Here is a 71,733-nt window from a genome sequence, read left to right on the forward strand (position 1 = left end):
TGACAATTATTAAATTATAACTTTTGCTTACCAGAAGCTGCAGCAGAAGGAAGGCACCAACGTTGCTTTTCTTTGGCGTGAGCCTCTCCCTGAAGCAGAGCTGTCTGCTGAGGACTTGCAGATATATATTTGGCATATCTTTGAGGGATTAAACAGTCTAAAATATCCACTGGGCTGCTGACTGCTTTGGCACGGTGTCTTGCCTGTTCAGATATGACTTTCAATTGTGCCTTTCGCTTGTGCTTTATTTTTGGGGGCTTAGTTTATTGCTTCCAGGCAAGTTTCTGACAGTTGTCTGTATCCCAGGCAGAAAACCTGGTGAAAAAGTCCTGAGATCTCAGCTGCTGCAGCATCAGCCTTGTAAGCTCTCAGGCATTTCTCCCTGGGAAAGGAAGGAGCAGGGTGCTTCTTGCCTCTCTGCACTCTGCTGGGAAATACCGGGGTTGCATCCTTCCTCCTCCTTCCTCTGCAGGGGTATTCAGCTCTTTTTTTCCCCACTGCCTCTTTGATGCGAGACTGACAGGCAATCTCCAGATACGGATCTCCACACGAGTGGGCTCAGCACCATCTTTGCCACCGTTTTTTGCTGCAGCTGAATTTCAGACTGAAAATGTTGGCAGCAGCTGTGACGATGCTGAGGACGGGTACTGGGGAGTTTCTCAGGCGTGTTCTGTACATGGGCCCTGAGGTGCTGAGCAGGAGATAAATGAGCAGCCCTGCCAGGTGACAAGGGCCTTAGCACAAGGGGTCGAAGGGTGTTTGTTGGTATCCTCGAAGATTTTTTGAAGATTTGGAGCAGATTTTTAAATGTAGGGCTCTAGCTAGGAGACCCACTCTTCTGCTGAGGGCTCGCTCATCCCTGGGAGCAATCCCACCTCTCCCAAGCACGTAAAAATAGAGAAGGAAATACAACTGGCCAAAGGCCACAGGTATACATACAATTGGGGTGAAAACTATTAGTGGGAATTCTGAAAAGCCTGTTAAAAGGAGATTTTAAGGATGATTTATTTTTTTTTTAAGTTATTCACAATCTTATCTGGAGCTCAAAAGAAAACGGCCAGCTTTCCAGTTTTGAAGTTTTTGACTACAAACCTCATCAAAAATGTATTGAGGAAAATATTTCAACATCTTTTCAGCAATCCCCCAGCAGGTCTCGCTGTGAATGCTGAAGGCTCATTTTAAAATTGGTTTCTGTAAACAAAGCAACGCGCATCTCTGAAATTCATTTTCGCTGCATATTTTCTGTGTTCAGGAGCAGTTCCCTCCCACAGCTGCTCACAGAAAGCAAACCACACGGGGTTAAGAGCCCGGCCTCAACAAATTTGCTTTAAAAAAAATAAATGCAAGGGAGTGTTTTAAAAATGGACGGTGCCTTTCAGCACGCAGGAAGAGGTTTGACTGTTGAACTCAGGTATTCGTAGTTAACAGAAACTGAAATTTGTTCAAGCAGCGAGGCTTTAAGGGGCACAGAAACCCTGAAACTCCGAGGCTGGTAAGGGAAGAAGCCAGTGGTTTGCAATTAACAGCCAGGTCAACCAGAGGCAGCTGGCAGGGGAGGGCTGTGCTCCTTTGGACATGCGATGCCCTCAGCTGGGCAGGAGGGTGGTGGGAGAGGTGCAGGCTGCTCCAGGGAGGTGCTGCCAGGAGGATGGGGGTACTGGGGGATTACAGGAGGGAGGGGATGAAAGTCATGATGAAATGTCTTTCTTTGTTGTTGTTGTTTTTAGTTATTCCTTTTAAATAAACGTTTGTATTTAATTTCTTCCTTTTCTCCTTAGTGGGCGTTAGGTCATTCTGGTCCATCAGAGAGTAGCTGCTGACACGGACACTCGGAACTAGCAGGCAATGCGAAGTTACTTTTGGGGCACGTGAATGTTTCTGGTTGTCCCCCTGTAATGGTCGTACAGCTCCGCAGCAGCTCCCTGTAGCGTGCTGGGCTTCTCCTGTGTCTTTCAGCCAGCAGGTTGGAGCTGTGCTGCCCTAGCCCAGCAGATTCCTGTTCTTACAGTCTGCTCCTCATCCTTCTGTGGCTCTTCCATCTTCTCCTTTCAGGGCATGTGAGCTCTCTCTGCTGTAAGCAGGGCTTCAGGTCTGTGCACACAGTGGGTTTCCTCACCTCTACCCCTTTGGGAACAGCATACTACTTATTTTTATATATATGTATATATATATATATATAATGTTTTTTTGTTTTTGTTTTTGTTTTTTAATCTTCTGGGTGTCTCTAATGCTTATAATGACAGTGCATCATGTATTAGTCTTGTTCAAGCCAAGTTCATTTTGGGGGATGCCAGGGGAGCCCTTGCTTGGGGATGAGGAAATCCTCCTTCCTCCAGCTCTTTAAAGCCTCTTCAGCTCTTTTTGCTGGAACTCTTCCCTGATCTGTTATTATAAATGAGATGTTCCTTGGAGCTACGGCAAGTGAGTTGTAGCAGTAGTAAGGGTAAATTAAATTTCCTGTGGTTCCATCTCAAACAATTCATAATCTGGGCTATTTGAGAGCCATTCAAAGGTCCTAAGCCGTAACCATATTTATTACTTCCATTTTGTTTACACCAGCTGAGGAATTCAACTTTTTGTACTGCCTGTTCTGTATTAGTGTAAGGGAATAGACTGCTGTGACTGGAACAATATTTGTGTTGCAATTTGCCTTCAGAAAACAGTTTCGAATAGCAAATGTATTGAAAATGGGAAGCAGGAAGAAAAACCATGTGCTTACATTTCAATTCATAAATATGTATTTTGTGGAACGGGGGCAAATTGGAAAAACTACGTGGGCTGAATGTGGGAAGCCTGTAAGATTACATGGGGTCAGAGGTGAGAGGGCTTCTCGTCAGATGTATTTTGTTTCATGGCCATTACAGAAGCTGCACTAATGTTGTCATCCCTAGGTGCTGACTTCCACTGTGTGCCTAGACAACGTGGTCAGAGCTTGTAAGTACTTCAACAGCAACAGGGGAGGCAAGCTGGTGAAACTACCTCGTGGCTTAGAGAAGCCTCAGGGACAGGATCTGCACGAGGGGGCACATTGCTTGTGGGATCAGGTAGAAATGAGTGAGTTTGGGTGGGGAGAGTGATGAAGAGGGGAATTAGCTGGCTTCATACACATCCCTGTGTGGGAGAAGAAAGGAGCACAGTGGTGAGGTATTGCAAAGCTTCAGTTCAAGATAGGCCTGAAGAAGTTTATAATCCAGTGAGGTCTTGTCCATCAAAAGTACCTCGGTGCACAGTTGTTGTTGTGTCCTGTGTTACCTAGTGAGTTTTGAATTTGTTACTCAGCACTGAGGCTTCCTTGGGTACTTCCCTTAGTTCGAACCAATTTTCAGAATTGATTTCAAGGTTTCAAAAATATCCTAAACTTTAAAGAAAAATTGTAAAGGGTGACTAAGGCTAGATTACAGCCTGACTGTCAGCCAAAACTGCTGTACAATGCCTCTAGTCCTAAGTTGCATGGATGTGCAGAGGTCCTCTTTCCATCTCCTTCCAGTGTTGCTGCCCTCTGTCTGCTTAATTTTTCTGCACTGTTTTTCTGCTTTGATTTATTTCTCACTTGTGCTGCCTGTATCAAGAGAATCACGATTCTGCCTTAATCTCTTTGACCTCCTACCTGCATGTTTCCTTTTTCCTGATACCCTTTCTGGCACACAGCTGATTCAGATTTCCAGAAGGCTCCCCCACCTGGAGAGTGGTGCTTTACTCTTGGCTACCAAGGTCTCCTATCACTTGGTACCCTTTAACACTGTCCATCAAATCACCACTCACCTTTTCAGTGACCAGGCCATTACCACTGTCTCTCTCTCCCCTTCAAGCCCTTCCTTCCTCTGACACCAATTCTGCAGCTCGACTCCCCTTGTGATACCTGCTTACATATTCCTAAAAACTTCTTACACTGATGCTGCATCACGCAACTCTCCTACTCTCTCTCTGGTGTACAAGGACAGTCTGGACACATACTCATCACCTTGCACGAGGGTGACAATACTGAAAGGTTCTCAACTCCAGCCAAACCCCTCAGTTTGTTCTTCTCATACCTGCCTTCATCTCACTGAGCTCAAGGCCAACGAATATGAAGACAGTTCTTAATGTCCCTTCCAGGCCTTTTTTTCCTCTCTCCACTGGACAGCTTCCCCATCCTACCTATTGCTCAGCCTTGTAAGCTGGGTGTCATTGATTCTCATCTGTTTCTTGGTCTACATCCAGGTTTCCTGATAACCCTGCTGCCAGCTGAGGAGGTTCAGGTGACTTTCAAGTGACTTCTGAAGCAAGAATGTATGTTGTCAGCCTTCTCACAAGGGGAAGGTGATATTAACAACTGCGGGGACACATCCCTCCCAGGCAGGAAGCTGCAATGTGCGCTCATTTTGTTGGGTCTGGGTGCTGCAGGATGAGCAGCAAGCTGTGGGAACTCAGAATTCATGAGAGGCAAATGTTGGGCCTCACAACTTGGAGGAGAAAGTCATCTCTGAATGCTTTCATAGGGACCTGCATGTGTTTGGCACCATGCTTGCCTTAGGTTGACGAATGTTGGCTTTCATGGGGAATATATCTTGGTGCTTACTTGGTCTTGGTGACCACCCTGGCTAAAGAACAAACTGCCTCGGAGAGACCGTGAAGCAAATGCCAACGCTTCCTTGTGGAAAATTGTGGAGTGGGGAATAAATATGGATTGTGGGTTTTACCCTTCTCTTTCTGTGGAATCTGACTTACTCTTCTCTTCTGTTGTAGCCAAACTGTGGGGTATCTCCCTTCCTACGTAGGAGGCCAAAACATAATGAATGGGTGCTTCCAGGCTTTGCCTTACTACTGGAGCAGTTGGATGCAGCTGCTAAGTTTGAGGACCAAGAGGATGTTCAGCCAACACTGACTGTAACCCTGCTGTGAATAGGAGTTATACAGGCTCAAGAAACTTACACCTGTGCTGACTTGTGGTGTCCCAAATTGTGTGAGCTTGTCTAAGGCCAGACTGAATCAAACCCTTCTGACACTTCTGTACTTGGTTAGATGTGGTTATCTGAGGACAGCAGAGCTAAAGCACTGATAAATATTGATGTTCAAACTATTGCAAAATACATGGCTCTTGCTAAACTTGGTCTCTTTTCCCCTCTTTTTATAATGGCAGGCTGCCAGAGATGTTGCCCGTGTTCTTCAGTGTGTGCATCTGGTTTTTGCTCAGCACGCTCCCGGCTGTCACTAACCCATTACAGACCTGTTGTGTCTGTGGCAAAGAGCTTTCTATGGCTTCCTATGTGACTTGGGACTCAGGAATACCTGTGTGGTATGGATTTGGGGTTAGTGTTGCTTTTTTGTTTGTTTTTAACCAAAAGCACATGTTTAGTGGCTGGCTTCTATTGAGAGTCTGAGAGCGTAGCTCAGCCTTAGACCCTTGCTACCCTCACCTTCCATCTCAGCGCAGCCGGCTGCTCTAACAGAAGCTGGCATCCAGGTTTTTCTCCTGGCACAGCATTGCTTGTTCAGTGAGGCTGCAGTAGCATTAAAAAGAAAAGATGCAAGAGCCCAGCCGCTGGCTGCTGGCCTTAGGCTACCTGAAGCAGTTGGCTGTTCATGCAGAAATGCTTTCTGAGCACTGGAATTCCTTAATGGTGCTTTGACGTCTAACACCCAATCAAGTCAGCGTTAGATGCTTATTATACTCTGTTCTCTGAAAATGCCACGAGGTAGTTATGTGGTTGTTTACATGCTGAAAAATAAACATCACTGCCTTTTCCTCCTGGAAACGAGTACAGGAACAGCAGGGAAGGCTCTGATATGTAATAGTGACACCATTTATTGTTTGATACCGTCAGCGGACGGCATTGTGGCTGCTCAGATCGTCCACTCTTACTGTTGAGACAGACTCTGAAAGCCCAAAACGATAACACAGCCTTGTATAATCTGCAAAAAGCCCTAACCAAACCAGTATAGAAAACAATTGGGGGTGAGAATAGAAAATCTTGGGTCAGGGAGTCCGATGTAATGTCCCTCGGGTATGTTTGGAGCTGCGGAGGGGAGAGCCCTGTGCGGCTCTGTCTGAATGAGGAAAAGCTGCTGCTCCATGTCTCGGGAGGGACAGCAGGCAGCTCCGGCCCCATCGCTGCAAAGTGACATAAGGCAAGCAGTGCCTTGGGCAGGGAAGCCCTCTGTTACTGAGGGCTTAAAATAGTTGTAAATCACAGAAGTATAAATGTTGACTCAAACCCCCTTCCTGTGCAGATCATGGTGTTTGCACAAAGCGAGCTGTCTCCAGCTGCGTGCAGCTGGGTGGCTCACCTCAGGCTGCGTGCAGTGCCACTTCTCTCCCTCTTCCATTATTCGGGTGCTGTGCTGCTGCAGGAAGCCAGCCCCACACTGGGGTGGCTGAGAGGAGCAGCAAGAACCCCTTGCCATGGCTGTGCTGATACATTCTGCTTTACCTGGGATGCTTGTTTCTAGTGATGCAGTTTTCTGTCGTCTTAATATATGAACCCCTCTTTCAAAATAAATGAACAGATGACTTCACCTGTGCACATCTTTTGTTCGCACAGGGTGCTGGCTTCTTACAATTATAAAGGCTATAACACCTACAGACCAATACTGAAGGCAAAACAAGCACAGCTCGTTCTTACAGTGCCATATTGATGCACAAATGTGGTTGCTGTTGGTGTATAAGGACCACGTGATGTTTTTGCATCCAGTTCACTGAGATTTTTGTTGCATGAATTCCTGCTCCTTTAAATGTTTAGCTTGTAGTTGGTCTTTAAACATTTAAGTAGTTCATGTCAGCAGTCCAAGGGGGTACTAATGACTCTGCTCCCAACTGTAGGTTGTAATCAGCACACCAAGGTCAGCCAGAAGGCCTGGGTTCACCACATCCTGGGATGTATGGAAAATCATCTGGGCAGGGAGGCTGGATGGCTTCTAACAGGTTGGTCTCCTGGGGAGTGCACCGTTGGACGCAAATGTGTGTAAGGACACACACAAATGTCTCTTCCATTTTGTGTGTGTGTGCCTGGCGTTATTCATTATTTGGAAATATGTGGCATAACATTGTATTATGCACAGGAAAACTGAGCAGATGGATGCTGACTGCCCTGTTCTTCACATAGAGGTCTATCCAGGACTGCTTCACTGCCAGACCTGGATATCTTGATGGCACAATGCACTCACAGGGACGTGTCTCCAGGCACCTCTGTGCTGTACACATGTGGTATGTAGCATGACTGGGAGAGTCCCTAAAAGTGCTTCCCCAAGCTGGAGCCATCCTATCTGCCTCGGGCCACAAGCACACAAATACTTGTGCAGGGATGGAGTGGCTGCCTGCTGTGTAGAACAGTAACACAGGTGAAAGGAGCACAAGTATTTCTACTCCTCCATTGTGCTGCCTACAGTGGAAGCACAAGTTCCCCCCTTTTTGGGGGGGGACAACGTGTGAAGATTGTGTGAGACTTTGCAGCCTATTCTGCCTGAAAAAGCTCATGGATGAGGCTGATAAGGATTTGTTGTGGGAGCTGAAAATGGCTGTTGGGAGAAAAAAAAAAAAAAGCTCTGAGAGGGAGGGGACCTTTTCAGAGGCTACCTGCCAGCAAACCAAACTTCTACATCGTGATCTGAACTATGGCCCCTTCTGCTGACCAGGCTAGCTTGTTCCCTTCGCACTGACTTTCCCTTCCATTTGCCTACAGTTACCCTAATGGACACAGGCTGAGTTACCAAGTGAGGAGTGTCTGCAGTACGTGTGCAGTGGAGAGCTGAGCAGCTGGCTCTGAGAGTGGAGAACTCTGCTGATTAACCTCCACAGCATAGCTCTGCCAGAAAGAGTTTTACCTTGTAGGATGAACTAGGAGTTTCTGACAGTCCTGCTTGATTTATTTTGATGGCTATTGTTTAGTGAATTGACCCCACGCCTCTCCTTTGAGAGATGGGTTTTTATTTATAACTGTTTATGGGCATCCTGCTCCTTGCCTGCACTGCCTTCTGCACCCAGCTTGAACACTTATTTTTGTTACTTGCAGTCATCTGCAGCCAAGAAGAAGTTTTATGCTGACAGGCAGAGATGATATGCTGATGTTAAGAATTCCAAGACAGCTGATACGTTGAAATGGTATCTCACTTGCCTTCAAAGTCTGTCTTCGCACTGGACTATTAAAATGCTAAACATATAGGGAAATTTTCTGAAAGTAAGCAACTTGTCATAAACTAATCATACACAACTGTGTTCATTCAAATGTTACGTTCAGTAGTGGTATTTGAAAATACAAATAGTACCTCACTAGACGTATCTCCTTGCTTTGTGTTTGTCTTGGGTCTGAATTCTACATTTGGATGTGCGGTTAGGGTTGAAATGGGTTTGCTGCATGTGGTGTCGTGCAAGCAGTGGTGTTTTCAAGGTGACTGCACAGTCTTTCCCCAGCGAAGTTCCACCAAAAGCACTTCTGCTCTTCTTGTACCTAGACAAACTCGTGGAAATGCTGTATTGCACACCAACAAGGGCAAAAATCTATCCTTATTACAAATAATACAACCAGAAGGGAAGAACACCTTCTGAAGCTCAGATTCCAGAGATTTGAAGTTTAAAAATCAGTAAAATTGAAAACAAATCTTCAAAAGTAGCTGTTTTCTGGAGCCAGATGGCTCTTGAGGCCATCTCAGCATATTTTATCTCAGCATAAAAATAAATTTTAAAAATGCATGCTCTCAAACCAGATGCTGATCACATTCACAGTGTTTGTCTAGGCCAGTGGCTTTCTTTCCTGGGGAACGTGAACATCACTACACTGGATGATCAAGGAGTGCACTGCATTGCTAGAAAACTCTGTACTATGTGCAGATAGTAATTAGCTGAGGTCCTGAAACACAAGGGAATTTATCCCTTATGCATTAGCTAACGAGACTCTTCTCACAATCTATGTAAATATTTTTTTAAGCTTCCAAGGATAATTGGGCAGAGGGTTCCATAGGATATTTACACACTATACAGTGTTATTTAATGTGTGCTGCTTTCCCGTTTTTTCAGTGTTCTGACTGTTCTTGTACCCTACAAAAGAATAGGTTTCAGTTCAGTTCTCCACGTTCTTTGCTGCTTCAGATATCCTTTATAGCATTCCCTCCCACTTCTTAGCTAAATGTTTCCAGTATTTTCAGCCTCTGCCTACCCAAAGCTCATCTGTTATTACCTTTTTGAAGCTCCAAATCAAGCTCACTTCTGTGCTCTCAACTATCTTGCAGATACACTGAACGGAATTCAAGAGATGCTGCATCCTTCAGCAGAACCTGTGCTATTTCATCCTGGTCATAACACAAATCTTGACGTTATATGCTTCCTACAACAACATTTCAGAACCTCTACACTAAATTACAGCAGCCTGGCCAGATCATTTTTTTAAGATGCTAACTTTTCCCCACCCATAGATCTCAATGGCAGGACATCATCTCAAATGACTTACCTCACTTGAGAGGGCAAGGGTTGACTTGGATTGGTTTTGTATGTAGTTCTTAATACAGGAACCTGCCTTAACAAAATTCCTGAATGTTTTTCAATGTGTAGGCCAGTTTGAAAATATCCTATTATCCTGATAACAGCTTTGCAACAGTGCAGTTGGGTAATACAACCTCAGTGAGTGAGGGAAGAGGTATGTGTATGAGACAGAACATTAAGGCAGTATAGTCAGCAGCAGTAGTCTGGGCTATTAACTGCTTTAACTCCTGTACTTTCTCTTGACTTTGCAGACGACCAAGAACATGTCTGAAATCTGAAATACCATATTCCTATCCTTATATTTTAATGCCCTTTCAGTGGGAAGGGTAACCTTTATAACTGTCTATGAAAAAGTTTTATCTTGGGGTGAAAAATAGCCTCATAAAGCAATCCCCTTAAAAAGAACGTGTCACAAGTTGCTGTTCCATAAAATACACTGAGCTCCAGTGCTTAGAATAATGAGGATAAACCTTTTCCAGTACTAAGCTCTTAACAAAAGCCCGCATAAGCAGTATAATTTGCAGAGAAAAACTTGCTATACATTTTATCATAACTGAGATGCATTTACTAAGCACCACATGATTCCTTTCTTACAAAGGTGTAGCCTTCTTTGATCTTTGTCCCCTCAAAATACGTGTAGAAGTAGCTTCCTGTAGCTGATACGCTTATTCCGTAACTGTTCTCTTAAAGGGGGTCAGGAAGGCTTCTGAGTTGCCAGCAAGAGTAGAGCGCTCCCGGAGCAATTCTTGCTTTCTTACCAGCTCCTTTGTTGTGGCTTCAGGGGTCCAAACCTAGAAAATAAAGGTAGTTGTAGTTACTTTGGGCAGGGCTTCTGCAATAAGAAAAGACTTGGCTAAACCAAGCTATGCTTTAGCCCTCCTTTCTGTCCTGAGATGTAGAACAAAACCAGTGCAGCTTCCCTGCAGGTACCACATCATCTTGTATATACAAGCAGAGCACTCCTGTCACTTCTAATCTGTAATATGCTGAGGGCTCAGCTCAGGGCTAATGGCAGGGAAGAAGACCCAAAGCTTTTTATTTAGAATGACTGATTCAGGCCCAAGATCCTCTGAGTGGAAAACAGTAATTAACCATAGAGTCACTGGCAGCATAGGCTTATTTCCCTGAGACCACTGCAGAAACAAGCTCAAATCAGAGTTAGGGAAATGGTAAATTCTAAACAAACAAAACTTCTTGGTCAGCAATGGTATTTGTTTCATATATAATAAAAATCTCCATGATCCTCTTTCATTTTCTCAATTATTCGTGAGCATTAACAGGTCCCTAATACAAAAGTGATACTTTAATTATTTTAACTCCAGGAGTTAAGTGTTTATTGTGCTGTGATTCATTTCACTCAGTGTCACTGACATAAGAAATCAGGTAATAAGTGATTGAGAAGGTGAGTTAGAAGTTGGTGCTGGTCCCTTAAACAAGGACTCCTATCCTTTAAGTGTTCTGTGTGAATATTAAAATTCATACCATGAACATGGTTGCATTTGTATTTAACGTGGTCTACTTTCATCCTAGTTTTAAAACTGGTAAGAGCTCAGTTTCTGTGATTTGTTATAATACATGTGGACATACATATCACCTTTTAGGTTTATTGTTGTTTTGTGGCAATCTTTACTCTATGTCATATCACCTATTAGTTAGTTAAATTGTGAAGCCCTTTCATTGGTTTGTTGTTGTTTTGGACCTACAGTAAGGCCTGCTCACAAAGGGGAAAAAAAAAATCATAAGTAGCTAGAAAACAGAATTGATCCAGGATTGAATCATGTTGGAAGCACCAACTTTTCAAGAGATCTTTCTCTCTGAAAGAAGCCATTCCTATGTTCCTGACTTTCAGTAACTGAAGGAGAAAGCAAACAAGATCTAATACAAACCAACTGGAATCAACTGTGAACCCTTCTACAACTTCTTTGCTGAAACTGTGAAGCCATTGTCTTTTTTTCCAACTAAATTTTGTTGGGATGCCAAGTTTTCTAATCAGCTGTTCAGAAATGTACAATGTGAGAGATGTCAGCTTCTGAAGACATGACTGGAATGAAGCCCTGGCTCTGAGCTGCACGTCATGCAAAATGCTGGGTGCTTTGCTAATGCACTTTGACTCTGGGCCAGACTCCTTCTAGTATAATTGGTCCAGTTTTCACTAATTAAATGACCAAACTCTTCATACTGACCTGCAAAGAATGTGATCTGTCTACCTTTAACATAAAACTGTAGTTAAGGTTTGCTACTGTACGTACTTTTCTGGGTTCGAATGCGATATCTTCTTTCTTAGTAGCACCACTGGTTATCAGAGAGTTCAGATAAATAACACTGTCCGTAAGGGAATGTGCTGCCTTTTCAAGATCAGGTTTTTCTATAACTGCCAGAGATACCTGTGAAAGCTAAAAGAGAAGTGGTTAATCCATTGCACACATGTTGCATTTAGAAACAAAGCATACATCCTCTGATACTTGTTTTACCATCCATTCACTGTGTGTGTGTGTGTTTCTGAATCTGTTCAGGATGTGTTTTTCTTAAAGCTTTTTTTATATATCAGAAATCTGTGAGGGGAGCACTTTAAAAGGTAGGGGATGACTCTCCTTCTTGGACATTAGAACATTAACTGCTCTTCAAGACTCACTAGACTATCACCTAGTGCCACGGGTGTTTCCATCCTGTGGCAGATGATGAGTAAGTGTCAGAAGTTGTCATCCTCCCTTCTGTGAAAACCCTATGCTACCCCCGAGAAACTTAAAACATGTTCAAAAGGCAGAAATCAGCATGTGGCTACTGTAACACGTTGGCTATGACATCCAGGGTGGGACTGATGATGGAGACTGCCAGCAACGCAAATATAATTGCGTTTTCTCTCTAAATAGCACCCCAGGTCTGATTAGCAATTAACACTGGTAAATCAGGAAGACTTCATCCACCACAATAAGGTAATCAGAATATGGTCACTGAGGCTGATGTCTGCGTGGGTGGTGGGAAAATAGTAAGGTACTCAAGGCTCCAGGAGGGTGCAGAAAATGCATTGGCAAGTACAGCAGCCAAATGCGTCGGTGTGGGCTTTAAGAAATAGGACTCTTCTCGACGGTGGAAGAAGGATACGAGACAAATGGGAAAATCAGAAGTCAGCAAGCCTGATATCAACTCAGTATGTTCAATTTAGAAGAGGAAAAAGATGCTTCTACTGACTTGAAGGGCCTTGAATTGGTCATACCCTTTGAAGAAACATGTGCTTCCTTTGAGAAACTGCAGTTGGCAGTTTTCAGTATTCGGACATCATAGTTAGGTGATCATTAGCTTTAGGGGGAAGGAAAGGAGGAAAGATTTTACATTCCTTGTCAGTGGTAAAGGATACAATTCTGCAGTGGGATTAGAGAAGGCACAAAATCCATAGAAATTACCAAATTACTGTTTTGAACAATGAACAAGTAGTAGTACTGGCAAAAACAAGCCCTGCTTCTGAGAATACTTTAACTTCCTGCTTTATACAGACTGATGGCAACTAAAGAAATAAACACTACTAATAAATCAGTCCTTTCTCCCCATTTCTCATACCTCTTCTTTCACAGCTTGCATCTCTGCAGGTGTCACTGTAGAAGGTGGCCTTGGCTTTGCAACTTTTTCTTTCTCTGCTCCTTTTTTTTCCGATACCATAAGCAAATTGTCCAGTTTATTTTGAAGCAGATCGATTATTCTAGAATCTGCAAATACCTTAGCAATATCAAGAGCGTTCTTTCCTGTATTTGAAAATAAATACCTGTTTAAGCCATGAAAATAAATCTTGGCACTTGTTGTAACTGGATAATGACACTACAGTCAACAGAACTTAATTAGGCATCTAATTTATTAGCCATTCAGTGTGCCAGTAGCCTGCCTGATGTTGGTGTGAGGGCTGGCAGTCAGCAGCACTGCTTGCAGAAATAAAGGCTTGCAGAAACGAGCCCTGAAACAAGATATTGAAGGAATTGTTGGAAGTGGTTGCTTTGCTTTTAATGTCCTGACGTTTGCATCTTAATATACCGGTCCTGCAGGTTGTCACTTAGATCTTTGAGAGGTGAGAGCATTTAGCACTTGGGATTGGCTAGCATACTACAGGGTTTGGAATTCAGACAAAGTTCTTGTTGGTACCTGCCCCTGCCAGTGGTTGCTCTGTGGCTGGCAGAGTCAAAGGAAAGCCCTGTGGTCTAAGTGGGGCTGAACCCCTTCAGAGCATAATAAAGGGGGAAACTCTTCTAAATCTTATGAGATGAGGCCTTAAAGTAATGGTGAGATCAAACTGCCACCATCAGTTATACAGAATTTCCCAGGATAATAGAAATGCAGAGTACGCAGTGCTTCTACAAGCAGGGTTTCACCTTCTAGGCATTTTGGGAAGGGAAGTCTTATTACGTAGCAACATTGTTTCCTACATTACAGCAAGGGCCAAAAAAGCAATCTTAACTGTTTAAATTGCTCTTAAAATAGAGACAATAATAGTCATTGAAAGGTCTGCTGTGAGGAGGCAACCCTTCAGTATCAGTTCAGACTTGTGTTTCTGTTAAGCCGCTTTTATCTCAGGGACAAGTATTTACAGGCTAAGCAGCAAGAATTTCTTTATTTAACTAGTGTTGTCTGTGCGTGCAAAATTACAGGCAGTTGAAATGTGCGGCAGAGTGCACACTGGCCAAAACTAAAATCTACTTTTCCATTCAATAATACTAATAACTGCCTAGATTTTTTTTTCATTAAAGCCGCTTTCATCTCCAAATGTATCAGGTGAGGAGTAACAGCTATCAGGGATGTTTTCAGCCACAGTCTTGGGGTGGGAGGTTGTACTTATTAATCATGTCATTATGTAACTTCATTTTATAGACATATAAAAAGTAGGAAAGCTGACTAGTTAGAATAGTGATTCCATACTGTAGAAAACTAGTTGAACTTAACTTTACCTTTATCATAATCCTGATAGCAGTCATAAATTCAGAATACTTCTCAAAACATTCCAATAACTTATTTTTCTTATAAAACTTGTATGCACTTAAGCAGTCCCTGTGGGGAGACACTGATATTTACCATTGCTGTTTGTTGTTTGGATGTCAGCACCTGCATTGATTAAAAAATGTACCATATCCAATCTACAGATCTCAATGGCTCTCATTAGTGGGGTTGCACTGCCTATTGCAGGTGCATCCACTGCTCCTCCAGCCTTCACTATCAGCTCAGCAATCTCTAGGTGTCCATTATAGCAAGCGTGGTGGAGGGGAGTCCACATGAAATTGTCTGTTGCGTTCACGTCGGCCCTGCAAAAGAGTAAGAGGGGTTGTGGCAGATGATGCCAGACACGAAATACAGTAACTTCTACGGCTCTAAGTACAATCAATGACAACTGCATGATAGTGGCATATTCAGTGTAAATAAGTATTTTCATATTGCTAACGCTACTTTGAAACTGTTTTAGAATGTGATACGTAGCTTGTCATATTCATTGTGTGTGCCTGGGTGGTGGTCATGGTCCTCTCGAAGATGACACAGGGTCCTCCTCCCCAGGGAAGTTTTCACACATACAGACAAAAATAAGCTTTGGGGCAACTTAGTCTTTCTGTAAAATGCTCGTAGTGTTTGTGCTCCAGCTTCCCTGAGGATGGCCAAAGGCAGGTTAAAGAATCCAAAAAAGAAAACTTCTGGGCCAAGAACACGTGCTCCAAAATACATGGCAAAATTGCTTCCTGCACTATTTAAAAATGAGTTAGAGAAGATCTATTACAGAAAAGCCGAGGATTTAAAACTTTTTCAGCTACCATGTCACTGGTCTAGATCCTTCTGCCTCCCAGGTTGGTAATGGCATGTTCTGGAGGCTGCAAGGGCAGGTTTTGGGGTGATATTTGCAGTGTGCTGCCTTCAGAAGAATCTCGGGAAAAGCATTACAGCAGCTGGCTGCCTTGGGAGCTTTTCAGCCAGGGGCATGGAAAGGTGAGGCTTGGGGAACAAGAGCCACTAGTGTTAAAAAAAAAAAAAAAAAAAACACTTTGTAGTGTTAAAAGGGAAGAAATATGGTTCCTCATGTCTTTGAACAAAGCATGGTCTGTGACCATACCTGGATCTGTTGTCTCCCTCGTGTGCCATGTGTGGGTTCAGAAGGGGTCAAAACTGAGGGAATCCCCTAAAACTCCTGCACACTCAATTACTTTCCATTGTGTTTAGGACAGCCTACAGGTCCTGAACTGCATTAGGGACAGTCCCATTTACTCAAGGGACAAAGAGCTGATGTCTGCCTGAAAGACATGGAAGGAGGTAGAGGGAAGAAAAGCTAAGAAGCAAGCTGCTTGCCCAGAGAGCTTTTTTGCTTATCTGATCAGGTGGTTAATATTTAACTGTGGATCAAAAGAACTGACTAATCTATTCATCTCTTCTTGCTTAAAATTTTAATCTGTTTCAGAATTCTGCCTTTGCTGAGATCATATAGCAGAAAATTCCCCAGATCTAACGGTTTTATCTTTGTTATCTTGCAGTTGCTTAGCTATTATGACTTACTTGTAGGCAGATGTCATTTCCTCTATATTTCTCATTTAAAATGCAGGGTTACACTTACTCTACTTTCTCTCCCTACCCACTCCCCATGCCTGGACTGATCCTCTTTCTGTCCCTGACTCTCTTTTGTTAACTTCACTCTATGGGAAACAAACTGATTGAAGGGAACAGGAAAGACACAGTGCTGGCATAAAATTCAACATTTTCTTTGGATCAAACACGGGTGAATTTGCCTTATTTCTGAGTCTTTCTGGAACAAGGTAGAAAGTAGGCACCACTGATTTATGCTTAAACCTCAGCATTTTTTATAGCTCTAGATAAGTATTTCATTTGCCATTTGGTATGCATTTATAATACTGAAATGGCCATATTGTAAAAAGTATTTAAATTCCCATGCCAAAATGAAAGTGTTTGAAAGTCCACAATGTTGAAAGATGCAAAGCTAAAACCATACTGAAAACTTTCCTTTCTGATTTCAATCAATTTAAAATATCAAAACTAGAATTTTTTATTAACTATTATTGCATTTATAGGTCTAAATACGATGAGATGTGACTACTGCACTGTCTAGTGAGATCTGATGAAAGCAGTGGAGATAAATTTGCTAGATTAATTTGATAACTCTTGTATCTTTATCTTTGGAAGACCTGAATTTACACACTTACACAGCTTTACATATGCTGCAGGAACGTCAGTGTAATTACCAGGGTGCATAAATTTGTACATGCTGTTAAGTCTCTGCAGGATCTCGAGCAATGGCTGGAGACACTTATCCTTAGAAATGAACATTAAAATAAATTCTAGCAACAGGTAGAGAACATAGCTAACGTAAATATTGTCTCTGTAAAATGTTCTCTTAAGCAGTTATCTGAATGTAGGACTGTGGCAGTTTGATCATAAAAAAAAAAAAAGAAGAGATTATGCTATTACATAAATATGACTGATTTTTTCTTAAAATGCTTTCATTTTTAAGCTGTTATGAAGGTTTTTCACAGGTGTATCTGTAGGCTACAAAACTGCTGAAGCACTTCTGAAGAGGGGAACAGACTAAATAGCAACGTGCACTTCTGGAGTAAATCCTGCTGCCTCAGCCTGCTGAGGCTGCAGAGGAAAGTGATTCTTGGTAGAGCTGATTCTCTTAAAACATTTGCATGCAAAAGCTCTGGCATGTGGAACAGGGAAGTCTGAGACTTCCTTGATGATTCATCTAAAAGTATCTCAATGATTTCAGGCTAGCCACTTAAGTCAGATTTCCAAAAAATCATTCATGTAATTTTGAAAGTTATTTTGAAGATGCACTCCTTGAGACATGGATATAAACTAGCCACAGCTCCAATAGACTACATGTAGGTGCTCTGCATCTAAGTGAAATGTCAGTAGCTCAGACACCAACAATTTCAGATCTGGGAAACTTGCCTTTAGATGTTTTTGTTTCCTCATTACTAAAATGTAAAAAATAATAAACTAAACCACTGTAACTCAGCATCTTACGGAATTATTATGCTAAATAGCATGCATACAAAAACTATAGTCTGTTGCATCCAAATGTTTATTGGAAATTTATGCTCCCAGAATAGCAATTAAAGAAAATCTTTGGAATGATCTTACCCCTTTTCCAGAAGATACTGCACGAAGTCTATGTTCCCACTTGCGCATGCAGTCATCAAAGGTGTTTTGTAATACTTATCTTTTATGTCTACTGGCACACCCTCCTCAAATGCTTTCTCTAGAGACAGAATGTCTCCTGCCCTGACAAGGAAGTTAATGTTCATGTACATTTTCCTTGGTTCATCTATATACCAGGCACGGTCGTCGTGCACGGGGTGGGCAGATGGGTGGTCTCGGTTAAAGCGGTAGCTATCGGCAGTGTTCTGAACAGCCTCAATCATGTATACAGGGAAGCCGTCTTCCCTAAGTGGACACGCACTCTTTGGAATAATGCAAATTGGCACGGGGACAGCAATGCCTCTTTTGCCTCTTCGTTTCTTCCCTTTCTTTCCTTTCTTCCCTTTGGGTCCATAAGATGTTATAAGATAGTTTTTCTGCAAGTATTTAGAGCCTTTAAAAAATTCTTCAGTGTTGATTCCTTCAGGGTCAGCTCTTTCATGCGCTTCAGCAATAGTTTGTATTTGCTCAGTGTCCACAAAGGCACACTGCTTCTGAATAACTGCTATGAAATCATCCTTAGCTACTGTTCCATCTCCTTGGTCAACGGCCTCAAATGCCTTCCGGAGGGCATCCTGGTGCTCTAAGGACCAGTCGTACAGCCTCAGTGCCCACTGGGGGTTCTTCTCCTTAGCTTCAGACTTAGACTTTTTTTTAAAGTTATTTTCAATTTTGCGCAATTCGGTTACTGCTGCTTTAAAACCGCCTTCCTTGGCAACTGCTCTTGGAGTCTTTGCCAACAGGTTTGTCCACGTAGGATCGCAGCCTGACAATATAGACACACTTTCACTGATAGTGCAATGGAATTAATAAATGGCAATTACTTAACGTAAGAGTCTTGTAATATGTGTGTAGCTAATTAGCACAGGTCTACAATTTTATAAAGTCTTAACTATAAATAACAATAGTCAATGCAACCGCATCAGTGATCCCAACCTGGAAAGCTAGGCACACAGCCACATTTGTTTTCCAAAGGGAGATTCACCAGGCAACCCATACTCTACTCCATCTACTCATGAATATGTATGGGAAGGGAGAAGTTCAGTGAAAATTTTACATTTTTACTTAAAATAGCAACCAAGTTTAAGAAGAAACCAACTAAGATTAAGATGTTACTCACTCTTCTGTAGCCCAACATTGTGATTTGGTAATGGACTGTAAGCTAAATATTTGGACCACAAGAACATAACGTAGGATTGTACATGGTCCTACGGAAAGACAATTGGAAGTGGTATGATCATTTGAGTAACTTAGAAAATCATCACAGCTTATTTGGAGTATGTTTTAATACCCACGGGTGCTAAGTTTTCCCCATGACTACAGTGAGATCAGGTTGTTAAAATGATCAGTGAAACAAAACCACTTAATGCTGTCCAGTTCTAAGTTACACAAACCCGTGTTGTTCCTGTTGATTTTCTTGAGAAATGTTTTATTTCATCATAGCCACGCTAGTAGAAGTGAACAGCAATAGCCTATGTTAGGTACTTCTTAATGAGAATCGCACTTGTCACATGATACCCCAGAGAGACAATTCCTTCGGAGATGCCCGAGTGATGTCAGTCTTTCCTCTAACACAGAAAAATAATATATACAATAGTCATGAAGTAACTTCTTAATGTACCTCGTTGTCCTATAAACTTGCAGCAATTTGCAAATCCTCCCTCTGCAGCATAATGAAGTGGTGTGTTACCGTTCATAGCGATCAGGCCCAAGTCTCCATTATAAGCTGAAATAATCCTCAGGATCTAGAAAAGCAAAAACATGACCACCAAAAGTCATCTGTGTTTCTTAGGAGGGGGGAACTGTGAGACTGATTTACAAATGAAATGCAGTATCGTATATTCCTGGTTTACATAGTGAACTTCTCTCCCTTGCCCAGCTGATCAATGCACACATGACACTCATGTTTTCTATAGTACGTGCCTACTTTACTCAGGAATTAGAAACCTCCTTCAGTTGTAGATACCAAGAACAACCTTCACTATTGCAGGCCTGCCATCTTCAAGACCTATGTGTAATCATTGTGTGCATAATAAAAATTGCATAATTTAATAAAGACAGTAGTTGGGAAGATACAGGGAAGAAATAGCCTCCCTGCAGCTATTTGTATCTGCCTTTCCTACAATGGGAAGGTTTCATCCATGTTACACAACTGTGACGTGCTACATGTTGGGGGAAACAAGCTCTCCAGAGGACCTATTCACACCAGACAGCCACAGTAGCACACACACTCTGGGGTACCTTGGCAAAAAAGCTCTGCAATTATGAGAGAGATTCTGTCACTTCTGGCTTCCCTTTGATACTCAAAAAGAAGTGGCTTTTAACTACTAATTACTGTGCTTTGATCAGCTGAGATACTGGACTCCAAATAGATAAATAAATAATGGCCTGGCTTTGCAGCAAGCTGTTCAACACCACAAATGATGATACCTCAAAAAAGCCTCCTTTGGCTGCAAAATGTGCAGCACTGTGTCTTTCATTGTCAAATAGGTTAACGTCGACTCCTCTCTCAAGCATACCACGCACCAGCTCAAGAACACCTTCTCGTGCTGCTTCCATTAAGGCTGTGCGACCCGTAGCCTGCAAGGTAGCAAGAAAACAATTCAGAATGTGCATTGTGTGCTAATTCAGGTTGAAAGAGTCCAACATGATCTGATTGCTGCAGGGCAGCATAAAATGAAGGCTTCTTTTAGGTGTTATTGAAAAAAGTAGACATGTCTAATACTTTCAACAGCATTTGTATGAAAACTTTAGGAATCTAGTCTTAATGCTTCTAAATCATGAGTAGTCAAATCATAGTGACTCAACTATGTTAGTAACCTGAGTCACCTGAACAGCCACACAAAAATCAATTCCCTATTTGAGGAAATACTTTTTTTTTTTTTTCTTTCTGGGTGCATGCTCTTGTGTATAAAGATTTAACACAAAATACCAATTATATCTTGAAAGAGCATAAGTAACTGTGACTTTGGTAGATTCGGTGACTGTCTCAAGAATAAAGCACCTCTCAGCTCAGGGATAGCGTCCTATTAACCTAATGGCCCACACCAACTCTTAAAATCTCTTACCTGCTGCTATACAGAGGGGCAGAGATAAAGGAAGGGCAGGAAGCAGACAATGAGCTGTGGATTTCGTTGTACCGAACCATGATTTGTTCCCTGATATCTTTCTTTGGGCCTAGCAAAACATTCCCATTATGTTGCCAGGTATGTGTCTACAGTATTAGACCCAAGATGCAGGTTTCTCATCCTATTGCAGGCATGCAGAGTGCAGAAGGTGGGAATGTGCCTCAGAGGATGTGATAAAGATGTCCAAATATTGGTAGTGTAAAATGTTTTGGTATAGCTACAAATTAGGAAGGATGCTGCAAATGCTAGGACAAAAGCAAAAGCCAGGAGTAGCTCTAAGGGAAAGCCTGATAATCTTGAAGGTCTTTTCCAACCTAAATGATTTAATGACTCTATGGCTTGATCAGTAGCACAGGGCTTCATGTCCTTAATGCCATTGATAAATTTAGCAAGTAAACAAATACACGACTAAGATGTACAAAAGGGAGAAAAGAGTTTCTTATGTCTCGTCACTACCTTGATCCCCATTCATGTTTCTTCTGTTCGACTCACCTTTTTAGTATTACTTCAACCCTGAAAACCTTGGGGCACATCCAGCTGAAGCACAGTGAACTAGAACTCTTAGGAGTTGGCACACTTATCCCTCGTTTTTTAAATATTTGCACTCTAACCTACAAAAATCTGACTCAGGATACATGATTCAATCAGAAGACTTAAATCTCTGTTCCTGCAAAAAAAATGTTGATAAAGAAGGGAATAGATATCCCCACAGAGTAATGAAATTGCCACTGTTGTGCAATTTTAATGTGAGGATTTATGGTTATACATTCCAGTCAGGTGACCATTCGTTACTCCTGTATACACATTCTTAGTTACCAAAATATTCATACTGGGTCTCTTGAATCGGGATTTGCTCCTCTTTCCAAGAAATTCAGACATATTTCTTTAATATCATGAGCTTGCTCACAGGCTTGTAGAAATATAGGCTTCCCATCAGTAGTACAGTTGTTAAGATCCGCACCATAATCCAGGGCAATTTGAGTGCAGTGATAATGCCGTCGTGTAGGTAAAATGCAGTAAAACAAAACACCTGCAAAGAAAAACAGCAAGGATTATGGTGTAATGGTAAATGATAAGAAAGGTTATTTATGCTATAAACTTCACAGATGAATGGACAGAGACTCCTTCATCAGAGGCCCATTAAATTCTCTCCCATATAGAAATGTAAAAAGGATTTCTAGTTTAGGACCTCTGAACTCAGGGAGTTTACCAGAATTGAGTATGTGGCTGCTCATGGGAGAACACATTGGAGGGATCTATGATTTAAAGGCCTGGATTGTTCAGGGAGAATAATTTTCATTTTTACCAAAGGCCAATAGCTTCTGTTGAGCTTTAAGCATTACCCTCCACTGTGGTTCCTCTCTTCAGAGTGAGCATGCCATACATAGCAAGCACGTAACGCAGTAAGGAGCCATTTTGTGCTATTTCTGGTCTGATCGGGTTCCTTTTTACTTACCTTTCCCTTCATTATCAACAACAGTCATGTCTGCTTTAGCTTTTACTAGTAAGTCCAGAACCAAGTCATAGCCTAGCTCGGCTGCCCTCATTGCTGGAGTACGTCCCATTTTGTCCTGGACATCTGGATGAGCTCCCAGCTGTAGCAAGAAGCTGCACATGTCGGTGTCATTCTTAGAGCAGGCCAAAGAGAGGGCGCTGTACCCGTCTGTAGGCTCTGTGAAGTTAATGAGGTTGGGGAAGCCGTGCTGGACCAGCTTTTCTATTTGCTTCTTGTCTTTCTGGTGGACACACTGGAGAAGTTTGTAGATCTGTAAGTCTTGAAGTCTGTCATCTACTGGTAGCATACCTGAGTAAGAAAAAATGGCTTCATCTAAGGAAGGAATTTCTGCACTGGGAGAGAGGAAAACACGTAAACACAGAGATGAGATTACTCTGGCATGCCAGGAAGAACAGGTATCAACCTATGTTCAAGGCATGCAATTATCTACTTACCTACTTAAACTTGACAGAGCACAGAGCTTTAAGTGAATTTCTCTCACTTAGTGTATATGGTACATATAGAGACTACATAAACACAGGAAGCACCTTGCAAATTGCTCTTTCCAGTAATCAAACTGTTCAGAAGAAATCCCTTCCAAGGTGAAACTTAAGGTAAGGAACTGTAAGCTAACTGCTTCCCATTCAAGGAACTGCAATAATCTATAATTACTTGGAGGCCCAAGTTGAGGCTGGTCACCTGCCATTTTAGTACGTGAGAAAAAAAATCACATGTCCCAGTTACGAGTTTTGCTAAAGCATAAAATAGATGCTAGGATCACTTCATCAATACCGGAGCATCTTCCTTTGTTAGTAACTAATGCATGAACTTCCAGCTGGGCTGTGTGCATAAAAGGGTAAATTGCGTTTCTCTGTGGTAAATCCCTCGGGGAAAAAAGGTGCAGGCAGTGAGATGCTGACATGGGAAAAGATTCCTCCAGGTAATGCAACAAATACTTGTAGAGGAAAGTGTGCTGCAGGATACCAGCTTTGCATTTTCCTCGGTTATGGTTATTTTTTAGACTTTTTATCCTCTGTTAGCTGGTCTTGTGGCTGCAGGGACAAGCAAGGGTCAAGGCCATTTCTGGAGCTTGCTATCAGCTTCAAGCAAGCCCTGGATCAACCTGTGCTTCAAAAACAACACTTATAGGGCAGACAACAAAAAATGTGGAAGAACAGGTCCCCTTAGGGATTTATTTTATTTTATTTTATTTTATTTTATTTTATTTTATTTTATTTTATTTTATTTTATTTTATTTTATTTTATTTTATTTTATTATCCATATAGGCTGTAAATTGTACCACTTAGCAATCTTCCTGGCTACTATTGAGTGTTTTGTGGCTGTCTGAGAAGAGGTGAGTTGTAGGAATGATTCAGAAGGATGCATAATTTCAACAGATTTTTTGAGTCACCACCTCCCTTTCTGGAAAGGAAATCTGAAATAAAACTGCAGGAAAAATAGAGTGAATAAAGGCTAACCATACTGGGAACAGGTGAAAGTACTTTTTGTACCACAGGTATGCCATGTCAGTTGTTGTTTCTGTAACTACTGCCTTTCATTTCTTTTGAAATCAGAACTCTCATTCTGAACACATACAAAATATATTCTTACAACACATGATTAAATCATTAAGCATCAATAACTCAAATCTGTCACCTAAATCCTTACTACGTTGTGTTTCTTGTACGTTGTCCTGTAAAAGGGAATAAATGCTGATTTTTTTTAATTATATTTTTCTGGTAGGGGTTACAACAATAGTAGCACTCAGTCCTAATGTTTAGAGTTCAGAAATAAGGCTACTTCTGGGTAAAGCCCTGGGAGGAAGGAAAACAGAGTACCCTGCGGAGTCTAGCTTTTAGAGCCTGAGACATTAGAAGTCATTTCTGAGCAAAGCTTCTGGACAAGGACCTTTGTCCTGGGTTCTGGTGAAGCGGTGTGACCTCTGCAGCGAGGAACAGCACAAAGGTACTACAGGGAAGGCTCTTACACTGTTTATGACTCTGAAGCTCAGAAAGAAAAATCTTTTTAATAATGCTTAGGTGGAGCTGACAAGCTTAAACTGTTCTCTTGTACTCTTGCTCTCTATTCCGCACCACCCTGTAGCTGTAACAAACTTGGTTTCACTTCCAAAATGGGCCCTTTCTTCCCACTGCATCTGCGTGCACACAGAGAGCCCAGGCTCCCGTTCCTTAGGTGCTGTTTAAATGATCAAAGCACTGCCTGATCCCTTCTGGTCAGCCTGCCCAGAGTGAGCCCATTCCACAGCCCATGGGCCTCCCCCCTGAAGGAGGGCTGGGCATGATCGCAGCTCTGCCCCATCCTTTCTGAAATGCTTCTGCTCTGCCTCTGCCCTAGCCAGCACCGCAGGCTGCAGAGCAGCAGGGGCATGCACCTCGCTGCCTTTGGGGCTGTGGCCCCCAAAAAAGCTGCAGGGCTCGTCTGCAGCCTGGCTTACTGCTGCTGAGACCGCCCGCAGGGTGCCAGCCGCATGCTCCTGCAGCCAGCCCAGTCTGCAGTGCTCCAAGGAAATCAATACTCACCTATTGACACTGTCTGAGGAACTGACAAGATCTTGTGTTTGAGGATTTTTCCTGTATTTCTCAGCGCTTTCTGCACAAACACCTGGATTTTGCACAGCATTTTTTCAGGAACTTATTTAAGATCAAAACTTGTCTTATTTTTCCCTTCTTTCTCCCCCATGAAGCTGCAAACACTGAAAAAACAATGTTCTCCCTGCAAGTAGGTTAGTAAAGCTAAGAGCACAAGAGCGCTATCATAATTGATAACATTTTTTTAGTAACATCCAATGAAGGTTTAAATGAATGTAATATTCAGTGCATACAGCTTTGGATTCATTTTATGGATTATCCTTGAGATTCGTAACAGTACCTGAGCCACATCTAGCACAACCATCACACTCAGCATCTGAAGTATCCAGAACAAGCACATCCTAGGATGCCATTCTGCAGCGGGCAAGGTGACACACTTGGAAAGCAAGTCTGAAACTGAAGCACATCTCGCATGCTTCAGCAATTACTAGCTGCAAGTAAACACCTGCCATCACTGGTGTTGTTGCTGTCAGTGTCCCCAGCAGTGACACAGCAGAGGGACACAGGAACAGCAGCAGTGTCAAGAGGCAATCGAAGAATCACCAGCACTGATGGAAAACAGACGTGCTGCATGTGGTAAACACCACAAAATATGGTTGAAAAACAACAAGCCATGCATCATTCATGCAATATCCCTGTATATATGTCCAATAAGCATTTGAACTATGTGACTAGGTATTATTTTTGCTCCCCAAAACCTTTGCCTCGTTCATGATATGGGACTCACAGCACAATTTCCACTTATTCCACGCTTTCCCTTTTGCTCACAAGGCAATGTATTATCCCAATGTTAGTCCCAGTGCAGCATGATCAGTTGTTCCTGTTGGTTTTGAGATGCTTATCCTGGTAATATTTTAGTACTTCACACACAGCAACAAAATTATTTCTGTAAACATAAGTGAAATTATTTTTGACATAATGGTGAAGTATGTTGTTATCTCAGTTTACCCACCAGTGAAATCCCCTAGCAAGTTTAAAGTCTGCTTCAGAGCATTAAGAACCAACAATTTACATGAAAACAAACATAACAATTTAGCTGTGATGGTTAGTATTTCTTTATAGTATTTCTTCAAAGGGATTGGGTCCTGTTTTATTAGAAATTTCCACAGTAACAGAACTAAAATAAGACAGGTGGGATAGAAGCTTATACCCAGAGTCAGGTAAAACTGCAAGCAAGTGAAACAGCCTTTTATAATGAAAATGTAACTACAGCATCCTGGGATTTTCATTAAATAAATGCTGCCAATTGTGTGCATTTCATAGGGTTTATATCACTTAACCCGTAGGACCTTTTAACAGAAAACAAAGGATTGTTGTCACAGCTTTGAGACAGTCATACTCTGGGGAGCACTTCATGAAGCTATAATCATAAATCCTGGGCTTGTAACATCTGTGGAGCAGCAACTTTATCTGTTGACAAACATCAACAGGATCGCCGCTTTCATCCTGCCAGCTTCTGTTATTGTTTTGGTTGAAAGCATGAACTCTTTCCAATTCTGATGAACCCTTTTCCCAGTATACCTACTATTAGGAAGGGCATTTTAATCAGGCTGGTTTCTCACAAAGCTTTCCAGGCAGTGGCCACGCTGCATTGGTAGGGAGGGTCTGCTGGCCAGCACTCTCACTCGCTTTCTGTCAAAGCCTGGTGCCCGGCCGCTGCTGGAAGCACTTGTGACTCCTTTTTTTTGGTTTGCAACATTTTTCAGTTTCAACATTTCAAGTAGAAAGCATCCCTTTAATTATCACTATTCACAAAGCAGTAAACAAAATTTTCATGTCTTTTATCGTTAGTGAGAGAAAATAGCTTGGAACTTTCTAAATTTGGCCCATTCGCATGCTGGCCATAGAGATAAGCCGGAACCCTCTGTGCTGGTACAAAAGAAACTGATACGGTAACGCTGCCACGTTATATTTCTAGCTTTGTACAGATAATTACTCTGGATTTTTGGCTGTGGCTAACGTTTAACAGGAACAATGTAACAAAATCCTCCTCAGACTGAATCATGGCATAATGAATAGCCTGTAATGCCATGTTTATTCTTCTAAGACGTGCATTTTGTTTTCAGCTTGCCATGCCAGTGTCCGTCTGGGAGTGACTGGAGCCGCAGCCAGGAGGGCGAGGAGCTGCAGGGCACCGCCGAGAGGAGAGGTGAGGGGCAGAGGTGGCACCGGGCAGCCTGCCTCAGAAATCACCTTTTGGTTACAAAACCCAGCAACCCTCCCCGGGGCCCTGCAGCAGCCGCATGTCTCCCCTCACAGCACCGGGCCTGTCGCACCCGCCTGGCCCCTCGGGGGCACTCACCTGCGGCCGCTGCCACCGACCCCAACCTGCCTCAGGGTGCCGTGCCCGCCATTATGCCCAGACAGCCGCGCTGCCCTTGGCAACGGCGACACGACGGGCGTCGGAGGCTGGACTTGGCCGTTGGCCACCAGCCCTTGGCAGTGGAGAGGCCGTGAGGCGGCGAGGTGAAGAAGGGGGGCTCGCCCCACGCCTGCAGGGCCTGGCTTTAGGATCAGGGGCCAGGGGCTGCGAGGGCAATGCCAGCCCTCCTGCATGGGGTCTCTCAGTGGGATGTGACAGCCTCTGGTGGTTTTCCGGCTTGTTTTCTTGCAAAACCTCCTCGCCCTCCCGTGAGAGGCAGTGCAATGTAGTAGTGTCAGTCCTGACGCTTACGCTCAAGATCCATGGGTAAACCAACTTTATAGCTATTTGCAGGGGGCTGTGTGGTAGTGTAACATAAATTAAACATGTTGGGCTTGAATCAAAGCGTAATTGCTCATAGACCTGACTGGGAGGATAAACCTATTTATCAACAGGAAAAATGTCAGTGCCAACAGTCAGGGAAAAATGCTCAATGCTGTTTAAGTGAGTTGAAGGAGAAGCCCTCCTAAAAAACAAATACCACTACCACTGGGACTTCCAAAGCTGTCTGGACTTCTTTTCTGTCGTCTGTCATGGCTAATTTCAGCCTCTAAGTGCCAGTAGCCAATTGGCCCTTAATACTGTTGTTGGGCTCAGCAATTGCATAGCTAGCCAGGACAGGCTGTTGAATTATTTGCAAAACACCTGTAGTATTAGGAGGTCTGAGGTCAAGTCATTTTTTGACATGCAGTATGTTTCACCAGGGAAGTGGTGTTGTGCAGCTGGATGCATGTCCAACAGAGCAGAAGGGTGGGCGATTGAAGGCACCAGCGTGAGTGGTGAATCACAGCAAGAAATACAGATAGATATTAACATAAAGCATTTCATTATTTTCCCTGCAAGAAGTGCCAATTATACAGAACCTACTTCATGGTAGCACACAACCTTGTGTCCTGAATGTGGGCAGTCACAGAGGTGCTCTGCTGGCTTCATTGTTACCTGAATGAAAGCAGTCTATGGAGCTCATGGCACACAGGTTTTACCCACCATGCCAGCACCTAATAGTGAGATAATCAGTAGTAAATTATCTCCTAACCACATCTGCTCCGAAGAACGTTTTTTACTGAAAAGTTTATGTTTTCGCCTTGTATTACTCACCCATAAACATTAACCTCAATTGGTCCTACAATATACATACCTCATCACGATGGGTAAAGCCTCCATTAATGACATGCTCACTTTAAAGCTCCAAAGTGGACTAATTACAAATAAAAATATTACACTGCTTAACAGCTGATCCAAAGTGTTTGAAAGCTAAAGGCTGTGAAGTTTGGTTTGGTGCTAGCAGAAGGTGCCAGACTGACAGCACCACACAGCCCCTGTACAGAACAAGTGCAGTAATATAGCTGCCATCCTTAGTACAACTTGCTGTCTTTGTGTTGTGATGGTTTTTACTTGACAATGTGGAAGCACAAGGGTGCCACAAACGTCCCACAGCTGATATCTGGAGGGAGGCTGTGCACTCTAAGGGCTCTTGTGCTGCTTGGCACTGGAGAATCCTGCTGACATCAGTCAAAGCTGGGCTAGGCGGTAGCCTGACGTTAGCTGGAAGCTGTTTTGGGAGCTGGATGGTTTATACTTAAGCCTTTTACAGCACAAGTAATTATTACTGTTACTCATCTCTCTGGATTCTGATGCTACTGCAAAATGTCTGCTGTATGGTGCATTACACCCAAATCTCCTCACTCAGATTTGCCAGTGTGAAAGAATGACACAAGCTTACAAATCTGTCTAGTGCTGAAGGTCATCTGGACTGTTACAGCCAGCTGCCAGTTACACTGAAGGAGCATAAAAACCAACCAGGGTAGTAAATCAGGGTGTTAGTGCTGCTAGGTGTCAGAAAAACTCCCTGCACAGCCCATCGCGCTGCAGCAGGGTGCAGTGCAGCCACTACTGCTCAGAGGATGCCTGTGTGACTGGTGCAGATGTGGGTGGATGCAGCGACAGTGACAGATCTGCTACCCACTGAGGCAGCCTGCAGCCTGCTCTGGGGAGTTGTCACTGGGGCCCTTCTGAAACCGCACCCCTCAAGTTAGGGGAAAAGCCTCGTTCTGGAAGGAACAGTGAACTTCTGGGGGTGGTTATCACCTATGCTTTTCCTAAAACACTGTAACTTGCTTATTTTGGATGTTGTAAATGCAGGCTTCTTGTATGTGTCTGTACTTTAACTTGACTTGAGGTAAAGGGTGACTGGGTAAGCAGGAGGCATTCCTCACCCATCGGCGTGGCAAGGTAACAAAGGGGCAGTCCAGCAGTTTCCCACTTCCCAGCAAGTGCTTCCTGCATGGGCCAGGAGGAGGACTGGGATCCTAGAGCCAGGTGAGCTTTCCAGTGACAAATAGATGGGCAGGAGTTTGGGTGAAGAATGGGCAGCTGTGGAGATCCTCAGAGTTTGTCACAAACTTGGCATTATTAGCAATGTTTATTCACTAGAAGCTTCCTTTACTAACCCTGTGAATTCTGTGCTCTGTGAGACCTGCAAAAGAGGAGTTCTGCACCCCTTTCGTCAACGTTGCTTCTGAGGGTCTCTCTCCTATTAAGCCCAGGGACTCTGAAATCATTCTCTCTGTTGTTTTTTTTAGGTTTACTTGTCTAATGCTATGCCTTGGAGCCCGTGTAATGCAGTGGGAGGGCTCCAGATGACTTTCAGTGGGAGTGCATCAGGCCTGTTAATAAGTGAAGCTCTGACTCTCTCTTGATTAGTTCTTTATCTTCAAATCATAATATTAAAAATCTGAGGGGGAAGACGAAAGATAATCTTTTTGTCGCTGTTTTTCAGTTAGCTTTCACACTGGCAGGTTAGGCAGCAATGAAAATACAAACTGCCTTCATCTGTCCCATCTGTTCTCATCCAGCCTGTCCCTGTACCCCGCGTGAGGCACTACGCACTGCATGTTCTTAGTTTTCAAGACCGAGGAATAAATGTTCTGGAGTGTTGCTCATCTGATGTTACAGGAGGCTAATGAAATATTGATCAGATGCTTCACCACATACGCAGCCAATAAAGGAGGATTTGTCAGTTGGAAGTACTTCATCCCATCCGTATCTGGGAGGCTGCTCTCCTGAAGGTGCAGGCTCTCGGCAGCACTGAGGTATTGCTGCAGCTTTTAGAAACGCAGATAGAGGGGAGAGCACGTAATGGAAAGCAGCAGCATCTCCGAGGCAGAGAGGGGGGAGTTGTGTGTTTCCTGGGGAAACATCTGGTTTTCAGAGCTGCTTGTTGAGTTCAGTGCTGCTTACTGTAAGGAAGGGTAATCTGCACAAAGAATGTCTAAGAGCATGAAACGCCCTGGTCCCAAGCAATGTAAGGCTGCTGAAATCCCTGAGGTCAAACAGGGGGAATTCCTATACAAGAAATCAGTTGGTTCAGTTGGAATAAGCCTCATTCCTGTTCCCTTGCTTGGCCTTGCTCAGTTGTGGTTAAATGAGGAGAGCGAAAGATAATCATCTGATAATCTTGCTGTTGACAGGCAGGGGAATGGGTGGGAGCCCTGGCTTGTCCTTTTACTAAAGTCAGCTGCAGGGATGGGTCCAGCACTTGGGAAGAGAAATAAATGTTTCACAGCCTAGAAAAGGTCAGCAAGGTGGCTGTTCCACCACCAAGTGCTGGCTGGAGAGGACCAGGAATCATCAGTCTGTTTGCTCATTGTCCCCATGCTCCTGAGTCAGATGTCCAAATTGCCCACCATGAGAGAGAGAAAAACTTTTCTCAGTAATTAATTGCATCCATTAGGAAAGACATCCCAGGTGTAGCATGTGATTTCTGGTTCAGCCCCCCCCCCCCCCCCAAATTACTATACTAGAGCCTTTGGTTTGATGTGGGAGACCTGGCACAAGGGAAGCTAATGCTTCATGCTGCTGCCCTGTATCTACCACTGTCACCATAGCTGATCCCAGTTATTCTGGGATCTTCGCTCCTGTAATTCTTGGATTTTGTGCCATGCCACAAACAAGTCAAATTTAAAACTATTTATGTGTAAACCAGAAATCTTTTCCACAGCAGGTAGAAGGAGACTGCTAATGAAGCCAGCGTGCTCAATTACTGTCGTATGTCACTGAAGTTTTCCTGTTCACATGAACAGATACTTTTTCCATCAGATCTTAACCCCTATAGTAGTATTAAAAAACAGAACTCCAGGCTTAGTATGTTCTTCTTAAGCTACAGGTAGCTGCTGCATTCTGGTTCTTGTCACCCTGCTGTTTAGCCCTCTGACTACGTTTTAGGTTAGTATGTTGATTTATCCAGACATTAGATAAATAGATAGAGTTTATTTAGGATTGAATATTCAGTTGTAAATAGAACGTGCTACTTATTTTTCAAAGTCCATCACACATGGGCCTTGTTACAGATTTATCCCTAACACCTGAATAAGCACTGAACTGCAATTAGCCAAGCTACTGTTTCATTGCTAAGAATAAGACTCTGTTACGCATTTAACACTAACTTTCTAAAGTCACTTAGCTACATTGAAAGTGTTTCAAGGTCTGTTGCTCATTCCCCATTTTTCCATCAGCCTCTTCCTATCACTGCTAATAAATTACTATTTAGGCTCCTACACGTAAGATGCTTTCATCTCTGCCATACTGATCTCAGGTATGCAGTTTCCCTGTAGGATATGCTCCATTTTGCCTCTGTCACATCTCTAACACAGTAATTTGGTATTGTATTAGGAAAAGCCACATTAAATTTTCTAGGCAATACCTAAAATAGCATAAGTGGCCCTGTTCTTTTTCCAAAAGAGAAATACAGTTACTAGACAACTGTGTGAATTTTAGTTGAGGCCCTACATGTTCTTCTGTACGAACAAGTGACAGTTCTGAGCAGGGAGACCCTCCAAAGTTTGTGTCAGTCGGTGTCGTAACGTGATTTCTGGGGGCATTACGTGGAGCCATGGCTTTCGCAGTTAAAAACATTTCCTAGCCTGAGTCACTAAATGATACCAATGCTGGCTATTTCAGCTTGACTTTACTCAGTGCATAAGACAGAAAAAAATCCATCACAGCAGTTGGAAATAAAGCACATACAAGCACCAGTGCTTTTTCCTTTAGCCTTGCTACCATGTAACGTGCCTTGGGTGCAGGAGACATTAAAGCATCAACTATAGCATCTACAACTTCATTGCCATTAGGGCTTCCTCCGCTGACAATGCTGTTGAAAAAGTTTGCCCGCTCTTGAACGTACTCCTTGTTGTAAGCTGCCTTTTCCTCTGCGCTGAGTTCATTCCAAATCTCTTCGGCACTGACTGGTGGCTGAATTTGGGTAGAGCGTGCATAGTTTCCTGGCTGAATAATAGAGACCTACAAGCAAAATGGAAAACTTACCAAAATGCAATCGGTCATTCTGAATTCAACTCAATACCATAAACAGTAAAACAGATCAAAAGCTTTCTGCAAACAGATTTCTTCCAGAAAATGCTGCTTTGTGGAAATTTTAACCTTGAAAACTTCACTGAAATCAAATAAATTCCCGTGAAGCATTTACAGTTGCAGAGGTGCTTTATTCTGGCTTCCTCATTTCACTCTGGTATTCTTGTTTTGACTACTCGGCACACCTTCACAGAATGCCCGAGTGCATCGCTGATTTGTATGGCACGCTTAGCAGTGTAAATGTTGTGACAATACTGAGGCAAAGCATTTCAGTGTGACTTTGATGTTTCCAAGGTGGAATACTTTGAATTTTTTACTTGGTGGCAAATCTTGCAATTGGCAAATTTTTGCCCCTGTTTGGAACAAAAGGGGATGTCAAAGAAACTTAGCAACTTTTGGGGAAAGAAGTGCCGTTTTCCCCAAGTGGGTGTAATTAAAAGGAAATAGGTATAGTTAATACAACGGGTACAAAGAGGGCCAAAGGCCCCACTCCAGTGAAGTCATTAGCAAATTTCCACAGATTTCTGTGCATGTAGACTTAAATCCAAAGTGCACAAAGCCTTTGCTGCTCAGCCTGTTTCCTTTGCATGTATTATTCTGCTGTTCTGCTGACTTCCAGGGAATTTCAGAGCAGGCTTGGCACTCACAGTGTGCACGCTTTTCCTGGAATACCTCAGCTAGCTGCTGGCTTGTTAAAACTGCTTGCGGATGTGCAAACAAAGCAAAGAATCTCCGTGGCATTTAACTGACCCGATTCCTAGAGACTATAACACAGTGGGAAGAAGAACGGTGCTGAGCCGTGTAAGAGACTTGGGGATCCGACAGACATTCTTTGGAAATCTGTGTTAATTTCAAACCTTGATGCCCTCACTCTGCCTTCCAGCCCATCTACCAGAGGCTGGGGCACCATCGCCGATACGTGCCGGGGCCACATGCAGACAGCAGGAGGGGTGCAGCACACAGCGGGGAACACCTGAGAGTGCCTCAGGCAGGCTGGCCATGGGGCATCTTGCAGAGCCCTCACTTTAGGTGCTCTTTTCAGCAGTGTTCTGTATTTACCAAGCTAATCCCAATAGAAAACTTCCCACATTCACTTTAAAGAAAGGCTTTGAATACTTTTTGGAGTTGTCTAGAAGAGATTACGCTTTTTTTTTTTTTTTTTTTTTTTTTTCCCTGATTTTCTGTAGGGTTTTGCTAGTGAAAAACACGCTTTGTTTCCTGTAGGCAGCCAGCTTGCCTGGCCAGAGTTCAGTGGGACAGAGCCATGGCTCCATCTGTCCCTTGCCACCCCTGGGCCACCACCTCCTGGCAGGAAGATGGGAGCAGCAGGGCAGGGGAAGGGAGCAAAGTGAAGAGGAAGCGTGTGTTCTGCAGGCTCTCTGCAGGGTAGGTCCCGCAGCAAAGGCCAGCCAGTGTCTTGCACACTGTGAGAAACAGAAAAATAACTTTCATAGATATTCTGGAAATGTTTGTCAGTCTGAGCTACCATATTGTGTGCTGGGGTTATTCTGGGGGTGGGAACGGTAAAAATCCTAAAACACCACAGTAGTTAACCTGTTAAACTAAGCTCTTCCATCCATTTGAGATTATCCTCAGCTAATCGATTCAAATCCTCATCGTGCTGTGTGGTATTAGGATGTGTGAAATCACTTGCGTTTTATATCATGTTATATTTATCCAAGAGGGGCACTTAATAGAGGCATAGCAGCAATTCCTTCCAACACAAAGCTTACGAACACTGCTCTAAGTCTGTGCATGTAAAAAGTACACCAATGTAAACCCTCCAGGGAGGGCTTTCAGTGTTTCAGAAGTGTTTCAGCAGTGGAGTGATTCCAAGGAAAAAGCCTAGTGAAGCTACTTAGTGATCTAAGCTTCAGGTTTGACTATCAGTGTTTCTTAGGTAGAGCACTAAGAGCACTCTTACAGCCTCTTAGGTGAAGAGAATAAAAAATTACTGTGCATGAATACTGCCTCTTGCAGCATAGCTGTTCCCAGAAAAAAAAAAAAAAAAAAAAAAAAAAAAAAAAGAAAAAAAAAAGAAAAAAAAAAAAGAGCTTTTAAGCACTGATGTGAGAAAAAAGAGAGAGAGAAAAAAAAAACTTAAGGTAGGTGACAAGCCTTCCTTCTTGCTGAACGGTGCTCACACCTGGGCTCTGTGTTCCTGCAGCTACTCGGGAAAAGTTTCAGTTGTTTCATATTATTACAGGCTCTTCACAGAGTATGGCACGGCTCAGGCAGGCCTGTCTCAGAAAGTTTTTCCACTATAGAGGATGTGGAGAAAAGGCAGAAGTTGCAAAGTTGTCACAGAGATGGTCTTCCCTCCACCTAAATTTCCACCCCCCCTCCATTGTTCAGTATTGGTAGAAGCTACTTGCTTCCTTCCCACAAAACAATGCATTTCAGCTCTGGAGGAAGATTCAGGAGTGAAACTTGTCTCTTTCTCATACAAAAACCAACGTTTGAAACAGCAGGAGGTGTCACCGAACAGCTGCTTACTGCATCACTCACCTGAACACCAAACTTCTTCATTTCCAGTCTTAAGGCATCACAAAATTTTTCAATAGCTGCCTTGGTCATAGAATAAATGCCATTTCCCAAAGCAAAATAGGCAATAATGCTGGACATGAAGACAATACGTCCTGGAAAGAAAACAGTGCAAATAAGTTTTCACTCTCAGTCTTTCAAACAGAATTGATGTACTGCAGTCTTCTGAACTGCTAGCAATGTGGTATTCAGCATGTTGCTATTTTACTGTGCAAGATGCCAAAGCTGGGCTGTGTAAATGTGCAGTCCCAGCAAAACAGTTCACTCAGCTCTGTAAAGCCGAGAAATTCATGCAAAAAAACTTCCTTCCATCTAGTGACAGATGCTGGACTAGACAAAGCATAACACATTCCCAACGTGCTGCTTATTCCTTCTGAGCCAATTGACTCAGATGACAGAAGATGAAAGAGATGGAAGCAAAGCATTCCTTTAAAAACTTTACACTGAAAAATAGTAATAAAAGACTAGTAATAGGAGAAGAACTGCAGAGGAGAGAAGCAGATGATTTTCCTTTTGGTGGCTACATGCCTGTGAACACCATTTTTTCTGTGCTAATGATGTCTCTGCGCTGAGTCCTGGCTTACAGCTGGGCATATAAAGTCCAGATCAGATTGCGCAGCGATAAGCTTCACCAGAGAAGGGTGACTTGACAAAGTGTGTGCAGCCTTACCCTGCCATGCTGTGACTTCCCTTTGTATCTCGTGCCAAGCGCCTGCATGCGTTAAGCAGCAGAGATTTTTGATTTGAGGCATTGGGCTACGGTCTGTTCCCATTGTTTACTTGTCATTTTCCATCAGTCATACCACAGAGTAAGAGATGTGTGAATGTGGTGTATATATTTATATCTAATACGTACAAATACTGGAGGTGAGAGAGAGCGTCCTGGTAGCTGACCACTGCGAAAACGCAGCGCCATTCCTACCGCTGCCACAGATGCAGAAAACGTCTGGGTTCCAGACCTAACCAAATGGTGTGGGGCTACCAAAAGGGTGTGGTTGGAGTGCAGTGAAATCTGTCATTCTGAATTAGGTTCCCTGCCTTCCTACGCAGCATCTGGGCTACGTCTTGTATGCGACGGTGGGAGAGGGACGACCAGCTCGCTGATCGAGGTGCTGCATCAGCTGGCCTCGCCATCTGGGAAGGCTATGGGGGATGGTGCTCCTCTCCGAGTTAGATGTGTGGTCCTAGGCTGGAGGGAAATACCCCTGTACGAGTACCAATAACCCTGAAGCTTTTCTTGAACAGTCGCCCATCCTGAAACGGCAGCCAGCCACTTCCACAGGGACACGGCCGCTGGGTAAGAGGCAGTAGGATGACCGCTGCCTCCTTTTCCCACTCGCTAAGCAACGTGGGGCGTGTACCCAGGAGGTGGGATGCATCATTTAACTTCTCTCTTTACCTCAGGTAACTGAAACCTGGCTTTCCCAGGAGAATGCTAGGAGTTATCAAAGAGTTTTCGGGCATCACAGAGTTCTAGCATTTAGTAGGACATCACAGAAAGAAAGTGATATCTTCTCACGTAATAGCCACATAATACGTCTGCTGTTTCCCATTGGGGACATTCTTTTACAAAAACACATTCAGCTTGCAGTATTTAAAGGCTTCTTTTTTCTTGCATCAAAATATCAGCCAAAGGTAACCAAGCAGGAAGAAGCAAGGTAGTGAAAACGAGGATCCTTTCATCTTACCAGTGTCGTGTGTGTCAGTGACCTCTGGGGACTCCAGACGAGAGCTAGCCCCTACCAGGCTCGATGCCGTGCACGCACAGTGGAACAAATCCTTGCCTTAAAGAGCTTACAACTTAAACAGACAAGCTAAGCAAAAGGGGGAGAAAGGAAAAGGGTATCTTCGTTTCCCAGATACAGGGGGGGACAAGTAAGGAACAAACTGCAAAGCAATTGAGGCATGCTGCAGTGCTGCAGAGAGCTATTTGAACCATTTCTGATGAGGAGAAAGGGCAAAGCACATGCGTATAGAGCTTCATGCAAGCACATTTATCCCATTTGCTACCCATGTGTCTCTGTATGGCACTGGTTCACATACTTGGAGTTTCCTGCCCTAGGCCATAGGATCTTGCTAGGCCTGGAATTGGCAGCAGGATGGCTCTAGTTTACCTCTGTAGGATCATCCTTCGTCTTCTAATTGCCACACAGTAAAACAGTGAGGCCTAAATAAAAAAGTTAAACAGGAGTTTATTGGATCTTTTTTTTTTTCCTGATTGGCAGTGCTTACAGAGCCTTGCCTGAGCTTCACAACCTGCTGTAAGCATTTCTTTTTCTCTCTGTTTTGAGTCAAATACTGAGATAATTCCTTGTTGGCAGATAGTGGGGGTTTTATATATCGCAAAGCCAGAATCTTTAAGGGTTATTTTCTCCTTATGACTTTACCCTCTTTTCAGGATCAAGTTGCTCTTTCAGGCCACGCAGAAGGAAGCTGTCATTTCAGTTCAACGAGAGACAATTAAGGCTTCTTTTATAGGTGCTACATTACCCTGATTATAGTAAGCTAATTATTCTACAACTCTAAATAACAGTGGATTAGCATTACCCTTGTATTTCCTTAGAAGGGGAAGAAATGCCAGGGTTGTCCTGATGCTCCCAAGAAGATTCACATCTGTAATTTTTTCGTATTTTTCCATAGACAGCCATCCTGTCTCGCCAAATGTTGATATTCCTGCATTGTTCACAAGCCCCCAAAAACCTAAAGAAGAGAAATGTCTTAGCAAGCATCTTTTACAGAAAAACAACCACCTCTAGGTGACCAACCAACATGAGTGATCTGAAGCCTTGAAAGCAATTTTTCAGTTGCATTATTTTTGTCTTTTCTACTGATAAGCACAGGCATGTTATGTTTAATGAAGGAATGTAATTGTGGCCATTAGCTGGACAATATAAGTCTCAGTGCTATTTAATAATCACTCACTTTATAGTCTTCTTAAGTTATTTATGAATAACATGGTCTGGGAGACTACTTATTACTGCCAATGTGGTGTATCATGCTACTTTAATTACTTGAATCCCACTGTGTGCTACGAGCAGCTTTGTGAAAATTACGTTAAGCAGTCTAAAGGCTAAGGGGTAATATTTTCAAAGTGCCTGACTAATTTAGGAGCCTACATCTTGGCTCCTTTTCCAGGAGGATGAGCATCAATTCCTTCTGAAATCAGCCACAGTCGGGTACATGGGCACAGCACCAGGTAACGTAACCAAAGTCGGCAGCTCTAGCATTTTCTGGATTTTGTGCCTTGGCTAGCTCTATTCCCCAGGCAACAACAGGGCTTGGCATGAGGAGTCCAGCCCCTGAAACACAGGAAGATTTCAGCATTTTCAAGCAGATCTTTACAGGCAGAGGAGCTTGTTCTGACCCAACCCTGCTCCGAGCCCTTTAGCCCAAAGCCACAGACGGTTTCATGTGAGCACTGCACAGAGCCCTGGCTGTTGGATGTGCTTGGTGTCGGAGCATGGCAGTGCTGGCAGTTTGGAGCTGACACGCTGCCTAAACGCTGATGAAGCCGTGCTGACTTTCCTGGCCCACAGAGCCCACAGCTGCAGGTGCGTGGTAAAGCAGTGACACAGTGCTTCTGGAAACACTGCTGTTTCTGTTCTCAAATCCTGACTACGGGGATTTCTAGGTGAGCAGCAGGGTAATTAAGAAATACATGGAGTGGCCTGAGAAATAGCTAAGTTTACTATTTTAAGAGGTGTTGTGCATGTCTGTTTGAGGCAAATGACTGTTTTCTGATGCCTTCCACAGGACCTCCAGGTCTAGGTTTCTGGTGAGGCAGTGGGTAACAGTGCCTCTCTTCCTTCCTCTGGCCAGAGACTCTGTGTGTGATGTCTCCTGTACCCATGGGGGCAAAGATGCTTGCAGGAGGCCTTTGGTCACCCTGGAGAAGGTGCTGCAGAACCCCTTGGGCTGACCTCTTTTCTTTCTGAGCTTCTCTGACAAAGCTCCTGTGATGGCTTCTCTGTATCATGGTCCTTCCAGAGCCCTGCCAAGAAATGCTAATACAGGAATTCATTCACAGCAATAGTTAAAGCTGAAATGGACAATTTTCTAGAATTAGTTTGTAAAACGGAGCTCTGTAAGATCTCCTAACATATATATACTGCTTGTGTATACTACTACAAGAGACCCCTCTTTCCCCTGCCGTTGCCCTGTTCTAGGCCTTCTAATCATTCTTTGGCTTTATTTCCCCATCTTAAAATGGAAGCAGCACCCTGGAACTGATCCCCTTGTAAAATGCTGCAAGACCAATGGATTAGCATCCTCTGAAAGAGCCAATTATCAGTAGCTGTACTCACGATCTGATCTGCAGATGGACTGAGTAGCTGCATACCCCATCTGTTTCCTCTTAAGGGTGCAGGTATCTGTACTCAAGTTTATTTTTAAATAAGCTAGCTCTAACACAACACAATGTAAGGCCTGACAGCATGGCCAAAGCTGTTCCTTGATCTTCTGAGCTTTACCTTTTCTAATTAAAAAAAGTCATCTTGCTTTTGCTACTGCATCCTGCACAGCGCAGCGAGAACACTTGCTCCACGTACCCCAGGATTCATTAGGACTTCAGAAATATGGCCATTGGACTTGAAGAGATTGATTTTCTTCCTCTTTCTCTGAACTATGAAATGCAGAATTTGGTTTGCAAGGCAAAAGTTTTCTCTTCAGCCACTTGCCAGCTTTCTCTCGTGCACTTCAAGGACTGGAGGTTGTTAGTGCTGAGGCCAGCCTGTGTGTACAAACAGGTAGGGGTCACAGAAAAAAGGCTCCTTCTTTCTTTGCAGTGGCCAGATCAAAAGTCAAGAGAAGAAAAAGTGGCTTGAGTTAAACTAAAAGAGACTCTTTTGAGGAAAAGATTAAGTGAAACATAAAAAGAGCCTTTGGTTGGGGTCAGCTCAAAGCACTTTATTTGCCCTCAAGTGAAACATACTGTTCCTCAGCAGAACCTTTTAGCATCTCCAAATGGGAAATTTTCTGAAGTTTTCAACAAATTTTTCTGACACTACAGTGTATGAATCAATTTGCCAAATTCTACCCAAATAATGAGCAGTTCATTACTGCCACATACTTTTTAAGAAGAGATTGGACTGTGCACTTAGTCACATGGTCTGAACTTTTGGGTAGACCTGTGCGGTGTCAAGAGTTGGACTTGTTGATGCTTAAGGGTCCCTTCCAACTCAGGATATTCTACTTTTTTTTTTTTTTTTTTTCAGAAAATCTACTATTACGTGAAAAACAACCTGTCCAGCCATGTAGTAAGGTTACTTAAATCAGCTTTGGTCCTCCTTTCTTGAAACACTTGAGGTAAAAAATAATGCTATAAACCTGCCTGCAAAATATTTTGTATATTTGCTTAGACAAGTGCAGCTTGGGGAACCTGAGCAATACAGTCCTTAGAGAGAAATTACCAAAAAGCCTGGCTCCCTGTTCCCCGGGTGCCTGATTCTGTACGGAGATTCCCAAGCACCAGGTATCACACACACGTAATGCTTTGCTGAATCCTGCAGGGGAAGGGATCCCTGGTGGCAGTTGTCAGGCACGATTTCCAGCCTAGGGTCTGGTCAGATGCAGGAGGATTTCCTGTGTTCATGTTAACAAGAGGGAGAAATCCAGAGGCAATCTGCAATATGGAAATGTAATGGCCATAAGAAAGCTCAAGGAAGATCTGAAGATCTGTGCATCTAGTGAAAGCCTTCTGCTCTGGATGTCCTGACATCCAGATGTCCTTGGCAGAGCCTGATGGAGTCTTTCATACCCAGAGCCAGTCAGTTCACTGCCTCCTAGAAGGACACGGCACAAGTGAGACTGAACAGCCCAAGGAAAGAGACATCGCATTTTCTCAGAGTGCCCATGCACAGACACGGTAGGAAAAAGCAGCTGGTGTTTGATCTGGAAGGCAAAATTTGCTCAGACTGCCAAAACAGAACTCAGTCCAAGTAAGGTTAGGAAGAGGGGTGTCAGACTACAGCAGGCAGGGAATAAATAAACTGGAAAGCAGAACTGGACGTCAAAGAGATTTTCACTGATCTCTGCATTGGGAAAATGGATTCTGAGGACAAAGATTAAGAGAGATAGCAGGGGATCTAAAGAATCACTTTAGGAAACCTAACTTAAGATTAGTGAGGCTTTCAGGAGAACACTCACTCTTGCATAACCTCCCAGATAATTTCCACGTCAGCGCATGTTGGCCAAAAAGCACATATCCAAAGTCTGTGTCTAGGCCCAAGAGGTGCCTGATGTTTTTCCAGAAACTCTTCAAGTTTTCTTCCTGTTCAAGTCAATCAAGCTGTGTGCTTGCAAGACACAGTTCTGTGTGCGTTCACATTTCTGTGCAGGTGCCTGCACACAGGTAATACCTGAAGTCAGCCACATTTTCTAAACTCGAATGTCTGTTTTTGATTTCACTGCTCTTTGGAGTTTCTTATCTAAACTGAGGCCACACCAAAATGCCATCAAATGGTTTAACTGCTTTCTCACTGTTTCAGTACATCTTCAAATGCATTAGGTTGAAATGCATTGCATAAAGCCTGCAGGTGGCTGACATCATTACTTTTTGACCCCTTTTGGAATGACACAGGAATGGTTTAGTGATCCGAAGTTAGATTCCAGCACAGTGTGATGTATTTAACATCTTTGGTACTTGAGTGAAACTGATCCTAGTACAAATGGCATAAAGAGAAGAGGGAACAGCCCCTAAAGAGATCCCAGTGGCTCTGGTGGCTGAAGCCTCTTTCTCAGTTTCTGCAGGGAGCCGCTGAGCAGAATTATCCTGAGCTGAGGGAGGGGTCGGAGAGGCAGAGCCGGAGCTGGTCAGCAGGACTTAGAGGCTGGCCCGGACATACAGACCCCGTCCAGTAACTTTTGTAATGGCAGATGCTTCCATAGCTTTTTAAGTAAGCTAACCCCTGATTTACTGTCAGAGTGAATCACGCTGATTTACCTTTGACACAACCCACTGAATTTCTGCTTTGGTTTGAATGCTTTGCACAAAAACGAAGAGCAGATTTATAGCTGACAAATGCCTTCTTAAAGCAGTCTGCTGGGCTCATCACCTGCTCTTTTTCTCCCTTTTACAAGTGTCTGACAGATGCTCAATTTTTGGTGTGGTTGGTCTCATACTGTAGGCCCTGGCTGCTCTATGGTCCACTAGGGAAAATGCCCTCAGGTTTCAATTATCGTTGGTTCAGAATTCTCTTTCCAGTGTGTGTGTGTGTGCATGTGTGTGTGTGGGGGTGGAATTAAAAATTTAAAAGAATCTTTGACCCAAATGTAAACAAATTACAATGACTGTCTTTACCAAATCAAATGGCTCATTTGAGAGTTAACCTTTAGTTGAATCATTAAATTGAAACTGTTCTCATAAAGCTAAAATACCAAATAAAACACATCTATTTTTGGAGATGCCAGCAGGGAACATTCCTAATGATTTTTTTTTGTATAAAGACCATAGAGTATCCTTACAGTTTCATTACGTTTGAGATAAAAATATTTATGCCCGTGTACTTTATAAATTATGAAGACAACTTGTGGCATTCACTCCATTAATACCAGGTATTAAAATAACTCCTTTGCGCCTTCTTATTTAATAAACCTAGGAAGAAGACTACTTGATAATAGGGAGTTTCCCCAAATGGCATATGTTCTATCGGGATCTATAAAATTATGTTCTCCTTTCTGTCTTTGCAGCATTCCCTCACGATGTTGCGGCAGAAAAGCTGACCTCTGGAACAAGGTTTCCTAAGGACTGTGCACTGCGCTGAGGGCATAAGGGCCGGGCCAAAAGCCCGGTGTGTGCACAGCATCCGCACAGCATCCGCACAGCATCCGCACTGCTGCACAGCTCATGTCCTCTCCGGCCCCTCCACCGAGCCCTGATGTCTCTGGAGAGATTTGCCTTGCTCTGGAGGCATGTCCACATGCCTAGAAGCAGCAAGGACAGCCAGCAAGGTGTCCTGAACTTTGGACTCCAGAGTCTACACGCTAGCATGAGCGTGGCCATTGCGTAAGGCACCAGAGCCACAGGATAAATTATTTGTAACCCAGAGCTTGAGGCGATGCAGACCCTGTGCCCCCTCTGGCTCTAAAGGCTTTGTGAGTCATCTGCACTGGCCCTACACCTTGGAAGGAGCCTGAGGAAGGCTCTGCCTCTTAATCAGATAAGGTCAAGATCAACCATAAATACACATCCTTAATGAGCAGCATGGAGGCTTCTTCTTACCTCACCTCTGATTTCAACCCATTCCCAAGGTACCTCGTCGCGTGTTCTCATTTAGGATTTAGGTTGCCTACACTTACTGTGCAAGCTGAAATCTGTCCGTTCTCCTTGGTGTATGCTCCTCATAGGGTGCCAAATTGCCCACTTTCCTTCCAAGCAACCCTTCCTTGGAGCAGCTTAACAAACCTCAAGTTGTACCGGGAGGCAAGTGGCGCGGCAGCTGCCCTCTCCATGGACTCATCCACTCCCTCACAAACCATGCCTAGGAAGGTGCCACCATCCCCACCACCCCCCATGCAGGCACACTTCTGGTTCTTTGCGGCGTTCCCTGGCGTTTCCCTCTGGTGCCAAGCCCAGGACGCGCCCCGCGGCTCTCCAAACCCTCTCCCTTCCCCGCCGCGCCGCGCTCAGCCCGGCTGCGCGCACATCCCCAGCTCCCCGCTCCCCTCTGCCACCCTCCCGCAGCCCCGGCTCGGCTCGGGGGACCTCCTGCCGCTCACCTGTGTCGGGCAGGTGGCTCAGCACCAGCTCCTTGGCCGCCTGCACGTCGCGGCCGCAGGTGACATCCAGCCGCAGCACCCGCAGCCGCCCGGCCCCGGCGGCCGCCTCCCGCTGCAGCCGCCGCGCCCCGGCGCCGCCCGGGCAGAGGCAGCCGGCGAACACGGTGAAGCCGAGGCGATGAAGGCGCAGCGCCAGCAGGTGCCCGAAGCCGCTGTCGCAGCCGGTGATGAGCACGGCCCGGCCGGCAGGCTCCAGCCGGTGCGCCCCTCGTCGTCCCAGCAGCAGCAGGAGGAGGAGGAGGGGGAGGAGGAGGAGGGCTGTGACCCACATGCTGCCCCACCGCACCGTGTGGGTCCCAGGCGGCGGCCGGCAGAGGGTGCCCCCGCTTCAAGCACCGCCCTCGGTCCAGGCGGGGTCTCCGGGGGGTTCCCCCGCCGAGCTGCCCGCCCGCTGCCCAGGGGTGGTGGCTTCAGGTGGCTCCTGGCCGCATCGCTGGGGCCAGAAGGGAGCTGGAGTTGCGCCGGAGCTCCCATGGGCAGTGCGAGGTGTCCTCCAAGTGTGTGTTGGCACTGCGGGAGATTTTGGCCCTAGGGCATGAAATGAAAGCATCTCAAGTGTTTCAGGATCCATGCGATCGGGATTTGTAATCCAGCTTCTCTCCTATGCTCTAGTTGGCCTGTTAAGTGAGTGGGGTTTGCTGTGGTGCAGGTTTGTGTCTGCTGTGCTGTGTCAAAAGGTGTCTATAGGCACTGCTCGGCAGGGGCTCCCTTTCTGTTTCTGACAGTCCTGCTTTGCTGAGCAAAGATCCCCGAGTGCCAAGACTACAGGAGACATTTGGCTAGGCAGCGTGTTCTCTGCCCTTTCTTTCATCTGAGGAACTCTCCAAGCAGCTATCGGAAGGGAAGGTATGTCACATCTGCCTCCTCTGAGTAAAATGAAGTGCTTGAAAGAACCAGGTGCCTTTATCATTGACTGTGAGTTAAAGCTGGCCTGTAAAAAACACAGTCATTCATCGACACATAGACAGCATCAGAGGAAGCAGCTGGACTTAATACACACAGGGATATTCCTAAGCATTTGCCTAATTTGCATCCCTGTAGCTCCACAGTCAGCCTTGTTCTTGTTAGGAGGTTGTCTGTCAAACAGATACCGCCTGTCCCTGGCCGTGGCAGGGGTGTTCCAGAGTTGGCAGAGCCGTGCTGGGCATGAGTGTCCAAAAATGGCACTTGTCCCTGGAGGCAGCCACATTTATGTTTGTGCTGGGATCCCTTTGTGCTGGCACAGCGAGTTTTGAATGAAGGAGAAACTGAGGAGTTTCTCTTTTCTAAGGAGAAACTGAGTAATTATTGTTTAAGTCTCTTTTCCATGGGCCAAGGCATTCACATCTATTTATTGTATTTCACTGCTGATCTGCTGTCCAGGTCCTCAGTAGGCATGGCCTAATGGCACTTAACACCTGAAGTGGCTTGGAAAAGGAGGTTTTGCTTTGCAGCTGGGAGACGAAGCAGGGAATGGAACGGTTAAACCCCAAAAGCTGTCTTGCTACCTGTCCTCAGCAGCACCTAGTTGCTCGTGCTCCATCACACTGGGAGATGCTGCCCTTTCTTAGCCTTCAAAAGACCTCTCAATGTTCTGCAACCCCGAGTCACAAAGCACTCTCTTTACATTTTAAAAATATTAGGCAACCCTCAAATCGGGAGTCGATACCCATCAGTCCTCCCGCCAGCTTCCCTGCCTGGTTCCCTCTTGCAGAGGAAGATGGGGAGGAACTCCAGCTCCGTGCCTCCTGCCCGGCTCTCTTCTGCCTCCACCAGCCTCTGTTCTCTCAGCTTTCTTGTCCTGGTAATAACCTGAGGATCGCAGGCGGTGCCTAAAGCACTCTCCCAAAGAGCAAAAGGTGACCCTCCTAACCTCTCAATCTTATGCTGTCTCTACTCCAAATAAATTTCGAAAGATATTAAAAATGCAGCGCACAAATGTGGCATGCTCTCATCTGAGAGCAGGAGCAGCATGTTGTCAGAGCAACAGAATAATTTAGCCTGAAAGTTGAGGATGAGAACTGTAAAAACTTATCCTGCCCAGTTAGCAACAACTTCTTGACGACTCAGTCCAGTCAAGGAGGCCACGTAGGTCTCCAGTACGGACTCGTCGCAGCTTCTCTGTGCATGCATGTGTTAATATGCAGGTTGAATTAATAACTCTGTGCTTTGTCTAGTATCCCAAATCCCATTTTCTTCTTTAGAACTCGTTTTAAGTAAAATCTTTATGATTTTATGCCTGTCTTAATATGCTCTACCTCCTGTGTAACTCAAGTCAGTTGTGGCTTTCCTGTTGCAAGTTTAAGGAAAGGTCCGGAGTTCAAGGAAAGAGGTGAGGAAGTGAAAGCTGCTGGAGGCTGGTACTGCTGGGGGGCTGAACAAGCCTGCGCCTAGATGCCTAGAGCATGGCCAGGTGAAAAGAAAAGAAAAGAAAAGAAAAGAAAAGAAAAGAAAAGAAAAGAAAAGAAAAGAAAAGAAAAGAAAAGAAAAGAAAAGAAAAGAAAAGAAAAGAAAAGAAAAGAAAAGAAAAGAAAAGAAAAGAAAAGAAAAGAAAAGAAAAGAAAAGAAAAGAAAAGAAAAGAAAAAAGAAAAGAAAAGAAAAGAAAAAAGAAAAGAAAAGAAAAGAAAAAAGAAAAGAAAAGAAAAGAAAAAAGAAAAGAAAAGAAAGCTTTTCTGAGGCTTCAGAATCTCTTCTCAGGTGAGCAGATAGACAGCTAGGTATGCAAAGGTGCTGCACTGCTGAGGATCTCAGCACCTGCCCTTCTGACATACCCTGGAAAATCAGGCCACTTCCACAAATTGTGGCCAAATCGTGCATGAAGGCATTTACCACTAGGTTCTTGGAAAAATGACTGCTTAGACCTTACTGACTCTATTAGTTACTGCTCTGAAGCAAATCAGATGGCAAAAAAAAAATGCTGCTTGTTGAGCAGGGGCGTGTTGCCATGTTGTCCTCACGCTCAGAACATGGAAGGAATTTCTAAAGGACTGCCAGCTTGTTCTCAGGCAGTGTCTGGAGAGGAACATGGCAAAGGCAAGCTGGGAAGGACTGTGCTCCTCCAGCACGCCCCGGGGCTTCCAGCTCGACCCCCGGGGGAGAGAGATCTGCCCTTGACCTAGTTCCTGAGCAAAGGGTCAGTGGCTGTGGGGAGCGGAGCTTGCTTCAGGCTGTTTAAGCAGTGTTCAGATCTCCGTTCAGCCTAACTCCAGGAGAATCCAGCTGTGAGGGAGGGGGCAATGAGCTTTTCTCTGCCCTTCATCCCCTTGCCTATTTTCATGCCTACTCACCTCTGTTTATTTTACCCATTCCCTTGCTGTTCCCTCAGCTCCTCATCTCTCCCCCTCCTCTCAGTCTTACTGCAAGTTGGAGCTGTCTCAAGATTTGCCATCTGTCATGCTCAGTGGTGTTATAAATTGCCCCCTTAATTAATTTTCAGAGAGCATTGCATTAATAATAGAAAGGAATTTATTGAGTAAGCAGCAGCAAGCAAAACAGCGCTGGGCGGCCGGGGAGTCTCGGCTCCACCAACGGCGCGCACCTCACCCCCGCCAGGGTCCCTTTTTATATCTTGGTAATTCCGGGATTACGCAGCACATCCTGGGATATTCCGCGACTGCGCGCACTGTTGCTAGGGGGTCGTCTCTGTCCCTCTGGTGGTCGTGAAGATGAAGGCCGTAGTCTTCCTCAGCATTGTGGTTCAACTTCTGTTTTTATTTGGTCGTGTTGGCCCAGCGTGAGACAGGAAGGCAGGATGTTGATACACTAGTTTAGCAACTTATCAGGAGATGGTTCCATGAGCTTTGCAGCAGTGTGTTTGAACAAAAGAGGCAACTGAGATGCAGAAGGAGAGAAGGGGAGGGGGTTCTCTTTTTTGTTACATTAAGCAAAAGAATTTTCATAGTGTCTAGCCAAGTATTATACAGCTCCTTACTTCAGCAGGAAGCTTTTGCAACTCCTGCTCCTCAAACGGAACTCCTTGTTTTATAATACAAAAGACAATGAACAAACATTTATAGTGTATTACAATCCCTCCTTTTTCTTTAAATTACTCATTTTGTTCATTGAATCTCTGCAATGCCTGGCTACTAAGAACTAATGTTTCCTTGATTCCTTTGTTGGTACATATTGGCTCATATTTGGCATGTATGAGCATTAAATGTGCCGCTTCTAAACGTCCCTTTACAATCGCAATCAATTTATTAAAAATACATGGTCCAAAAGTTAGTGCTATTATTATTAACAACAAAGGTCCTGTTATTGTTGATAATAAAGTAGTAAGCCAAGGTGAATAATTAAACCAAGATTCGTACCAGCTCTGTCGGGCTTAATTCTCCCATTTCCTTTTTTCCAACCCTTCCCTGGGTCTTGCCATTGTATCTCTTACCACTCCAGTGTGATCAGCATACACAGCATTCCTCTTTCAGGGCTGCACACAGCCCGTCCTGTTGTAAAACAAAAATACCAAATCTAATCCCCTACGATTTTGTAACACTACCTCTGAAAGTGACCTGATAGATTTTCCAGGGCCGAGATGGATTGTTCAATTTGGGTCAGGTCCTCGTCCACAGCAATGCGTACGGAAGTAAATTCTTGATTTTGTTTAACCAATGAGGCTACCCTGGTCCCCACTCCAGCTCCTCCCAGGATTATTCGGGTGGCCAAAGTTAGAGCCGTGAATGGTTCCCGTCTTTCCAGATGATGACTTGCCACTGTGTCTGGGTGTACATATAATCCTCAGGGTGGTATAGAATCCTTGGTATAATTATCACCTGTGTACAAAAATCACGAGACGCATTAAAGAGTTTTAGTGATAGACAAGGAGTTTCACCCACTGACGAACAAACCCACTTAGCGTTGTTGGCTGGGATTAGCCACTCGGTTGATTGTTTTCCATTCTCCATGGTATTACATAGGTGACCCTTCGCACTAGGAACCGTGCCCACACACCTACCACCTCCAGTGCCTTGTGTTAGTGTTACCCTTATGTCTTTTCCCCAACTGCAATGTAGAGGGCTGTTCTCACTTGTGCAGGTGGGCTCCCCAGGATTCCCGATAGCATCATAATATGAAGGCCTTCTTCTAAAGCATAATCAACAGTGTTTTGTTACATTTGGGCTTGTTTTGTTTAATAATTGGTAGCTGGCATTCATGACCCCCCCCCCATATGTTATTCTCAGCTATGTTATCATTCTCGGCTTTACCTGAGCTCGTAGGGCTGCCGAGGGTTGGCACTGTAGTATTTTCCGCAGGCTGGATTCCCTGGACACTTTCTGACAATACCTCATTTGGTCCTACTGCCTATCAGCATCCTCCTTTTTATTAGTATGAGTCCTCCCCTATCTGTTCCGTTTTCGTAAAATCTGACATTTTTCCTAGTACCCAGCTAGTATCGTCCAAGTTTGTCATATTTATGTATAAAACCTTGCAAATTTCTTTATTTCCGTGGAAGGTTCCTGTGTACCCTATACCATGCCCTTGCCACCTGTAACGGGGATCCACTTGTCAGTTACAACCTTGCGGCCCATATCCCACTTGTAAGAATTTATTGCGACCAGCCCCGAGTGTCCAGTCCGTAGCAATGGTTTCACACCCCCAGTATGCACAATAATACACGTTTGGGTAATTACAGTACCCCTTTCCCGGGTTAGAACTTGGGCAGAAATAAAACCCTGATCGGTTAAAGCATGGCTGCACTGACGCCAGGTCACATAATGTGATGCGGAAACTGGGAGCACCCGCTGTCGTTGTTTGCTGGATGACGAATTGATCCTTCCATCTGATCAAGCTCCGTTTAAAAGGCTGGTGGGGATGCGCAGACCCATAGCTGACCAAAACGATGCTACTGACTCCCATGTATCGTAGGAGGTGGTTGGAGCACATCTAAATTGTCGGCCCCTCAGTCCCCCACCGTTTTCACTTCTCTGCCTCGCTTGTCAGTTCGGTTGCAGCGAACTACAAGGTATCGGTTCTTCTTGGCAGCAGCAGTGTTCTTCAGGGGAACCTACTAGGGAGCCTTCAAAACAGGGCCTCCTCCCCTTCCCACGATACACAGATAATATACCAGACTTCTCGAGTCCGTCTTAGTGTCAGCTTCAAGTCGTCAGGGCCTGGAGCTGCCTCCCATTTACCTTCCCGGACTGGTCCTTTCACACGGCTGGCATGCGTCCATCCTTTCTGCGCAGTTCAAATAGCCGTTTCTGTGGTGAGCAGAACAACAGAGGGGCCTTCCCCATCGTGGTGTTAAAGAAGTCTCTTTCCAAGTCTTAATTAGAATTGAGGGTGATCAAGTGGCAATTCCAAGTCATAGGGCATACCATATAGCATTTCAAAAGGAGAAATTCCTCCCTCAGTTCTGGGCTGCGTCCATATGTTTAACAGTGCAAGGGGTAAGCATTTTACCCAAGAAGCCTTAGTTTCCAGCACAAGTTTTGTTAGTTGTTTCTTAATTTCACCATTCATTCGCTCTACCTTTCCAGAAGAGGAGGGGTGCCAGGGGCTATGAAAATCCCAGTCAATCTCTAAGGCCTGCTTTCATCCTTGCAGTAAAGCTTTACACCCATTCAGTCACGTGGTCAATTAGGACAAACAAGTAACTCAGTAAAGTCTACCTGTGTACTTTGGAAAGGTCAAAGCCCTGGCTCCTGTCCCCCTCTAGATAGGTTACAGAAGACCTTTTTATTTACCCTTTGACATATAGTAGTACATCCTCTGCATGTGTGCTTCCCTAAAGTATATATTGCTACACAGACATGCTTTCTTAGAACAACATCACACATTGCTTGCACCTCCCAATGACTCTTCTGATGTAAAACAGTTAATGTTTGCCTCATTATCACTTTATTCAGCATTTCTCTCCCGTCAGGGAGTATCGATTTTATTGGGTTTGATGGCAAGGTTCAGGGGGTGTGTGAGGGGTGTGGGGGTGGGAAACTGCAGTGGCAGCCCCCGTGAAAAAAAACAAAACAAAACAAAACAAAAACAGAAACCTCCCCGTGGCAGATAAGGGACAATTTCATCTGGCCCTAAAGGGGCCCACTGCTGCCCAGAGCCAAGCCATGAGCAATACAGTCCGTGCCTCTGTGAGAGCACATTCACGAAAACAAACAAACAAAGAAACAAACAAAAACCTGCTGCTCAACAGCAGCTGGGAGAGCGAGAAACCCCCCCGCAGACACCAAAGTCAGTGCAGAAGGAGGGGGAGGAGGCGCTCCAGGCGCTGGAGCCGAAGCCCCCCTGCGGCCGCTGGAGAGGCCCCTGGTGGAGCAGGCTGTTCCCCCCTCCCCGATGCTTGGGAACCTGAACAAACACCACAGCAAATATGCAAATATACCAAAACTTCTAGACTTAGATAACGCCTACATCACCTTTCCCTGCTCATTCAACCTCGAATAACTTTAACACTTTCAACAAACCTTTTAACACTTCCTTTATCTTGCTCTAGCCTTTACTTTTCTACTGCTGACATCAAAAGCGCAGTCAGGGGCCAACTTAATTCCGTACCTTTTCCCTCCAAGATGCTGAAACAACATCAATATACAACATTTCATCCTGTTTTCCTTGTTTCCACAAAAACAACATTGACTGTAATATGGTGTTATAATTAGTAGTTCCATTTAGGGGCCACTCCGCTCCATCCTCTAGTTTATAAAGTGGCCACCACTGATTACAATATTTGATAAGAGTTCTTTTACTTTCTGTACCCTCTCACCCCACTATATCCCTCCAATGTGTTAGTATACATCCTAGGAGGCTTTTCCTCAGGATTTCTTTGCTTTGAACTTTTCCTATTGTAATCTACAGTGGTTAATATTCCACCATTTTCCTAGAAGCTCTTTACTAGTCAATCCCAATCCCTCCAAAATCCACAATATACAGATACACAAGTAAAAACAGACCACTGTAAATTAACTGCCTGTAGACAATTACACTGGGGACATTTAAACCTGATGAACCGATAATATGCCTGGGCAAATTTTGTTCCCTTAGACATACACCTCAATGGCAGTTCTTAAATTTACCTATTTACATATTAGCATATGTATAAAAGAACACTTTAACAAAAATGCCCGGGCTTATATATATACAATATACAATGTACAGTTATTATTCCAGTTAGAATTATTCCTCAGCAGCTGCAAACATTATGCCAGTTGCCATTAAAGATCGCTTACCCTCCTCCTGTCTCTTTCTTAAAATCTCAGACGTCCCCGGAGTTAATGGGGACTGCCACATATTCCTAGTCACTGGTCCCTGAGTGCTAGAATCAGAGTTGCTATCAGAGTCTCCCCGGGGTTGCAGATTAGGAAGCCCGGGAGTCGGAGGGGCTGCAGGTGGGGGTGGTGGAATATAGGGAGGCAGTGGGGCTGGAATCTCTAATTCTCGGTTTATCTTGTGCCTCCCATCCCCTCCTTTTTCTTTTAGAGGATATAAATTGGCTTGAGTTTCCGAGCTGATCCACAAATGTGCATATTCACTTTCTTCCAAACTAAAGGGTTCCTTTGAGTTTACATAAATATTTAGGGCCTGGCAAACCCAATCTTCAAAGGACCCAAATACAGGCCAGTAAAGGTGGTCTCCTCAAATCTGTTTACCACCCCAAACTTCAACACAATAATGTATCATTTTTACTTTATTCCTTCCCCGCCTAAAAGGGGAATCCTGCCAATTTTTAATCATTAATCCCGGGGTAACCTAACATCTGTTGTTACCCCGCCCATGGGACCAGAAGGCTTACTCTTCTTCTGTCCCATCTTCTGGAGCGCCTTCACACACACACGCACGAATCGCTTCCCCCTTTTCGTGGCCCAGTCCCTCGTGGGATGTGGGAACCGCACTACCGAGGGGTCCGCACTCGCTTCTTCCACAACTGGACGTCTCACAGCGACACGCTCCAGGATACCCAACCCCAACCAAACGGATCACCGGCCTATACTTACTCACTCCTGAGTCTTCGTTCGGTCTTCGTGCACAAAGATTACTAGGGGTTGCTGGCTTTATTTGCTTGCTGCCGAATTTAGGGTTCGTCGATGAAGGATTTGAATGAAAGCAGTCCTAGCGAAGGCCGCTGAAATCAGCAGGGCGCCCCCTCCGAAGGTCTTTCAATCAGATTGCCTTCATCCGAGTCACGGCACCAAATTTGGTATAAATTGCCCCCTTAATTAATTTTCAGAGAGCATTGCATTAATAATAGAAAGGAATTTATTGAGTAAGCAACAGCAAGCAAAACAGCGCTGGGCGGCCGGGGAGTCTCGGCTCCTCCAATGGCGCGCACCTCACCCCCGCCAGGGTCCCTTTTTATATCTTGGTAATTCCGGGATTACGCAGCACATCCTGGGATATTCTGCGACTGCACGCACTGTTGCTAGGGGGTCGTCTCTGTCCCTCTGGTGGTCGTGAAGATGAAGGCCGTAGTCTTCCTCAGCATTGTGGTTCAACTTCTGTTTTTATTTGGTCATGTTGGCCCAGCGTGAGACAGGAAGGCAGGATGTTGATACACTAGTTTAGCAACATATCAGGAGATGGTTCCATGAGCTTTGCAGCAGTGTCTTTGAACAAAAGAGGCAACTGAGATGCAGAAGGAGAGAAGGGGAGGGGGTTCTCTTTTTTGTTACATTAAGCAAAGGAATTTTCATAGTGTCTAGCCAAGTATTATACAGCTCCTTACTTCAGCAGGAAGCTTTTGCAACTCCTGCTCCTCAAACGGAACTCCTTGTTTTATAATACAAAAGACAATGAACAAACATTTATTGTGTATTACAAGTGGTACCCACTCTCGGTGGTGGGGAGGAGGAGTAATGATATTTGATGTCTTTCTTACAGCCTCAGCTCTCCGGTGTCATGTCGAAGTCATTATTCTTTTTATTTTCTGAAGCGACGATGAAATTGATGCCTTTCAGGTAACTGCAAAGCCATCTGTGGCTTCACAGGAGGCATTCTGGTGTGAAGTGTCTCTGTCGCAGCTTCACAAAAACACTGAGAGTGTGACCAGCTGCCTCCTAAAAGCTCCAAATAGCCAAACGAATCTCAAAAACGATAAACACGGCCCCCTCTTCTGTTTAATATTCCTGTGCTTTTGAAGCCGGTGCCACGATGTCCAGGGTGCAGGCTCAGGGTTTCTGACCAGCAGGAGCTGGCTGTGCTGCGCTCACTTCAGCATGAGTGTGACTCTTTTTGCTCCGTTGTGCCTCGCCAGCTCAGGCTGCCGACCTTTTTGCTCAACTCTTGCTATCCTCCAGGGAACAGCACAGCATGCTGCTGACCTTAGCTAGGACTTCTGGTGTTGCTGCAGTGAAAACAATGCTTATCTAACGGGAAAAAGCACCGAACTCTTCCTAACAGCCCATCTGGATAAAAGTTTGCATCCCTGCCTTCTGGTGCTAGCACATAAATGACACTGCTGCTGCAGCTATCCAGAGAGCTGAGCGCAAGGCTGCCTCTGCAGACAAGCATTTCAGGACTGGGAAACCAGCTTTCCAGGAAGAGAATTAAACCCGTGTATTTTTGGTGCAGTTCGACAGCCAAAGGCGTTCTGAACAGCAACGCACGCAGCTTTTAGAGCTGGCAAGCTGTGCGTCCTAGTTCAGGACGCAGCCAGCGGATGCTCAGCTATCGCGTCAGAGGAGGAGAGGCTGTCATTGCATGGAATTGGGTGGGAGGAGTTGCATGGGGGCCGTGCATGGGGAATATCAAGACTCTGAAGACCAAGCAGGATGTCTGGTTCTGTATGATGCGATGAGTTGTATTAAAATCTCACTGCACATTTTTGTAAACTCAGCCTCGGTTGGTAAAACAGATTTAGGGTGCCACAGCATAAGGGTTAGCAGTTTTTAAAGTAATTTTACCCAAACATCCCACACCAAATTTACCCAGAATTAACTTTAAGTTTTTTGTTTTTTTTTAATGTTATGTAGTAAGGGCCTGAAAAAGCAGAGGGCACGGTTACATTGATTTGGCTCAGCAACGTTCACAGTGCAAGAGGTGGAAACGTGAGAACTGACTCAAGCTGCAGCATCCTCAAAGAAGCCAGATAAGACGTGCCAGGACCTTCTCTCCTTTCCATGTACGAGCTTTTGTGTAAGAAATAAATAGGTTTGCAGGTTGGACCAGCAGAGCAGAATGCTGACAGGGCAGCGATCATGGCTCCTGGGAGCCATTTCCAGGGAGATGCATGTGCCAGACTAGGCCCACTAGATAGCAGCCTGGGCAGCAGAAACCCCGGACCTGTTTATCCCTGCGGGAGATGAGCACCCTGTGACCGTGCCACCTCTCCTCTGCAGGCGAAGGTGGCGTCTGCTGGGGCCCGTGCAGCTCGGATAGGGATGTGCCAGCGCCCACTTGTGCCGCAGGGTCCCCCGGGTGAGGCAAGCTGAGAAGCAGGGAAATGAATGCCCCAGAGAAGCCAGGCAGGCTGGGGTGGTTTAGGGGCGTGCAGGAAAGCTGCATCCCTGAAAATGCAGAGTCTGGAGCGGGGCGTGCAATGCAAGAGGCCCAGGAGGCAGCAAAAAAATGCTTCGTGCTGATGACTGGCTAAACCGCTGTGAGCATGCAGTGTGCTGAATGCACACGAATACAAGAGGGTGCTGCTCCTCCTCTGCCTCACATGAAGCAGTGTCTCTGGGCTCTGCGCCACGGGGCCATCGCCCTACCAGCTCCGGCAGGGCATAGCTTTGTTCATCCCGGGACAAAGATGTAGGTGAGGCTAGCCACAGGCGGGTGCATCTTTGTAGAGTAAAGTCACCTTCCCATGAAGACAGGCTGTGCTTTCAGGTTTGCCCTCAGTCTGCTGGGGAAGCACCCACCCAGCAGGTCCATCAGCCTGCAGAACCGTGTCCTAAGGACGGGCAATTTTACTCTTAAGGGCATAAATCAGAGGGCTGCTGGCATGAGGGCCCATTGTCCCTGTGCTCAGTTGTTCAAGGACAACCCTGAACATGACACACAATTTGCCAGTTGATCCAAATGGAGGATCCTAGACACTGATTTCTACTAGAAACAGCCCTATGGGAATTACTCGGCATTTTTAATTATCATTTGCCTCTAATTAGCAGTAGGATAGCTGATAGTGAGGGTACAAAGATGGGTAAGGAAGTGGAGGAGAAGTGGCCTGAGGACACAGGGCAAATCAGAGACCGAGGGTGACAGAGAAGCCGGGGCTCCTTGCTTACTGAGTGCCCCCTGTGCAGAATGAGCTCCCCTCCAGGGGAAAGTTTGCTTTGTAATTTTTTTTTTTAAAGAAGTCATGGAGTTGGAGGGCTGCAAGAGAAGGAGAGGTACTGCCGACTGTGTAGGGGGCCTTTAAGAGGAAGGGCAGATGTTGCAGTGTTGAAACATGCCGTGTGAAACGCCAGTGTTGAAACTGGACACACTGGTGCAGTTTGAGCCCTGCAGAGAAGCGCTCAGGAGGCACCAGGTGCTGCTCAGCCACCTGCAGCTGGTGCCTGACCTTGCCTACGCTGTGCGGAAGGAGTTAATCAATAGGTCTGGTTTCCTCCTACAAAGTAACAGCCCACAGAAAAAAAAAAAGGCTTGGCTTCTCTGATATCATTCAATCTACAGCTCCCCAGAGGGCTACCAAGCAGGCGCGGGGTTCCCTTCTTGGCCCTGCAGCAAGCGAGGGGGCGTGTGCGGCCAGCTGTGAGCTCGGAGCAGGAGGACAAGGCTGGCAGGACCAGGTCTCTGGCCACACCAGGATGTAAATGTTGTTCTTCAGGGCAGTTTCTAACCCCTTTTCCCTGCTCGCTCATGTAATCCTAATTTAGTGAGAAGACACAGGTGCCGTTTTTCAGAAGCTGAGTTTGCCCAGAGCCCTCAGCTGAGCAGTTCTCCTGACTCAGGGATCTTTCCCTCCTCTAACCATCGCATCACCCATAAGAACTTGTAACTGCACTGTTACAGAAGTATGGGGGCTCATTTCTCCAGCCGAGGCAGTGCGTAGGAGATAGTTTGGGCTAGCACCCTCCCAAGCATAATGTATTGAAATGTCGTTCTGCTCCGGGGTGCAGCTTGCGTTCCTCCCAGTTTGTCCTCTCCTTTGGCTTGCAGCATCTGTGCATCGTGCCCTCGTCTCTTGGCATGCGGGTGCCTGAAAGTGTAGAGGGGAGTGCTCTTGTTCATGCTGGGAAACTGAAAATAGTCTTTTAAATCCTCCAGGTCTGATTTAAGCTTAGGTCCTCCTGCTCTGTGTCGTTGTACAAACACCCACCTGTGGAATGGGCCCCCAGAGGCAAGGGGGCTGCCTTGGGGCAGCACAGTGAATGTTCAAGGCTGCTGAGGGGACCCCAGCTGCTCAGTCGCTCTGCACCAGGTCATTTTTAATGCTCCTCACAGGGAGCTAAGAGCATAACTTTAAGCACTTGGAAATTGGGATCTAAGGTTTTAACGATAAGCTTTGCACGTGGATTTTGACCTTTATTTGATTTCTGGCATGTTTCCAAGGGTGCCAGAAGACAAGGGAACGTGAATTGGACTCAACTTCAGCATGCCACACAGCTGCTCAGTTCTGTGATGGTGCTTCTGCCTGTGAAACCAGCTCTGGTTAGAGCAGAGCCCGTTGGCATCGCTCTGGTGGGGCTGTCTGAGCAGCTGTGCTTTCAGATCGGTGCGAGGCGAAGCCGTTGGGGTGTGCTCAGCCGGCAGGGAGAACATCTCAGGGCTGAGCTCTTATCTGCGTTGCCAAATACCATGTTTCTAAAAGCTCGGTGTCACATGGAGGCTGCTAAATAACGAACGCCAGGATGCACAGCAAAGTGTTGACACCCAAAAGAAGCTCTCTTCCAAGCACTCACTTCTCTGCCTAGCAGCAGGTGTGGTGGGACAGAGCTTACCTAAATTTGCTCAGCTACTTGTTTGTAGTCTGCAGTAGGCGTTTTTGGTTTTGCTTTCTTTCATTATACAGCTTCTGGTAAGAATTTGTTTTCCTAAAGGAAGTAGGAAGGAGCATTTCTGAAACTTTCTGGGCATCCCTCGCCCCATGGATCCACAGGGCAGAATCGATGAACGGCTCCAAGCTGCCCGTCAGTGGGCTGGAGCTTGTGGCAAGCACACAGGACCTGAACACCAGCATAAACCTCTCCCTCTGCTAAAATCCTCAGTGTTCAGCGTGCAGGTAAATCTAAAGATGCTTTTGGAAGTCAAAAGGCATTCTCAGTGTTCATGAAGATAATCACACATCTGAGTACTTTTTAGGCAGGGAGCTAAGGGAAAAAAGATGCAGCTTAATATTGCACAACAGGGGGTTTAGGTTTGCTGGTCTCAATTCCAGTTTTATTTTGCTGTTCCTTAAAGCCATGTGCTAGCAATAAGATTTATGCTAAGCCTCTTCTTTGGAGCCTCTTATTGTCAACTCCTTTTCTGTTTTCTCTTTTTTAAGAGGGGAATTTATATACAAAGTTAGCCATTTGTAAGCAACCAATATATTCAATAAAATTTCTCTCCATGGTACATTTATGCTGGAAATCAGAAATGAGAAACTCGGCAGTGCAAGAGCCCTTAGAAAGGCGTCCCCGTTTGATTTCCTTCTAGCCTGAATTTTCATAACAGTTGCATTTGGTTTTCAGTTATACAGTGTCCTGGCTGATAAATATTTAACAAGTTTTACATACATTTCTTGGTTTTGCTTTTACAGGCTTTGCTTGTACAGAGGGATTTTTTTACAGTGCCCTTCTTGGTGCTCTCTATTCCTTTTTTTTTTTTTTTTTATTGTTCCCAGGTTGTTCTGAGAGACAAGTGACGGTGCGAGACAAGAAGAGAAGGATTACATTTTGCAAGGAAATTGTACAGAGTAGAAAATCGATAGTTAGATGCTCTCTGGGACTGCCTAAAATTTCTTTGAAGAATAATTAGCTTGCAGGAGAGCTCTGGTAGCTGGAGTTCCTCCCCATCTCTGTATGGATAAGATAAGTTTAGCCTGGGATAAGCAGTGTGCTTTGAGGGCTCTTTGCTGGGCTGGGGAAGTGCTCTGTGTGGTGGGAGCGAAGGGATGAGCTAGGAGAGGTGTGGCAGAAGGCCCGCCTGGCCGAGTATGTCCAGAAACAATCAAGGAGCAGGGAGAAGCAGGGAGATGGAGCGGAGCAAGAAGTGATTTGATGGCCGTGTGACAGAGCAGAGATGGGTAGCTCCACATGCTGCTTCCTCCCAGGATATTGCCACAGGTAATCCTGCAGCTGGGAGGTGAGGTGCGGGGTTTGATAGCTTTGTTGGTTGGAGCTGAGCTGGATAGAGCTGACCTACCAGTGAGATCAGTCCAGCTCTCCACAGCTGTCAGTACTCTGTCTTGCAGAACCATAAAATACACTTAAAATGCACAGGAAGGTGCTGCAAGAGGTATCAGAAGCAGTTTGTGCTAGGCTAAGTGACATCTGATAAATTCATTAACTCCCTAGATGAAAGGACTCACGAGGCTTAAAAATTTGCTGCAGGCACAATGTTACTGATACTAAGATAAGGGAGACTTGAGAAAGACATAATAAAACTAGGTAACAAAGCAACAACAGCAACAGGATTCATCGTGGTGGAAGTGATCGCAGGGTAACAAGGAATGACTTCTGCTTTTTGGCTGTCCGTGGCCATCGATGTTTGATCTTTATTGGTATTTGCACTCATAAAGTCATAAGCACTGTATGAAGACGTGCATTGTCTTTGTTCGGCTTGGTTTGGGGGGGCTTCCTTGGTGTGCCTATGGTTAGGAGCTGGAGGAATATCCAAGCACACGTGTAACGTTAGCCGTGCGACTCCTCCCCCCTGCAGCCACAGACGTCTCTCTCTCTCTTGCAATTAAGTGCGTGCTAAAGTGGTCTGTTGGAGCAGAGCCCGGCGCTACGAGGTGCGGGTTCGAGCTCGTTGGTACAGAAGTGGTGCTAAATGGCAGGTTGGCAGTCACAGACGTGCCAGCTTAGCTTCGGTTCCTGGAAAAAGACTTCCACAAAAAAACAAACTGTTTGTGACCACCTGGAAGAAAACATCAGGATGAGTAACGGGCAGGGTAGATTTTTTTGTTGTTTTTTTTTTGAGATGCAAGAGGTTCAGACCAATCTGATTTCCCCCTATCTAGGGCAACACGCTGACATGGCTTTGGCTTTGGGAGCCGTTTCATATGCACTCTTTTAAGGGTGGCACAGAGGAAAATACCTGGGACCAAAGCTGGTGGCAAACTGCCAGAAGGAGGCCTTTGGGGGAGGTTCTGATGGGGTTGGTTTATGCGCGCCTCTTGCATTTCTGTGTGTGATCTGGCTGGTAAGACGAGAGGGCTGCAATTTCAGTTTGCAGCTGACACAATGTTGGAAGAGGCTGTGAGCACACGGGATGGGATTAGAATTCAGTATGCTCTTAGCAAGTTAGAGAGGTGGCTGAAAAACAAGACCGGCTTGCCATTCAGGTGGGACAGTGCCCAGTCTCTCTGCTGAATATAAATGCACGTATTGCAACACTTAATTTGGGTTATGAAATAGTTCTACCAGGTCGGAGAACAACAGCTATGTGCGTCGTTGATTTATCCATCAGGATGAAAGATTTTGATGGCTTAAAGCTGACTGAATAAACAATGCCATGTTGCAGAAAGGGCACACACCGAATGTACAGGCAGCACTGTCACCACCTGGACGAGCCCAGGGAGGAACACGGTAGGAGAGTGCACAAAACAACCAGTAAGCCCCAAGGCCTAACCTGAACCTCACTTGTTAATTAGCCCATTAACTAAAAGATGTTGGCGTCATCTCACTCTGCCTCAGCCCCTGGATTTTGCTCGTTTCAGAGGCTGATGGAGGAAAGTAATGCAGAGCAGGCTTCTTGCAGCTCCCCAAAGCGTGGAAGATGGCAGCCTCATAACTGCAGACAAGCTGATGACTAGACAGAGATTTTCAGCATCTAATGGTCCACTGAATGCTGTTAGTGTTATGGGCATTTGGGCTCTTCTTTCCTTTCATCTACACTCCTTCATAGTCTGCTTAATGTTTTGCATCATTTTTTTCTCCTGTAGTTAATTTCAGGATTCGCAAGCTTCCTTTTTATTTTTACTCAAAGGTAATATCTTCCTTACAGCCGTCTGCACATAACAGCTCCATTAAATCTGCAAGTAGGAAACCGGCTATGCGATGTTTCACTTACATGGGATTCTGTAATCATTTCGATCGTGTTCTCCTTGAAAGCCCTGCTCCTGTTACCTGCAGGAGCTGGGAATTCTCTTTATGTAGTCATTTACTTATTTTTAAGAACATAGATATTAAATCTACCACGACATTTTAAGTCAGCTTCTTCTTGCTTCATTCCTTTACTTATTTATTACAGAGCACTTCTTAGTCTTTCAACTAAGGAAATGCATTCTTGTATTCAAAAAGGGAAGCACCATGAGTAGGGAAGAACAAAGATTTTTTGCTCAGCTTCTGCACTCTTGTTATGGACAAATTCCCAAGAGAACAGTTCCCTCAAGTTCTCCTCTTTAGGAGAGCTGACTAATGGAGGGAATAACCTATGTCTGATGCTCCTGACCTGAGTTTCCAGGCACCAAACTCAGCCAGGCTTTTGAAAGGTGCGGGTCTGTATCTAGGCCATGAGTGAGAAGTTTGAGTTCAGCTACTGAGGGATGGTGGCTCAGCAGAGCTACCCAAAGCTCGTTTGGGGGACAAACACAAATGGCTCCCAGGACACTGCATTAGGACTCCAGCCCCCTCGGCTTTGTTTCTGTCCCTCTGTCAAACTCCACGAGGTTTCTGTCTGTGTAACCTGCTGCCTGGGCAGGGGGCCAGGTTCTCGCATGGGCTGCGAAAGAAGCAAAGGAGTCGGAGACCTCTAGTGCTTACACCAAGCCCCTGTTGATGCTGGCTGACCCAATGTGGCCCTGGGCATGACAGGTGTGCTGTTATTCCAATCCTCCTAATTGGATCACTCTTCCTATCTTGCTGAGTTACCAGTATCTGCTTCTCTTTCGATATGCTTGTGTGGTGAGAAGCTTGAAGCTCCAGTAGGAAATGGTATTTCAAGCATTGGGCCCGATTTGACCTGTGACACTGTGACACTGTGACACTGTGCACTGCAAAGCACATCCACGTGGTACAACAGAAAGGTGCTTTTCTTCCTCTTCTTTCCAAAAATGTAAAGATAAAATAATGAAACCCAAGAAGACATACTTATGGCAGTCGTATTTTTCTGTGCTTCTCAGAACTCATCCAACAGCACTGCCTGTAGCTTATTTCAAAGCCAGTTTTAAGTCTTTTAAATTAGCCCTATAGCTGATAACCCAACAGGATGTTTTTATGCGCTTTTAGCACTATCTATTCAGACAGATGAAAGCAAAACTTAAGGCAATCTTGCTCTCTGCCTAAAACCAAGCTGAACAATAAGGATTGTAAGAGAGGCCTGTGGCTCCATAGGGCATGTGCTGTGTTCTGTGATACGATAACAATAACACAGCATAAATGACCTGCTATGAAATCGCAAATACAACTGCTCTGGGACAAAACCAGCAAAGCAGCTGTGGCACCACTAGCCTTGCTCTGGGCAGCTCTGTGGGACTGGTGCTGTCCCACCCTGCCACCAGCACCCTGCCCAGCTCTCTGCATCTGGCTGCTTTATATATTTCGCCTATCCTTCAGCATCTACTTAATGAGCTCTCAAAGCAGGCACTGCTGCAAAGCGATTGCGCTAAGGAAAGGCTGTGAGAAGTGCAGGATCCAACTGTGTGTCATCTGCAAAGCCTGAGGAGTGTTGGGCCACCTCCAGCACAGGTGAGAAGCGCCCCGTGTGTGGTGCAAGCGGTGCCTCGGAGCACAGCACCTCTGTGATTCACTTGTGCACACAGGGCACATCCCGCATGCCCTGAGACCTGCCACCTCCACCTCGTGTATGCGGGGAATCCAGCACCAGCAGCACGCACTGGAGCATGGTGGGGTTTTCAGGCACTGGGAAATCCAGGTCCTGGCCCCAGGCTTCAGCCCTTGCTGTTTTGTGGCAGAAGGCAGTGGGCAGCAGAGATGCAGACAACACTAACCAGGGCTTACAAGTGCTAAGCTAAACATAAAGCACCTTGATCGTGGCCAGTGCATAAGAGGGTTCAGTAAATGTTTATATTGATTAAACTATTAATAAAGATGAGCAGATCACATTATGCTTACCATTATTATATTGCTTTCTTGCCCTCTCCTCCCTCTTTCTCCTCCCCTGAATGCTTTTTCTAGAATACAGTAAACACATGTAGGGGATAAAACATTCTCATCTCAGCGACCTTGGCTGTCTGGAAGTCCTCCCAGGCATTGGCTGTGGAGGCACGTAGTACCTGCACGTTGGGCTCTGGCTTCGGTACAGCTATTTATGTGGCTAACCTCTGCTCTGGAGAGGGCAATCTCCAGAAAAGTGCTTGGAAAAAAAAAAAAAAAAAAAGGTATTGCAAGTAAGAGAATAGCAACGCTGAGGTGTATTTACCCCAGGGGGATCCTTGTCTTAGTGTTTTTTGACAGGCATACAGACATCCAGGAAGGAAGAGCATCAATCAGATTCTTTATTAACATATTTTTGAATGGTGAAAGAATGCATTCATGTAAGCAGGGTCCCTCTGATTCTCCGTCATTGCTAACGTTTTGGTTCTGTCAGGAAATTGAAGTCCAATTCTGTGCTTTCTTAAAAAGGTTAAAACTTATGGAAACTTTGCAATGGAGGTCGGTGAGAAAAGGCAGGTCTTGGGTAATCAGTTATTTCCATCCTGAGTTGTAGGACAGAGGGCTTGGTGCTAAAGGAAAGGATTGTTCTCTTTGAATAGATTTTCATTACTTATTTTTTTATTATTTTGAAATGGTTAAAGTGATTTATTGAGGAATGTTTGCTGCAGTTTTTTTTTTGTTTGTTTGTTTTTTCTGAAAATGTTCTTGGAGGACTTGAAAACTTGGAACACTTGCAGAGGTTTTTGAAAACCTTTACTTTTAACAGCAGTAATTTAGGGATGGGATGGGGGGAGGTTTTCCCAAAAGGTGTTGCTAAAATGTTTTGGTTAGGCTTTAGGTTTTTAGGCTTTAAGATCAAGTTACTTTTTTGTTATACATTGATGATGAAATACTCAGGTCTGTTTAAGGAATTCAAATCCCTCGTTCCCACTCAAATTAAAAGCTTTGATGTGTTCAGATCCCTTAGTCAGCTTCAGGAATCTTAGTCTATAACTTCAGTGTTAGTTCAATACAGCTAATGTGTGTTAAACACACTTCTGAATGCAGCTACGATGTAATTTATCTCATGGTGGTATTTCCTCAGTCAGTTTTATTATTGCATGCAGTAGTTCTTGGTATCCTAATGGACTGGGTGGGCCACCCTCAGGTCCTTGGGCAAGCAAAACCTCCAGTGAAATCTTTGGGAGCTTTGTTCATGTAGCACCTCCAGGGGCAGACTGTGAATGCTGCTGTGCACACAGGTAGGTGTTGGCCTTTGAGTGAAGGTCACTTTGGGGGGAAAGCAGTACCGTGGAGCAGCCCACACAAGTTCCCCGCAGTAGACTGGGGGAGAAAATGATGGCCATCTGCTGCGATTGCACAGGGTTGTGTGTGCAGGATGGGATGACGCAGTGAGGGGCCTGAGAGCTGTGGCTCAACGCTGGGTTCTGGCCAAAGGAAACCTTTCCTGGCATATTCTGCAGAATATATGGCATTGGCGTTATTCATATAATGGGCCACTTGCCAAATGCATGAACACTAAAACCGCAAGGTTTTCATTCAGGAATTCTCTGCTTTGGCATGTTCTCTCCCAGTGCTTTGATGTTGTGGAATGCAAATATTTGTTTTCAGTCTGGCTGGATACCAAGCTCATTTAGTGTCTTATGGCAGCAGTTGTAAAAGCTTTCTTTTTTCTCCCTAGACACAGCTCCTGGGTGGGTGGCACCTCTTACCATCAGGTGGACAGTTCTGAGTTGGGGCTTCAGATAATGAAAACCAAGCCCCAGCATTTTTCTTCTCAACAGAGTTTTTCCTTCATTCCCTTTCACTTCGTATGTTTTTTCTTTCTCTGCATGTATCCCAGAGTGTCCAGTACAGCGTTGTACTGTACACCCCAGAACTTCAGTGTCCTCTTCCTTACGGATTAGGCTTGCAGGTGAGCTAGAGAGCTGTCTCACAGCTCAGGAGTTGCTTTCTGTCTTCATCTGCAGAGTTTTTCATTGACCTGGGATTGAAGTCCCTCCTTAAATTCTCCCCTGCCAGGAGTTTGCCGCCTATGATCCCAGCCGTGCTCCTTCCTGTGGCTTCTTCTCAGGGTGCCATTACAAAATCAACCCGTGCTGCCCTGTGGGTCTCCTTCCCTGCTGAAAGATGCTGGGAGAGCTGTAGCTGTTCGGTGCCATTCAGTCGTTTCATCTGGCTTCACTCAGGCTAGGCCACTGCCTGCCCTCCCTCACCACACCTGCACTGTGTCGCTGTCCCTACAGCTGCCTCTGCCGAACATCTTGCAGCGCGGGGAATGGACTTCAGTTCCGTGTAACATTCAACACAGCATCTACAGCAAGCTACATAGCTTGATCCAGACTCAGAGAGATCAAAGGAAAGGTGCTACAGAGAACTAGGCACTTGATGGGAGAGGTTCAGATGGAGATCCAGAGACTCTTCCCCCTTTTGCAGGAAAAGATCAGACCAACCAACCTGGGGATCCTTCTCACGCAATAGCTTGCTTTTTTTCCCCCCCCTTCCTCTGTCCTAAAGCCTGGATTAATAACTAGGGTGAATCACAGCTGGCTCTGGGTGCTTTGTCTAAAGCAGGGATGTGTAAGAGTGCACTATTCCAGTTGTTCTCCTACGTGTGTGCCGGAGTACCTGTGGCTCGAGCCATCAGAGCAGCAGAGAGAAGACAGGAATGGGGGCAGAATGATCCAGCAATGCACCAGCTGACTTTGCACTTCAAAAGCAACTACCATGCATCTTAAATCCCAGCAAGATGCCAGAGGGCACCTAACACTTTGCCTCTGATAATTTGGCTTGGTTTAGCTCCCCAGGTGGCTGGCTGCATGCGGCTGTGCCCCAGGCTGGACTCCTCAGGGCCAGATGAGCGTGGAAAGGAAAGAAAAGGAAGCGTCCTCCAGGTGTCAGTGCTGGAGGTGCAGGAGCTGCTCTGGGCTGTGCTCCTGGCCCCCCAGCCCTTTGTGTCCCAGCAGCACTAAGAGCTGGCCTTGCGGGAGGTGCTGGCGGGCTGTCAGGTGTATGTAAGTGAGCCGTGAGCACGCTGCCTCACCTCTCAGTTTTTGGGCTTCAGGGGCACAAGGAGCTGCAGAGCTCTCTTCTTCAGGGAAGTCAGGGCACAGTTCAGTGGGCAGAAGAGGACAGCGACACAGAGGGCTGCAAACAGAAAAGGGATGCTGTGTCAACCACTAGCCCAGCAGCAAAAGGATACAATAAACTGTTCAAAAAGCAACAACTGGAAAGCATCTTCAGCCCAGATGGGCTTTGGATTACCAAAGCAAACAAAAAAAATGGCTGGGGGTCAGGAGCAGGGTGATGTCCAGAGTAAAGATAGAGCATTTGGGGAGCTAGGTGGCAGTTTTCTTGGTTCTATGCCCCATCTATTTTTGTGACATACTCCATATCTACCGCATATCACCTGGAAAAGGAGAAGATGCCCTCTTGCTTTCCTGTTTCATGAAGGAGGGCTTGTCTGTCTGCTCTTCCAGCTTTTTGTCATCACTCTCTTTGCTAAGAAAGGAAAGAGCACTGGAATGCTGTGGCTGGAAACATCCCCTCGAGGCCGGAGTCTGCCTTAAGAATCGAAGCTCTTACAAGCCTGAAGAACACTTCAGAACAGTGACACGTCCTGCCAAGGACATTTAGCATGCAAGGAAATGTCATTTATAATACAAACAAATTTATAATGCGACTAATCTGCTTATTTACATGACACATTCATTTGTAATTAAAGTCACACTTTAATTAGCTGGTTATTTCAAATTGGGAAATCCTCCTTCCAACAAACAGCTAGTCCTGGTAACACACCTCTCTCAGTGAGTGCTAAGGCAGAAGTATCTTCTGTGTGAAAAGCTCACCATCTGATAAATCCCAGTGCTGCAGTTGTGTTTCATCAATAGGAACTGTGCGTTTCTATCTTTTCCATCGCCAGAGGAGGGAGCTCAGGTGGTTCCAAGTACAGGGAGGGCTTTGCAGAGCTGATTTTGCACATATGGGCTCTTTGCTTCCCAGGTCATTTTATTACAAGCCCAGGCTGGAGAGCAAGAGTTTTCCAGAATACTAGCTAACACTTCTGGTTGGATTCAGGTTTTAAGCTGTCAATCACCAACCCCTGTGAGGCTTGGGACATAGAAAAAGGACTTTGCTTTCAAAGATATTGAACACTCAGTGACACTTAACATGTTTTTAAAACTGTTTTTTACTGGGGAAAACAAACAAACAAACACATTTATTTGGTAAATCATTTTAAAGACATTTCCCCCCTCACCTGGACATTGCTGCAGAAATGCAGTGTACCCAATTGTACTCAGCTTCTACAAGTGCTTCCTACCTGGGCTCTTGAAAACCCTTTTCCATGTGTAAGAGGTTTTTCTCCCGGGTGACCTGCATGTGTCTGGCTCCTCTTCTTCCCATATCAAGATTGACGGCTTCTTCATCAGCCCGTACATGCCTGCCAAATTAACAGGGTATGAGCTAAGGGTACTCATACAGCTCACTCCTGAATTACATCACGACTTTCCTCTGAAGGCATAACGGGTGCAGATGATACAGCCACTTTCAATTACTCCAATTAAAAAACTGAATATAATGAGCTCTGTAGCAGCCACCCATGCCAGGGATTAGGAAGGCCATCTTTTGCTAGACGTACTAGAAATAGAGCCGGTCAAGAGACAGCTATTCCTTCCCACCCACTGAAATTTGTTGTTATGTGCTCCATTGGAATTCAGAATCTTTAGGGTTTTTTACTAGCTATTTGAAGTTATTTTTATGAGAGCTTTGGAAATGTTTGTCAGTTGTACAAAGAGGCCATATAGAATAAGCAGAAAAAAGCCCTATTGTATGAATAACCTAATGCACTTCAAAAGGCTCAGCAGCATGCAGTGATGTCAGATCATTTGTACAAGGTCAAATCAATTTTATGACCAGCCAAACATTAGCAATTTTTTTTTTTCTTAGAATCAAAGCAAGGACGTTCCAAGAAATACTCGAGGAAAAATCAAGTGGCATTTATTAGAAACCGTCACTCACTGAAACTTGTTCTCTTCAAGAGAAAACAAGGCACTTATTCCTTTCTTAATGGTAAGCTCTTGCATCTGAACATCATCCAGGGACAAATTCAGGTTTAAAGGTTTTCTACTTTATTGGGCACAAGAATCAGAACTGGGGCCTGCTTGTCTTTGGTACAGTGAATAATCTTTGAGAGGTGACTTTTATCAGTTTGCTTCAAAATAGGTCTGACCCATTAAAAATGTCTACTTAAGCACCGTATTTCCTTTAAACCCATCTGCTTGAAGTTGTCTCCAGACAGTGCATGTTAGGGAAAGGGTGATTGCTGGTTAGACAGTTGAGAAAAGAGTGACCTGTCTTGTCTTGCTTCAGGGAAAGAGAGAGCTGGAATGAGGTTTTGAGGGAAGTATTGCCTTAGTGTCCTAGGAAGAGCCCACGGAGATCTCTGGATGAATTTTCATGGCCAAGAATTGGCCTTCTCTGTGCCAGGTGTGCTGGGAGCTGTGCAGCTGTCTGAAAGCTGGAGCAAACCAATGCTCAGCTCCTGTTATCTGTCCGTTCACGCCGGAATGCTGACCCCGAGAAAAAGTGACCGAGTCTCAACATCTTTGCTGCACATCTACCCTGGACCGAACTGTCTGTCCTGCTTTTCAACTCATTACATCATTTTCATATATCAGATGTTTATCATATCTCACTGAATCGTGCCCGATGCACAAAGCTCGGTGCCAGCTGTATTTCGGCGGTGCCTGGGCTGACTGACTCCCATGGGCTTCCCTCCAGGAGCGGGCAAAAAGACATGTCCTGGCCCCAGTACTTTGCCCCTCCGCTTCTCAGAAAACTGCAGCAAGACTTAGTCTCATTTTACCTGATGCCACGTTTTAGCTGCAGAGTCGGTTGCATTGCCTTGTTTTGCATCACACAGTGTGACTCCACACGATTGACACAGACAGACACGACCTGCGCCCCGTAGCTGGGAGCATGAATAAAAGATCTGCTAGAGATGTCTAAAGAGAGGTGCAGAGAGCAAATGGGTGAAGGAAGCATTCCTCTTGACACCTCCTTTTCCAGCCCATAAACATTTGCAGACTTTGGGGTCATGTTTTTTAAAAGAATGTCATTTATTCTCGTCTTTCTGCCAGCATTTTTATTTTCTGGACCTTTTATAAATAACATTAAAGCTTGCTGTTCTTGAAGGAATAGGGAAGAAGGGAATGGTCCCTCCCTTTACGGGCATGACCTGGTAAATCAGTCACCGCTGCGTGCGTGGTTATGGGAACTGACTGGGAATTTTCCATCAGTGTGTTTACTCATTGGAAAATGCGGTCTCCATAAATTGAAAGCAGGATGGAAATTCGAATTTCTGATGAGGACTAAAAGCTTGCCTGATTCTGTGCGAGTCTTGGGTAGCAAGAAAAGAGAGAAAATGCATTTTTAATATATGCAAATATCAAACCGCAAAGGTAGCCAGAAGGAAGAAGTGGAAGACACATGACCTGAAAGGAGCTGTAGTTTTACATTAATGACATCTCAATTAATTTCACGATGACTGCTTAAGATGGGAGTGGGGAAAACAAGCCTCTAGTGGGGGACAGGCACTTGCCCTTTTACAGTAAAAGGACAATTCAAATACCAAATGGGTTTGCGGGCAATAGAAAAATTAAAAAAGAAAAAAATCTGGGTGTTTTTTGGTTGGTTAGTTTGGGGTGGGGTTTTTTTGCACAACTCCAAGGCCTAAATGGACTTGCACAATGCATATGTTGAGTTTCCACCTTTTAGGACATGGCAAAATAAAATTTAAACAACGTTGTAATAAATGCAGTCCCAGAAACTAGGGCAAATGGCCCAAGAACAGAAAGAAGGCTGTGGTTATGGACAATGTCTTCGTAACAAATCAGTTAACTAACTATAACAAAGCAGCAAGTCGAGGAGGTTTGCACCATGTGCATTTATAATTCAATCAACCTGAAAAACAGGTTGATTGAAGCCTCTGGTGGCAGACCATTGCCCTGTCTGAACTGGTGCAATTCTTTTGCAAATGTTACGAAGTCATCCTGCTCAGGCTGCAGTTCAGCTCTGTGCTGGGATCTGCACAGCTTCTGTAGCACAGCCTCAACCTGTCAGATGTTTCCTCCCAGGGGAGGAATTCTGGATTTTGCTGGCACAATGCAGTGCCACCAGCAAGGCTGCTGGGGCTCAGCTGGGCCCGCCAAGTCCTCTGTGCTGCAGCAAGGAGGGCTCTGAAGGAGCTTGTGCCTTTTGTGGCTTTTCTTACTGAAAATGCCACAGCCATTCTTCTGTGTTACCTGGGAGCTTGCAGCATAGGAAGTACTGGGAAAACAGTTTGCCAGTCGGATAGAGAGTTTCAAGAGAGTAGATTTAAAATAATCTACTCAGAAGATCTCTAATAAAATAGGTAGTTTATTTGTGTGTATTAGGGAAGCATTTAATTATCACATACAGAAGTATTCAATTTTTATTTATGTTCAGTCTTACTACATAATTTAAATTAAGTCTCTAAGTGTATGTCATGGAACTGCTCAGAAGGTTTCTACCTTTAAGCACTGTAACAGGGGAAAACAGCATTCCAGATAACATTTCTCACTTGGTTCCCTTTCCCTAACAAAACCCTACTCCAGAATTTTTTTTCTGAAGGCTTGGAATGACAAAAAATACAGATAGAGGCATCCACACTCTTAATACTCTTTCTGAAAAACTGCGTTATCTCTAAGGGGAAATAAAACCATACAATTCTTTGAGCTCTAATCCTGGTGTTTTTCCAAAATATTTTTCTGGTCAGAAGCTGTCCAACTCTGGTTAATGAAAACCAGTGCTCGGTTTCTAAACTGGTGCAAAGTTGAGCCCTAGTTCGGGACAGTTTTACATTGGCATAAAGATTATGTTACGTCTCAGAATAGTTCCTATGACTTACAGGACCAGAGGTTAGTCTAGCATCATGCACAGGAGATGAATAAATAGCTTCCCAGGCAACTTGTTTTTTATTTTACCTTGCATCTCTAATCCTACCACTGCAAATGCATGAAAATGTGTTGTTTGCTTGTTTGAAGAACTATATTGCATAAATACAGGCATCTTTCACGTGATTTCTGGAAAAAACTCTTCAGCCTTGTATGACTTAATGATTGATGAAGCTTGGAAACCCTTGTCTGGGGGTTGTGTCTGAGGACTCGGCACGGGGTCTCGGGTGCTGGCCCCTTCCAGCACACGGCCTTGCTCTGGCAGCAGCAGGCAAGCGGCAGTGGCAGCGACGTGGTGTGGGGACGGAGGCTGCACACCCGCACTGGGCTCTGCCCACTGGCGATGAGCGAGGGATGGGGACGGAGGAGGAGAAGTGTTGCTGCAGTGTTTCTGGCTTGTGCAACTCTTTAATCATGTTTGTTGTTTTTTTTTTTTTTTTTTTTTAATGTGTTTGTCCAGGGTGCTTGGCAGAGAAGTTGTCTGTTGAAACAAGAGAATTACAAAAGCACTTCAGGAAAGGGAAAACTGGCCTCTCATAAAATGTCCATAGGTGGTGATGTATAGCTTCTTTTTGGAGGAAGAAAATGCAGGTGGTATAGGTGATGCATAGATTCACATTACAGCTCTCATTCTCCCTTTCATCCTAAAAAAAATAGCTCCTCCCGAG

General features: G+C 44.8%; 2 protein-coding genes across 2 annotated transcripts; both read right to left on the reverse strand.

Moving 5' to 3' along the window:
- Nucleotides 1-10,116: 10,116 nt before the first annotated feature.
- ANKEF1 (ankyrin repeat and EF-hand domain containing 1) lies at nucleotides 10,117-22,553 on the reverse strand (the record flags this gene model as incomplete). Its single annotated transcript, XM_084285016.1, has 9 exons — nucleotides 10,117-10,242; nucleotides 11,701-11,844; nucleotides 13,007-13,188; nucleotides 14,504-14,730; nucleotides 17,567-18,389; nucleotides 19,245-19,368; nucleotides 20,054-20,203; nucleotides 21,582-21,781; nucleotides 22,208-22,553. The coding sequence occupies 9 exons, from the start codon at nucleotides 22,551-22,553 to the stop codon at nucleotides 10,117-10,119; spliced, it is 2,322 nt and encodes a 773-aa protein (XP_084141142.1).
- A 9,675-nt stretch (nucleotides 22,554-32,228) lies between these two features.
- LOC311207387 (D-beta-hydroxybutyrate dehydrogenase, mitochondrial-like) lies at nucleotides 32,229-44,235 on the reverse strand (the record flags this gene model as incomplete). The annotated part of the gene is made up of 4 exons (XM_084283391.1): nucleotides 32,229-32,576; nucleotides 35,154-35,284; nucleotides 37,737-37,889; nucleotides 43,905-44,235. 4 exons carry the CDS (start codon nucleotides 44,233-44,235, stop codon nucleotides 32,229-32,231), a joined length of 963 nt encoding a protein of 320 aa, XP_084139517.1.
- Between the last annotated feature and the right edge of the window lie 27,498 nt (nucleotides 44,236-71,733).

The sequence above is a fragment of the Netta rufina genome (genome assembly GCF_964035555.1).
Source record: "Netta rufina genome assembly, chromosome: 3".
In the NCBI taxonomy this organism is placed as follows: domain Eukaryota; kingdom Metazoa; phylum Chordata; class Aves; order Anseriformes; family Anatidae; genus Netta; species Netta rufina.